The sequence below is a fragment of the Helianthus annuus genome, chromosome 17, assembly GCF_002127325.2.
Source record: "Helianthus annuus cultivar XRQ/B chromosome 17, HanXRQr2.0-SUNRISE, whole genome shotgun sequence".
Classification (NCBI taxonomy): domain Eukaryota; kingdom Viridiplantae; phylum Streptophyta; class Magnoliopsida; order Asterales; family Asteraceae; genus Helianthus; species Helianthus annuus.
In genome coordinates, this window is record NC_035449.2 from 189816229 (window position 1) to 189888317 (window position 72089).

General features: G+C 37.9%; 5 protein-coding genes across 5 annotated transcripts; 1 reads left to right on the forward strand and 4 right to left on the reverse strand.

Moving 5' to 3' along the window:
- Nucleotides 1-4964: 4964 nt before the first annotated feature.
- On the reverse strand, nt 4965-6641 carry LOC110925430 (protein TonB-like). Its single transcript, XM_022169388.1, has 3 exons — nt 6296-6641; nt 5915-6069; nt 4965-5123 (listed from the first exon to the last, which is right to left on the reverse strand). Exons 1-3 carry the CDS (start codon nt 6639-6641, stop codon nt 4965-4967), a joined length of 660 nt encoding a protein of 219 aa, XP_022025080.1.
- A 7496-nt stretch (nt 6642-14137) lies between these two features.
- On the reverse strand, nt 14138-14692 carry LOC118488940. The gene has a single exon (XM_035986384.1). The coding sequence runs from the start codon at nt 14690-14692 to the stop codon at nt 14138-14140; it is 555 nt and encodes a 184-aa protein (XP_035842277.1).
- An 8132-nt stretch (nt 14693-22824) lies between these two features.
- On the reverse strand, nt 22825-31680 carry LOC110925686 (cysteine--tRNA ligase 2, cytoplasmic). Its single transcript, XM_022169568.2, has 8 exons — nt 31394-31680; nt 28939-29002; nt 27213-27374; nt 26959-27129; nt 25669-26076; nt 24967-25185; nt 24200-24316; nt 22825-23380 (listed from the first exon to the last, which is right to left on the reverse strand). The coding sequence occupies exons 1-8, from the start codon at nt 31567-31569 to the stop codon at nt 23075-23077; spliced, it is 1623 nt and encodes a 540-aa protein (XP_022025260.1). The 5' UTR covers nt 31570-31680; the 3' UTR covers nt 22825-23074.
- A 17488-nt stretch (nt 31681-49168) lies between these two features.
- Nucleotides 49169-54125, reverse strand: LOC118488941 (probable WRKY transcription factor 32). Its single transcript, XM_035986385.1, has 4 exons — nt 54048-54125; nt 53710-53809; nt 49390-49771; nt 49169-49316 (listed from the first exon to the last, which is right to left on the reverse strand). Exons 1-4 carry the CDS (start codon nt 54123-54125, stop codon nt 49169-49171), a joined length of 708 nt encoding a protein of 235 aa, XP_035842278.1.
- A 12840-nt stretch (nt 54126-66965) lies between these two features.
- LOC118488942 lies at nt 66966-68516 on the forward strand. The gene is made up of 2 exons (XM_035986386.1): nt 66966-67511; nt 67701-68516. The coding sequence occupies exons 1-2, from the start codon at nt 66966-66968 to the stop codon at nt 68514-68516; spliced, it is 1362 nt and encodes a 453-aa protein (XP_035842279.1).
- Nucleotides 68517-72089: the final 3573 nt, after the last annotated feature.

The following is a 72089-nucleotide window of genomic DNA, read 5'->3' on the forward strand; positions in this document are numbered from 1 at the left end:
TTATGTTCAAGTTTTATTCTTGTGATTCTTAGTGTTCTTCATGATATTCAACATGTATCATTCTTTAACCACTTGAAATAGATGTAAAATGGAAGGATTTGTGTTCTTACCACTAGCTCAAGGCTAGGGATGATCAAGAGGAGAAATAGAGTGGATAAAAGCAAATGAAAGAGGTCCTTGAACTTCCGAAAGCTCCTACCTTCCTTACGCACCTTCTAACACCTTGGTATGTGCTTGGAATGTATGGAGGATGATTGAATGATGGTGGTTATGGTGGTGGTGATCTCGGCCGAACCAAGGGGAAAGGAAGAGAAGAAAGTGTGGGGTGTTATGTTATGTGAAAGTTATGAAGCTCATGGTCTCCTAGTCTTACTTATAATCCATTTCAAGAGTTCTACCAATGTATAATATGTCATTTAAAGAGGAAACAAGATCTAATTTTATATTGAAATAAAATCTTATGGTGGGGGCCATGTATGGGCCGTCCATAGGTGGGGGGGTAGTAGACTAGGTTCTAACCATTAATTTAATTAATAGTTAAAATCCAAGTATCTAGTTAGGGATTTAGTTATTAGATATTTATATGGTGTGTTATGATGTTCGGGGATCCTAACTAGCTTGGTAATGTTAAAACAGTGCTTCTAGTGAAAATTTGGTGTTTCGGGTACTGTCCGGTTATTCGGTTGGTTACTGGTTTGTTAAGGTGCTAAATTATGCAGTTTAGTGTGCTTTATGTACCCTTTTATGACACTTTTGATTCCCGACACTTAGGAAAGCATTCAGGACCTTTTAACCATATTTCTGCATGATATTAATGTTTTTAAAAGCTGATTTTGCTGATTTTCTGCAGAATTCTACAGTTTGTGTGAGTTTTAGGCACTTTCCGGCACTTAAACTTATCTCTAGGAAGGCAGTTTTGTGATCCTTACTTTCCTTCACACTATACTAGTGTCATACTTGGTTTCTAGCTCACTCTGTGTATCAACACATTGTTTGTCTATGTTCTGACCTCCGTCAGCATTTCCCCGTTCGTCTGATAACTGTGCTAACTGTGTTTTGTGTATCATTTAAGTCAATAATGTTCTTATGAAATAATGATATAACATTAAGCAATATGTGATGCACATGTATGTATATGACGATAATCAGAAAGCAATTCAAGTCATTAATTGTATTCAGCACAGTCATTAAGCATTAATCATTGTCTAATAATTGTACGGATGCACGCAAATTTGACAGTTGTCACATTCTCCCACTGTTAAGAAAATTTCGTCCTCGAAATTTAAACTACATTAACTCCTTAGGGTTACCTTATGTGTGTATGGACATGAATAATACCAAAGTGATCAACACGAAACCGAAACAAAACTTCTTCGAATCAGGTGAGTCCAAGGACATGTTACAACAGTACGAACCCAAAGGTAAAAAGGTATGTGTTTCAGGATTTGATGTCAAAAGATACGAGACGTATAGATGTATAGTCTGGTGTAACCTATTTCACAAGGGTTCAATTAAAGAGGAGTTTCGACCAATAGAATTTCAAACGATCGTTCACAATACGCGAATGAGTTTTGAGAAACAATAGCATCCGATAAATGAACTCAAAATCAACAACTCGAATATGGTAGTAACATGAAAATGGTTTGTCAACTTTCAAACAAATACATGGTTAAGATTAGTGTGTTGACATTATTGAATTGCAAGAATACACCAAAATGAAATACAACCGAATCTGGTGTACCATTGTCTTAATACATAGTTGCATTAAGAGTGTTTAATTGGCAAGTCAAACAAAAGTATGTGTAGTTTTGTGTGGAATGGTTGACCATGATTAGCACAAGCTACAAGTTTACACCGACACCACAAGGTGTCGTAATGACATAATTCAATAATAGCGGTGATCGAACAAGTTCACCATGTTTGAAATCAAACGAAAGTGTAATGAAGCGATCCTGAAAACTTGATTCAAATGGCATCGTAGGATTTCTCAATTTAATATAGAACACCAAAGAACTACTGTCTCCGATCGAAGATGAAAAATAATGAATACTGCAGGGCATTCGATCGATAATGAAAGAACCGTTAGAAGGTACATTGGGATATAAAATGAATTTATGTACCATTGTCTTAACACACGATTGTGTTAAGACTGCTTTAATCGTGATAAAACAAAACGGATTTAGAGCAAGTCAATAAATAAACAATTAAATCCGCGTATGAGATGCGTAAGCGAGATTAGCGAAAGCTTCAATTTAGTGAAAACATCACCTCAAGGTGTCGGAATCAATAGACGACTTAATGGAGCCGTAGACCAAACAAGTCTACTACAACTCAGGACAAAAGAAACACTGGCAAAAATGAAATTGAACATGATGCTCTCAATACATCATATGGTGTCTTGAATTGAAGATGCGAAATGGACAAGTTCAAGCAATTGAACTTGGTTTTAGCGAAATTTGACAATAAATACATGTATCGACAAGGGAATTTTTGGCATGGTTACAAGGATAAACCATGTATGTAACCTGAAAGAAAAGAAGTTTCAAGAAAGTGTGTTGGCTTGGTAGCAAAGGAGCCAACCATTACAATAATATAGGTCATTCGAATCACAAATCAATAATTAGATTTAGCAAAATAATATTTGAACTTTGATGAAGCGCTTATTTGAAACGAAACCACATGCATAACAAATGGTGCATGCGTAACATATGAATTTCCAAGAAATGAAACAATGAGTATTCGCTATAATGAAGAAATGATCAAGTGCCGAGACAAAGGAGTGTTCTCTTTAATGAAGAAAATTGTCGTGATGCAACTACCCTTAAGAGGAGTAGAGATGTAAAAATCTACTGGCTAGATACAAAAGTGGAAATTTCAATAAAAGAAATTTGAGTACTTTATCTGTTCGGTTAACTGTAATAGCATATATGTCAGGATAATGGGGTTTGCTTGAGTTAACGGACGAGGTTCCTAGGTGTTAACCTTTAGATGAGTTTCGACCTAAGTTCCCGAAGGTCCTAAGTACATGTCTCCTAGGTTCTTCCAAGTTCTGTATTCTGTGTAAAACTGTTTTGTGCATCGTGTAGAAAACATAATATTAGCGTATGATTAAAACAGATTGTCGACTCACTGTTCCTTGACACATTTTCTTCCTGAATCCATAGCTGGTGATAACCTGAACGAAGATCGATCCTGGAATAGTAGTTGGATTCTCGCAGTCGGTCGGATGAATCAGTAATCCTCGGCAAGGGATACTGACTTCTTGATGGTTAGCTTGTTCAGCTCCCAGTAGTTAATGCACTTTCAAAAACTTCCGTCCTTCTCCTAGACGTACAGAACTGGAGCTCCCCAAGGCGAGAAGCTTGGCCTTATAAATCCCTTATCTAGCAACTACTAAAGTTGCACTGACAACTCTTTCATCTCTGAAGGCGCAAGTCGATAAGGTTCCTTGGCCACAGGCGCGACGCCTGGAACCAAGTCAATGTAGGATTCGACTTGTCGTTGCGGAGGTAATCCTGGCAAGTCTTCGAGGAAGATTTCAGGATATTCCCTTACCATAGGGGATATCTTCGAACTTAGGTTCTTTGGCTTCTTTGTCCACGACATGAACTAAGAAGGCAACACATCATTTGCGCAAAAGCTTCCGTGCCTTTAAACAATTAATGATCCGTAGAGTCGTATCCTGCTTCTTCCCGCGTATCACAATCATCCCTTCAATCGCCATCGGGATACGGATAATCTTCTCGTGGCAAACCATCTCTGCACCATTACTCGACAGCCAATCCATTCCAACTACGACGTCGAAGCTTCCTGTTTCAGCTGGCAGAAGATCTGACGAAAACTCACCAGCTTCTAATCACTTCGTTGGTTTTTACTAACTTCCCATTAGCTAGTTTTATCAAGTACAGAATATCTAACTTACTTGCTACTAAGCCAAGTATATTCTTAAACTCTAGGGATACGAAGCTATAGACGACACTAGTATCAAATAGCACATATGCAAAATTTTTGGTTGATAGAGAACGTACCAGTAACCACATCTGGATCCTTGCATGCTTCACGAGCTCCGATGTTGCACGCTCTTCCACGGTCCTAGTCATTCTTTGGGCAATCCTTCCTAAAGTGCCCCACGTCCCCGCATTCGAAGCAACCTGGAGCTCTACCATTATCATTTCCGCCTTGGTTGCCGTCATCATTTCCTCCTTGTCTAGGGTACTTCGTTCGACAGGCATACTTGTTGTGTCCTTCCTTTCCACACTTATCGCACCAAGGCTTCAGACATCGACCTTCATGGTGAAACTTGCACTCATCACATCTCGGCTTAGTCCCCAAGTAAACTCTTCGGAAATGCCCTATGCCACTACAACCTTGCCCTTGTTCTTGATTATTACTGTTTTCGTCCTGACGACCGTTGTTGTCATTTTCTCCACGGTTTCCACTGCCATCCTGACCTTCATTCCTATGTCCGGTACCATACCAACATGTCTCCTTAGGATGGCCAACTTTTCCACAAGTTCCACATTTCCCATACCTGCATCGCCCATTATGATATCGTAGACAGTTGTCGCACTTAGGTAGGATACCCATGTGCTCTTTCCCCATTTTGGCATTGTCGTTGCTATTCGCTCGAGCGCCCTTTTGGAAATCAGTGAGCTTTCTTTTGTTCTTCCTAGACGGCCCCACAAGAGTCTCCTTCTTCCCTCCAGAGGTTGAAAATTTTTCCAATCTAGTTGCTTCTTTAGTGAGCATCGCACTTAAGTCAATTGCTTCGGCAGTTGTTGGAGGCTTTGATGCTGTCATCAAGCTCAGAACCTGAGGCACCATCCCCCAGATGAGTTGTTCGATCCTCTCAATCTCTGGTTCCACCAGGTATAGGACAACTCGCGCTAAATCATGAAGTCTTTGTACATATTCCGCCACCTTTGGACCTTCCATCTTTAGTTCCAGAACTCAATTTCCAGCTTCTAGATCTCCATCTGGGAACAATACTCCTTACGCATCAATTCTTTCAACTCATCCCATGTCAAAGCATACGCAGCAGCCTCGCCCATTATCTGAACCCGAAGGTTCCATCGTGACAGCGCCACATCTTGAAACAATCCAGAAATGTATGTGACTTGTTGCTATGGAGTACATCCACTCATTTACAGAACATAATCCATGTTCTCGACCCACTTTACAAAAACTACGGCACCCCCACTGGTGTCGAAATTCAGAGGCTTGCAGTCAAGAAACTGCTTGTAAGTACAACCGTTAGGTGGGTTATTCCCCGAGATACTTCCGCTGTGTCTGTAGCGAAGAACCTCGTGCCGAGCTATGGACCGTGAGATGTGCGCTTGCCATTCTGCGTTGGTCAGCCGAATGATCTCCTAAGGAGACATCTTTTAAGAAGATTGTATGGGTCAGGTCTCATTTGTTCAGGGAAATGCATATAGTTGTCTAGAGGTCGTATGTACATACACATAATAAATTATCATATCAAACAATCAAGCAACAACATAATCATACATAAACAAGTAAATGGGAGCATATTTAATGAGAACATAACAAGCAAACACCTTGTTGATTTACATGTTAAATGAGAACATGACGATTGGGCTTTCATTAATCATTGACTACAAAGTATTGTTACATGTTTTGCAAAGTGTATCATATCAAAATGGAACACAGGGTCACACTACCCTTGTCCAACAAGTCTACCAATCTACAAAAGTCTCACAATCAAAAGGTGGTCTCCAAAAGGCTTCACCAGCTCAGCTCAAAAGTGGTACCCTTATCAAAGGTAATGCATCTGCATAAAACCAAAAACCTATTGTACTAATGGCGGAGGAGGAGGAGGAGGGAGGAAAATCAAACTGAAAACATGTGTTAGCTCCTCCTCGAGCTTGTGCACATGACGAAGCAAATAACAGACCTGCTGCTCGACGGTGAGGAATCGAGCACCAAACTCTGGGAAAGGAGTAAGAGGAGCAGATGGACGTGCAAAAGGAGGCGGTGATGAATGAGGTGAACAGAAGTAGACTGACAACGACACGGTAAGGGACGGGTATTGACTCAAGCTCCAAGACTCTGCGACTCATAACTTCAAATCCAAGCTGAAGCGAATAAAGTAACTCATCCTGTGTATAGCCAACAAAATGCGAGGGATGGTAGGGGTCTAAGGTCGGCATGGAATATAGCCGGGACCCTTGGAATGGCTCATCAGTTGGTGAAGAAGTAAAAGGTGCAGACTGGGGAATGTGTGGAAACGTTGCTGAAACATGAGGGTCATGACTAGGTTGCTGGCCCGAAGTACCTTCTCCTGGACGGAGTACAGGGATGTCCTGTAAGAAAACGATAGGTAAGTCAATACGATGTACATCAGACTCTACAGGGTGAAAAGGAGCAACATCAGCCGGTGCGGGTGCAGGTGAGGGAAATAATGGCTCAATAACAGGAGGATCAACATGTGCAGGAACTGGATCAGGTATGAGGGGTGCAATATCGAGTATGCCAAAAGGAATAGGTTCATGATCAGGTAAAGGCGCAGGAGCAAGTATCGACTTAGGATCAGCAGGTGCAGCATCGGGCTGATCATCAGGAACAAAGTCTAGCTCAAGATCAAGCTCAAAGTCGTGAGGAGGAGATGGTGCAGCTGACATGGCCGTATCATCCTCAGAATCAGTGGCATAGCGTCATAATCCAACTGCCTGCAAGGCAGAAGAAGTCACAGGCTCAAAGGAATCCGAGACAGAATGTAAGCTAGAGTCAGAGGAAATCTCAATAACAGGGATCTCAGGAAGTGGAATAGCAACAACATCCCCATCTAGCTTTCCATCACCATGGGCATCATCAGAAGGACCATCAACAAACAAATCAACGTCAACATCAATCAAATCATCAAAAGGAAAATCCTCGAGAGGAATGGCCACTAAAGGAACGGGAGCCAGGATCGACGCCACGACATGCTCGCCATCGGGATGATCGATGATAAGATGATCATGGACTGGGGTGGGAACAACAAAAGGATCCTCGTCTGGAATGCCATCAGCAAGCGGTAAATCATCTCCAAAGTCAGGCAACGCGAATGGCTGCAAGTCGTCGCCGTCGTCGGGCATCATCTCCGGGTTACTCTCTGATCCGATGTGAAGATCTCCGGCTCTAGCATAACCTCATCGTCGGAGACTACTGCCATGGGATCATGGTCGTCGGACAATTCGCTATCAGAAGACGACATAGTGTCTATAACAGAACACTCACAACATATGCACATATATTAACTTTCAACATTTAACATGTAATCAAAGACGATGAAATCATGTAATCATGTATCCTTCCTAGTCTCCCAGACTAAACTAACAAAGTAACTGTGCATTGTGTTTCTTGTCTTTTTATTTTGTAAAAAGGTCGGTTTCCCTGGATCTGGGCGTTTCGTGTATGCAATGAAAACATGCTGTAAAAACATTTTCGTGAGAGCCCTAATGATTCTAGTCTAGACTCGAGAAAGAATCCTAGTTCGCTACAATCGAAGCTCTGATACCAAACTGTCACACTCTGACTTTTGCGGAAGTGTGATTATGTGTGACTTGCTTAATATCATTGCATTCAACCATAACAAACAACTATATGATAAAACCAAATATGTTCATCCATTGATTAAGTTTTAAAACATTACAAGCAACAATTGTTCTCAAATCCCAAACGCAGACTTCAAGCTTAAAATACAACACCAACAGGTTTTAAGTTCCATAAGGACATCTCAAAAGACTCTAATGAAAACTAGGCTTTGAAATATTTATCCTATCCAGGATAGGATACACACTCCAAACCATTCGACACCGGATGACATCTTTTATTCCAAACAAACACTCGAAAACTCCAACGCCCGCCAGATCCATACTTAGTTTCCTGAAATACATGTAGTTTGAAAACATCAACAAAAGTTGAGCGAGTTCATGTGTTTAGTGTGTGAGCTCGAATAATCTTTGTAATCATTGTAAGTAAGTATGTATTTGCAAACTCTGGTATGAAAGCAACAAGGAAAACAGATCATTAATGGTTAGCAAGGCCATTAATATGTGTGACGTGATGTAGGAAGACTCAATCCTAGCAGAATTTTGCCACGGTTTCAGTTTGAAGACATAGTCACCTCATGGGCCAAACCCCGGTCTACATGGGTGTGGGCTCGCTACACCCAAATAGATATATCACTCATGTCCCTTGGTCCTACAACGAGGATTAATGGTCTTAAGCGTAATACCCACCACTCACATAATCTAGCAGTACCCTTCCTTAGCTAACCATACCACATATAAACGTTTGTAAACAGTTTGTAACATGTACTTCACCCCCGAAGTTATAAAACTGAAAACAGTTAAAAGAAAAGGGGGACATGAACTCACAGGTTTGCGTTCCTCGAATCCGCCTGTAACTCAATGTTTCCTCTGGTGTACACGACTACCAACAACGTACTATGATCTATTAGACGAGTGGGTCGCGCCTTGACTTAGTACTAATTAGTGTCTTTGAGTTACGCTTCTTTGTGTCTTTCATTATTTCAAGTTATATAAATTATTTGTTAAAATAATAAATAGTTTAACTTAAATTATATTTATTAAATTTTTGGAATAATAGTTATAACAATATTTTAACTCGAAACAAGTATTTATACATGTATTTCCTTCCCAAGGATAGGTGTATTTGTATTCGTATTCTTATCCTTGTATATTTTTGCCATGTATGAGTGTCGTATTCCGGTGGGTATTTATACGTACGAAAATACGTATTTCTTGTAATTGTCAAGTATTCTTTATACTAAATTTTGTATTAACTTTTCCGAAATAATATTTCTAGTAAAATACATTAATATATATATTTCCAAAATATATATTTTAAGAGATATTACTTTGAAAAATTATTGATAATTTTTCCTTTGGCAAAAATATTTGTATTTTCATATGAGTTCCAAAATAATACATTTTAAAGTCTAACTTGGAAAATATATGCAAACTTATTTTTTTCCCAAAAATAATATATTTCATGTACATCGAGAAAATATATTTTTCTTTCCAAAAATAATATACCTTCTATTAATTCCGAGAATACATATATATTTTTATTTACCAAAAAATTTTCTTCTAGTAAAAAATATGATATAAATTTGTAATAATTATAAAAATCATATTTTTGTTTCCTTTGGTGTCCAAAATTTTATTTACCAAAATATTCACATGAATAATTTTCCAGAATATTTTGTAAGCTATATTCCTTAGTTCGTTCTTACAGGTATTTTGGGTATTCTTTGTATATTTATTCTTTGGAATTTTTGGTAATATTTTGGATTGTAATTTTTGGTATTATGATGAGTTATATTATTTCAAGTCCTAAAATAATATAACTAATACACATAGTATACAAATAATCACACACATGGTGCCTTTTAAATATATATTTCCTAAATACATATTTTGTCACTTTTATTTATAAAATCCAACCTCCAATATTTATGTTTTTGAACAAAAATTATGGCAAAGTCTATGTAAAAATTTATGGTTTAAAGCACACTTGTAAATGTTTGTTTAGAAATATTTTTCTAAGTGTTTAATTTTTAGAGAAATTTCGCCATAGTTTCCCCTAAAAAGGGAGATTTCCATACTTTGAAGATATATCATTTTCTTTTGTAAATCATCACAATCAATTAACAATCAACAACAAACCATCTTTACTTATCAATTTTGCCAAAAAACAAGCATAATCTACTACTTCATGTACTTGAATATTTATAAAAATTTGTAGTAACTTACTAGTGTTTTTAGTAAGTCTTGTTACCCTTTAAAGTGTGGTTGATCTTTTAAAAACATCATTTTTAAAGAATTTAGATCTTTACAACTTGTGATCATATTTTCTAAAAATGTTTCTTCATGGATTTTTCTTGTTACATACATACTTCTACACTTTATTAACCACCAAAAATAAGGTTTATTTGTTTAAGAACCATGATATAGTAAAACTTGTATTTTTAACTTGGTTTCTTGAGAAATCATCCATGAAATTTTAGATCTACAAGTATTACAACCTACTTTGATCATTATTTTACAAGAAAACCACATATTCTTTCAAGTTCATGTTCTATGTGAGGATGATCTAGAATCCTACAACATTTTCATCCTCTCATCTTGCTAAATTATGTTTTTAATCATGATCTAGCAAGATCATATGATGATCAACATCGAATCCATGAATAAACAACAATCATCAAGCATAACAACACATAAACAACATAGTTTCTTCATGATTTAAGCTTATGTTCAAATTTTATTCTTGTGATTCTTAGTGTTCTTCATGATATTCAACATGTATCATTCTTTAACCACTTGAAATAGATGTAAAATGGAAGGATTTGTGTTCTTACCACTAGCTCAAGGCTAGGGATGATCAAGAGGAGAAATAGAGTGGATAAAAGCAAATGAAAGAGGTCCTTGAACTTCCGAAAGCTCCTAGCTTCCTTACGCACCTTCTAACACCTTGGTATGTGCTTGGAATATATGGAGGATGATTGAATGATGGTGGTTATGGTGGTGGTGATCTCGGCCGAACCAAGGGGAAAGGAAGATAAGAAAGTGTGGGGTGTTATATTGTGTGGAAGTTATGAAGCTCATGGTCTCCTAGTCTTACTTATAATCCATTTCAAGAGTTCTACCAATGTATAATATGTCATTTAAAGAGGAAACAAGATCTAATTTTATATTGAAATAAAATCTTATGGTGGGGGCCATGTATGGGCCGTCCATAGGTGGGGTGTGGGGGGTAGTAGACTAGGTTCTAACCATTAAGTTAGTTAATAGTTGAAATCCAAGTATCTAGTTAGGGATTTAGTTATTAGATATTTATATGGTGTGTTATGATGTTCGGGGATCATAACTAGCTTGGTAATGTTAAAACAGTGCTTCTAGTGAAAATTTGGTGTTTCGGGTAGTGTCCGGTTGTTTGGTTGGTTACTGGTTCGTTAAGGTGCTAAGTTATGCAATTTAGTGTGCTTTATGTTCCCTTTTATGACACTTTTGATTCCCGACACTTAGGAAAGCATTCAGGACCTTTTAACCATATTTCTGCATGATATTAATGTGTTTAAAAGCTGATTTTGCTGATTTTCTGCAGAATTCTGCAGTTTGTGTGAGTTTTAGGCACTTTCCGGCTTAAACTTATCTCTAGGAAGGCAGTTTTGTGATCCTTACTTTCCTACACAGTATACTAGTGTTATACTTGGTTTCTAGCTCACTCTGTGTCTCAACACATTGTCTGTCTATGTTCTGACCTCCGTCAGCATTTTCTTGGTTCGTTTGATAACTGTGCTGACTGTGTTTCGTGTATCATTTAAGTCAATAATGTTCTTATGCAATAATGATATAACATTAAGCAATATGTGATGCACATGTATGTATATGGCAATAATAAGAAAGCAATTCAAGTCATTAATTGTGATTCAGCACAGTCATTAAGCATTAATTATTGTCTAATAATTGTACGGATGCACACAAATTTGACAGTTGTCACGCAATGTCCAAAGCATAGGATTGCAGTCTCGGTAAGATTTCCATGTAGGAAAGCATTAGTGACATTCAACTGGTGAATAGACCAAGACTGCGATAAGGCCAATCAAAACTGTCCGAATAGTAGCCGGTTTAACAACCGGGCTAAAGGTCTCTCCATAATCAATACCCACCTCCTGATTTCTACCATCATACACAAGTCGTGCCTTGTATCTTTCTAATGTGCCATCGGACCTGTATTTGTGGCGAAAAAGCCACATGCTACGAATAATATGCATATCATGACATCTCGGGACAAGTTCCCACGTCTTGTTTTTAATTAAGGCATTAAATTCGGTTTGCATGGCATTATACCATTCCGGTTTAGACAAGGCATCTTTGGGGTTTTTAGGGATAGGGGCAATGCAGGTTGTGGAAAGGTTGAAGATATGTTTCGGTTTGGAGATACCGGACATGGCACGAGTTTGCATCGTACGGGGTGGTGGTAAAGGTGGTGGGTTGGGGATAGGCTTGCGGTCGAGGCAGTGGGTGGCGAGTGGGCTGGTTGGAGGGTTGGGCTGGAGGCCGAAGGATGGGAGTTGACGGGTGAGGGGCTGGAGTAGGCCGACGAAGGTGTAGGGAGTGGGGATATAGTATTGGGTTGGGGATCGATGTGGGCCGTAAGGGAGTTGGGCTGTGGAGGAATGGGTGATGGGGTAGGAGGGTCTGGTGGATCGGTGGGTTGGATGGTAGGGGGAAGGTGAAAATATGGGTGCACAGGGTCATCTAGGAATTGGTAGGTTTGAGGTGTTTGTTTGTTTGATTTGGAAAAAGGAAAGATGGTACCGGTTTCATCAAAGAGGACATGGCAATTTATGGTAATTTTTTGGGACTTGAGATCAAGACATTTATATCCTTCGTGATTTGATGGATAACCGAGAAACACACATGGGTAGGAACGGTAGGCGAGTTTGTAAATGGCCGTGTAAGGGATAAGAGGATATCGAATGCACCCGAACACGCGGAGGTGGTCGTAAGACGGAGTGCAGTGGTATAAGCGTTGGGTGGGGGGTTGAATATGAATTTTGTTTGGGATGATATTTAAGAGGTAGGTTGCGGTTTCGAGAGCATGAGGCCAATAGATGGTTGGAGTTGAAGAGTGAGCCAAAATGGTACGCATTAGGTTATTGATGGTGCGTATTTTTCTTTCGGCTTTACCATTTTGTGAGGAGGTGTGAGGACAAGAAAAATGGAAGTGCATACCATGCATATTGCAAAATGTATGAAATTGGTGGTTGGCATATTCCCGCCCGTTGTCACATTGGAATTGTTTTATTATGGTGCCAAATTGGGTTTGAATAAAGGTATTAATTTTTGTGAACATGGCAAAACATCGGATTTGTGGACTATTGGGTAGGTCCATAAAAAATTAGTGTAATCATCCAAGAATAATACATGATATCGATGACCCCCATTAGAAAGGATGGGGGATGTCCAAACATCACTATGAACAAGATCAAATGGCTGGAAAGCACTTGTATTAGATGCAACAAAAGGAAGTCTAGTATGTTTTCCAAAAATCCAAGCAGTGCAAACGTTATTATTCAAAGAACCACACGAAATTGAATGAGAAGTTTTTAAAGTTTGTAAAATGGCTGGGCCTGGGTGGTCGAGCCTTTGATGCCAGATTTATTGAGAGATAGCTGCATAAGTGGACGCAGTGGTGAGATTGGTGATGTTGGATGAGCTGAGAGTGTAGAGATCCCCCGAGCTATTGCACCGTAGGATAGGTTTCTTGGTCTGTAGGTCCTTCACAGTAAAACCATATGGGTTAAATTCAACAGACAATTGATTATCAGTTGTACAACGATGTACAAATATAAGGTTTTTAACTAGGTTAGGAGCATATAAAACATTATTGAGTTTAAAGGGTGGGAATGTTGGTGGAAAGGTTATGTTGCCTTGTCCGAGAACCGGAATGGTTGTGCCAGAATTAAAAATAGATGAAAACTTATCAGATTGAGGAGACATTGTACCTGAAGCACCCGTGTCCATAGTCCATGATGAATCGTTGTGGTGGAGAGCCAAGTTGTACAATGCCTGGGCGATATCTGTTGGAGCATAGCCTGTAGTATATGACTGGGCCGCAGGTTGGTTGTGCGGTTTTGGGCCTAATATGCCCTGGGTCGAGGACTGTTGTTGTTGTTGGGCCGAATGGGAAGGGCTGGGGTTAGATGGGTATGGGCAAGGAGGAGGTGTCCACTGGGCCCAAGATGGTGAGGGCTGTTGTGATGGGTTTCCGGCCCATGGAGGAAGCGGCCAGAAGTGTTGTGGGTAATGGTTGGTTTGGGGATACCGACCACGTCCGTAGGAGGAGCGACCGCGTCCACGGCCTCGGCCGCGTCCATGATCAGAGGAGTTATCAGACCGGTTGTGGTTTCGGGTGTCAGCATGAACACGATTGGTTTGAACAGTGGTGGTGTGGAGGGCGGTTCCGGCAGTTTGAGCCGATAATTTAGCTTGGGCGTTTTTTCGTTCTTCAACGTGGCATAGGCGAGATTGGGTATTGTAAAAATTTGAGAGGGGCTGAGTCTGCTGAATAATAAGAGAGATGCTCTCATATTGATCAGTTAACCCGGTGAGAATCTGTTGGACAAGTTGGTTTTCAGAGATGGTGGACCGAGGCTAGTAAGTTGGTCATGGAGGAGTTTCATGTGTTGACAATATTCGGCCATAGTTGGGAACAGTTCTAGGCGAGTGTTGAAGATTTTGTTTTGTATGGTGATGGTACGAGCGGCTTGGTTGTCAAGGAAAAGGTTTTTGAGTCGACACCATGCGTCGTAGGCGGTGGTGTCGGTGATCATGATGGTGTGCATGAGATCTTGAGAGATGGTACCATAGATCCATTGGAGAACAATGGAATCTATCCGTTCCCATGACTCAAGATAGGGATGTTTGGTGACCGGTGTTTTATCCTTTTCCTTGTCTGATGAGTCTTTTTCAGTGGAGGAAGAGGTGGCGGTGACACGGGGTTGTAAGTGATCAAAGACATCGTAAGCTTTGCAGTGAAGGATGAACAACTCGGCCCATGTGTTGTAGTGTTCGGTTTGACTGTCAAGGATCAAAGGGATGAAGTTTTTGGTGTTGTTTACGGTGACCGCAGGGTGAATAGGTGAAGAAGACATGGCCGGGTGATGAGAGAAGTAGGCCGGTCGGAACAGAAAACGGCGAGGAGGGGGTAGGGATTTAGGGTTTAGACTCTTGATACCATGAAGAATGTTATGGCTCAATTGACTTCCTCTCTCATTGATATCTCAATATATATATAAGATACAATCCCACAATTTAGGGAAGAGATAATTACAAAGTTAATGACATGATCTATCTATATTTACATAAAGTATATTCCATTACTGATGTTTCCTATGTGAATTGCCTAGTAATCAAATCCACAACATTATATTTTTCAGCTTAAGGTCAAAATATATATATATCTTCCTATACTAATAAACAAATTTTTTTTGCCACGTGTCACTTTCTCATGCTTTCTCACATTATTTTCCTATTTATCTATGTTAAATAACAATAATAATTTTAAACTAAAAATTAGATAAGAATAAATATTTGTTTTTCTATAGATAAATTTTAAACAAAAATTTAGATAAGAATACACCTTTTTTATAAAAGATTTTTATTTACTATATAAAAGATAAAATAATAATAATAATAATAATAATAATAATAATAATAATAATAAAAAGTAAACAATACTAAAAAACTTTTTACGACTTATCATTAACAATGTAATTAAATAAATAACATTAAATAATAATAAAGATAAAAGATAAACATTATATATTAACAATATTAGTTTGATATAACAATAATAATAATCTAATATATCACTATTAATAATATTATTATTGAATAAAAGGAGAGAGCACTATGTGATATTATTTGAAATCCTTTATTAAAATTAGATTAGATTGCATTATTGTTTTTTCTTTCAGTAGAATTAAATAATTCTAGGTCCAGTGCATATGCTTTTATCAAACTATAAGTGTTTTTAGATGCATCACTATAATGGTTTGGACTCACCGATATAGACATATGGTCGCACAATTCTTTTAAATGTCAAATTTAGACAAATTAGTTTCTCCTTTGTAATGTTAGACGTGGTGCTATAATTGGTTTACACCCATCATTCATCGCACATTGCATCAACATTTAGAAAGAACATCATTTTTAAAAATATAGCAATTCTATACTCCATTCAAAGAGAATTTATTTCTTACGGTATAATTCATAAAATAAAAAAATGATGAAATACATAAAAATGTGGGATCGATCTCCACCTTTTTGTACCATAAACTCTCTTGAATACAAAATTGAGACGAGTGTTTTATCTATCAAAATAAACAAACAAGCATGAAGGTCCTTAAAACTAGCTAAAATAATTGTATCTCATAATTTGAATGCATCATGAAAATATTATTCAACCCATGTAATACATCTGTTTTTAAGCTAATAGTAAATATTAAAAAAACAAAGTAAAATGTTATAATAATTAAATAGTACATCAAAGTTCATTTTTTAAAGATAAATCACGACGACTGTATGTATTAATATTTGACACTATATTTTATTCAATACGTTCAATACACGGTTTTTTTAAAGATAGATCGTTTCTATTATTTATTATATAAATTTACACTTATACAACCCGTGTAATACACGGGGTTTAACCTAGTATATATATATATAGGGAGGGGCTCATGCGAGAACCACCCTTATTGTGAGAACCGCGAGAACCAATGTGAACACAACCTAAAATAGCTAAAGAAACCTAACCCCCCCCCCCCCCAAATAAAAAAAAAAAAAAAAAAAAAACCTAAACCCCCCACCCCCCCTCCCAAAAAAAACCTAACCCCCCCCCCCCCACAAGCTAAATGCTAGAAACTAAAACCCCCAAAAAAACCTAAAAAAAAACCTACCCCCCCCCCCCGCCCCCCAAAAACCTAAACCCCCCTCCCCCACCCCCCAAAAACCTAAACCCCCCCCCCCCCCAAGCTAAAATGCTAAAAACTAAACCCCCCAAAAAACCTAAAAAAATCTAAAAAAAATCAAAAAAAAATCTAATTTTTTTTAAATATTTTTTATGCTCAAATCGCTACTTTTAGTGGCAAAAAAAAAATTTTTTAATTTTTTTTTTTTTGCTTCGAAAAGTAGCGATTTTTATATAAAAAATATTAAAAAAAAAATTGTGTGATTTTTAGCTATTTTTAGGCATTTTTGGTTGTGTTCACATTGGTTCTCGCGGTTCTCGCAATAAGAGGTGGTTCTCGCATGATCTTCCCCCTATGTGTATGGGGTGGGGTTCATGCGAGAACCACCCTTATTGCGAGAACCGCGAGAACCAATGTGAACAGGGGGCAATTTTGTAAATACCAAACAATTTTAAGAAACCCGCTTACCTGCTTCCCTTTTACTATCGGACTTCAAACAAAAATTAAACTACATTTAATACAAACTTTCATGTCCAATCTCCAAACTCTGATTACATCCAAATATCTGAACATTTCTCAACCTGAATCTATCAAGAATTTGTCGATTACAGTCGATTTCATCATCGTCCCGAATACATCATCACTTCACCATCATCAGTTCACCATATTGAAGCACCTGGATTGAGATTTTATCTCAGATTTGAGATTTTACCAACAGATATTTCATATTTCGTCATATAATTGAGGTTAGTTCCCCAAATTCGTACAAAATTAGTCGTATAATTTATATTAGGAACATAATAATTAAGGCAACATTGTGGATTTTTAATCCGTTCGTAATTAGGGCAACGTTCCAACGTGATTATAAGAATAGATGGTTCAATTAGTGTGTCACTATGACGGTATCGCCGGGAATCAATTATCGTCGGTATTAGGTGTACATATGTATAGTTATGCACATGTGCATATCTTACCATAATAGATTTGTTAATGATTAATGTTCTATATGGTTAGTGATAATACGAATTTTGATTTGGTACAGGTTAAGGTTTATTATTGAAGCAAGCTTACGAATTTTGATTTGGTACCAGTTAAGGTTTATTATTGAAGCAAGCTTGCTAGTTAAGGTTTATTATTGAAGCAAGCTTGCTGATAAGGTGAGTCATGTTAATGCACATGTGCATAGTTATGCACATATGTATGGTTTGCTAGATTAAGTTAATAATGGTATGCATATGGATGCAAATGTGCATAGTTATGTACATCTGCATACTTTGACAGAATGGGTTATTAAGGTCATTCATGCTAACGTACATGTGCATAATTATGCACTATGCACATGCGCATAATTTGCTAGAATATATTAATAAGGTCGTTTATGTTGATGCATATGTGCATATTGTATATGGTGATGATAAAGTTAATGTTAATGCACATATTCATTGATAAGTTATGTTTATTTCTTTTTTTGAACCCAATGGATGAAATGTTAATTAAAATGTCGGATGGAATGGAATATGATTACACGACAGTTAAACAAAAAGGTAAAAAAGGTTGGTTAATGTTTGATGATCCAGATGGGAGTTTATGCACATGTGCATCCCTTTATTAAATTCATGTTAAATGATATCATTTATGTAAACACATTACATATATCGTGCAGGTGCGCAAGAAGAAATAAACACAAAAAAAAGGCAGGCAATTAAGCGAACTCGTGATGAGACCTCAAAAAAAGGAGGTTACGCGATGAAACACAAAAAAAGGAGGTGACGGAGTGCGTGCGGTAAAGAACAAGAAGTTGGCAAGATCAACGGTAACGGCAACGGTTGATACTGATGACCATATGGTTGTATTCAGATTCAACATAAGGTATCTAATATAGCATGCCATTAGGTGTAGAATGTACAATAGTTGTAATTGTTCCTGTAGTGTAGAATGTACAACACTTGTAATTGTTCATGTATACATAAAAAGTAAAACATATAACAATCTAATTAATAAGGTATATGGCGTATTTACGCACGTGTTCAACATTTATTCGGTGATGATTACGGGGCGTTGGTAATGTGATGCACATGTGCGTAACATTATGTACTGATGGTTAACAGTTTATTTGTGATGATAATGGATTGGCATCAACATAATGCACATGTGCATGATTATGTAATATATGAAAATAAAAGTAATGAATGTAAAAAATAACAGTTATTTGTTTAATGTTTATTATTGATGATTATTGGATGTTAATAATGTGATGCACATGTGCATAATTATGTACTGTTGGTTAACAGTTTATTTTTTTTATGAGTACAGATGGTTGGCAACATAATGCACACAGGCGCGCAAGAAGAAATAAACACAAAAAAGGCGGGCAATTAAGCGAACTCGTGATGAAACCTCAAAAAAAGGATGTTACGTGATGAAACATAAAAAAAGGAGGTGACGAAGTGCGTGCGGTAAAGAACAAGAAATTGGCAAGATCAACGGTAACGGCGACGGTTGATACTGATGCCCATATGGTTGTATTCAGATTCAACATAGGGTATCCATTATAGCGTGCCATTAGGTGTAGAATGTACGTTAGTTGTAATTGTTCCTGTAGTGTAGAATGTACAACACTTGTAATTGTTCATGTATACATAAAAATTAAAACATACAATATTCTAATTAATAAGGTATATGGCGTGTTTACGCACTTGTTCAACATTTATTCGGTGATGATTACGGGGCATTGGTAATGTGATGCACATGTGCATAACATTATGTACTGATGGTTAACAGTTTTGTGATGGTTGGCAACATAATGCACATGTGCAGGAAGATGGTTGGTAACATAATGCACATGTGCAGGAATACATGATGTATGAAAATATAAGTAACTTATGTAATAAACCAATTGTTTGTTTAATGTTTAATGATAAAAAAGGGTTAATAATTAAACATGGATTATGGTGTATTGGCAAAATAATGCACATGTGCATTATTATGGTATGATTGTAAATAATTTTGATTTAATTGATGAGAGAATAATGAAGCATGTAAGAGTAAACTATGAAAAAACACTTTAAGGATATAAAAATGAATCATGCGAGTGTAAACTTCGAAACACATATAAATGTATAATGTCTTTAATCTCAAAACGTATGAATTGCAACTCTTGTTGATCTAAATTTGTAGATGTTACTTATATAAAATTATTCATAACATTTAGCAAGGTGCTACACCACAATTACATCCACCAACAGAAGGAAAACTCATACAGCAAAAAACAAATAGAATACTATACTGGAAATACATCAAAATTGTTCCAGGCCGCCCAAGTTAAACTCACCTCCTTCGATCTATTTTTTACCCATAACTAACTCATGTTCTTGATCTCCTCAACTACCTTATGCACCGACAATTGACTTTGATTAAAAACCATCTTGTTCCACATTCGCCAAACGCTCCAGAGGTAGATAAGGGACACCGCATAAATCGTCTTTTTCTTTTTTGCAGACCTTTGGACAATATTATGATATTCCAGCAAATCTTTGAGACTGAAAATAAATGCAGCCAAGCCTTTGCACCATTGAGTAATTACGGACCAAACTGTTTGAGCGAACTGACATGAAACGAAAATATCTTCGCATGTTTCTGGGGAATCGCTGCAGAAAACGTAGCAGTTTGACTGTGTTTGGATGACTCATGCGTTAAGTGCCACTTTCGTTGGGAGTCTCTCGACTAAGACTATCCACCCGACCAAACCAACTTTTTAAGGTGTCCAATTATTCCAAACAAATACCTGCTTGGGAACCTCTTTATTATATGTTTGTAGCCTAGACTTCAAACTCCGAACAGACAAGTCTCCCGACGTGCTTAAACCCCAAACTCATAAATCTTTTCAAGTCTCTCCCAGTAGTCATTTCCATTAATTACAAGCAGGCCTAATTGATCTGGTCCATCACAAGGAAAGCGATAGCATCACAAATTTATTGGGACAATGTAATATCATGAAAATTTGGAGGAGACCTGTCAAAATTAAAGGTAAATCAAGCAAGAATATTGAAATTTTAATTTGTCAGGAAACAATTGGTCAGCCTGGATATGGAGCTATAGATACCAAGGTGATCAACTCACCTGTTAACAAAAGAAGACAAATTGGATCACAAGAACAATATGGCCAGAGTAAGTATTAGAAAGTGGCACAAAAAATGGAAGAAGATGGTAGCTTATCCTCTCAAACAGAAGCCATATGACAGTTGCAGAAACAAAAAATGGAAGAAGATGCAATAGCTGTATCAACTGAGCATGTCGCTTATGGACACACAAATCCTCTCTAACGGTTTTAACATTGAAAGTCGACTTATTTTTCCGAGTGCCAACCCCACCCATATTGACCCGTCTTCATTCTGGTGTCTCTCAGCAGCGCCAAAAGCTACATAAACTCCACTCATGCCTCCCCGGTTGTCGGATTGTTATTCCATTACCAATCCCACACAGTCACCTCCCCTATTTTTTGTAGTTGTCCGCCACCCAAGCCCATTTGTTTGCTGCCATCCTGTACATAATTGGATAGTCATCCATAAGGCACTTGTTCAGAAACTATAGATCCACGACATATAGTCTAATTTTCAACATAATGCACAGTGCATATAATTTAATACAATATCATTTACAATCAACATAATAACATAATGCACATGTGCATTTAATTTAATACAACATCATTTACAGTAAGTATAATGCACATGTGCATATCGTTTAATATAATATCATTTACAAAGTATATACATCATTTACAGTCAACATAATACCTTTAGTCACAAATCGAGTAAATTGCAACTCTTGATGTTCTGTATTTGTAGGTGCTGTACTAGTCGAATTAGTGTCAAAAGATAATGAACGATCAGATACATTGATTATAAGACAACAATGTCTGATGTAAACATAGATTCGAGAATCTGAATTTCAAAGACATCAAGGGTATGTTGACTTACAACAGTTTTAGACATAATTCTGTGATTATCAACGGGATTGACAGCAAATGGACCACCAAAGTCGGCATCAGAGATGTTGTATGAGGATGATATTCAGACAATGTATGAGGAGGATCATCAGATATACAAGGATCTACAGGTGATGAATCAGGAGACGCCATATGTCACCATAAACACCGTGCCAACTCCAACACGAGATGAGTCAGACGAAGCCATATGTAGCCGTAATCAATATCCCTAACACCGTAATCAATATCCCCAGTGAATCCGCCATAAAATACGGATGTCGCCGCCATGAAATTGGAGAGCTCAGTCGCCGTCATAGATCGCCGTCGTCGATTATGCAAGATCTCCAATGAAACCCTAGTTTGTAAAAGACGGTAGTGAACAAGGGGGCTGGAAATAACTGGAAATAACAGGAGAGCGTGTTTTTTAATTATATGTCACTTAATTACAACTTTGCCATGTGTTCATACTGGTTCTCGCGGTTCTCGCAATAAAGGGTGGTTCCTAACGGATCCTTATCCTATGTGTATGTATATGTATACTAATTAAAACTTATAATTCGAGCTGAACCGAACCGAATCGAGCAGAGCGGCTCGTTTACAACCGAGCCTCAAATCAAACGAGCATTTTCCGAGCAATTTCCAAGCGAGCGGCTTGGACGGCCCTAGTCAAAGGTTGGAAAATCAATTAAAACTAGGCACAGCACCACTCACGTAAAGATTTGTATTTCCATTTTTAGCCTACATACAACCGGGAAAAACTTGGAATACAAAAACAAAATTGTATATCTATTTTATATCCATTGGTAATTTTGAGAACCAATTACTAGAGAGCACGCGACCAGACGACCTCGCTATCAAGTAATACCCTGCTAACCAGTTGAGCAATTAACCAATACCTGCCAACCAATTGAGTAAGAACTCTGCTAGAAAGAATGCACCACTCCCTTGAAGCATAGTTAATGGCGAATAGCGACAAATGTATCTATGTGCTCTATAACGAATAGCCATAAATGGCCGACGCTAGTTTATAAATAGCGACACACTAAAAAAAGAAATTTATATGTATGATATATATGCTATTTTACATGTATATTTAACCAAAAAAAACCTAAAATCCAACTATTTTATAGCAATACTTAATCGCTCTTTATATTTTTTAAAATAAAATAATAAAATAAAAAATTGAAATCCCGGTATTTATGGTTAATACACTGTAGCGACCTTCGACTTATACGCTACGTTATTTGCTATAGCAACTACTATTAACAACCATGCCTTGAAGGTTTGTTAACCAGCATTTCGTACAAAGAAATAACCAAGATCAAATAAGAAGTTATCTTCAGGTATAACTAAACAATCAGGCCACAAAATTTTAAATACAAATCTTACAAGCCCTTAATCTAAATAACGATAAAACTTTGTGAAATAGGGTCTCAACGGTATATGATCAAAACAGTTGTACCTGTATATCGAACACAAAACAAAAGGTCAAGTATTTCATAGCTCTTACCACAGTAGTGCTTATACTTCACAGTTCACATACATAAGTTAGAAGTCCAAAAAAGGAAAAATGATCAAGGTTTTGTAGCATCGGCTGGCTTCAACTGTCCGGGCTGTTGACCATCTGATGTGTCAGGTGGGCCCGTAAGTTGACCATCTGAAGACTTGGCAAGTTCAACCGGTACACATGGCCGCCAAATGGTTTCACTGCCAACATCCATCAGAGCAATCCCTTTTGTAGTCAAATCTTTCCTGATTTGATCACCTAATGTGAAATCTTTGTTCTTTCTAGCTAATGCCCGCTCTTCTATACGTTGCTGTATATCTTCTTCAGTTAATTCTGCTCTTTTTAGTGCTTTGTCGTTTAGTTGCTTCAATACCTGCACCAGACAATAAACACAAACTTTCAAAATCACTCTTTTTGATATATATGTACACCCACATACATATATACAGAAAAATGTTCAATAAAGAACTAGTTTTATGACACTTAGCGAACGAGATTTTCTATTCATGTTCGTTCATTAAGAAAATATAAATGTGTTTGTGTTCGTTCGTTAAGGAAATTATGCGTTCACAAACTGTTAATGAACACTTACCGAACGAGATTTTTTGTTCGTGTTCGTTCATTAAGAAAATGAATGTGTTCGTGTTCGTTTGTTAAGGAAATTATGCGTTCACAAACTGTTCATGAACACTTACCGAACGAGGTTTTCTGTTCGTTTTCGTTCATTAAGAAAATGAATGTGTTCGTGTTCGTGTTTGTTCATTAAGTTTAAGTACCAAATGTAAATGAGCACACACAACATAAATGAGCACACACGAACATTCATAAACACAAGCAAACGCAACACAAAAGAACATTTATTAAAATTAGAATAAAATCCGTATCTTTCATCACAAATATTATGTAGATCCACCCATAGTATACTAACCTAATATTTATTAAATATTAAATAATTTAAATAAAATGCAACACGCTAATATTTATTAGTGGGGATTTTGAAGTATTTGAATATAAAATATAAAAATTAAAACCCCAATGAACTATCGAACCCAAACGAACACGTTACAAAACGTTTACGAACATAAACGAACGAATGTGTTCATTTAACCACACGAACTGTTCACTGAACGTTCAGTTCATTTGCAGCCCTACATATACTAAAGGGGGCAGTTTATGAAGCATTGAAGCTAACCTCAGAATAAGTTGAACTGGAAAGTAGCCCTAACACATCCAAAACGCCTCTCACTTCTTTCTCCAACTGAATAAGAGACTCAATGTTCGATAACTTCTGTGGTTTTTGAAGCTTCTTCTGCAAATCAGTATATATAATCGAAAATTGAAACAGATGTCAGCAGCAGGAAAGTGTACAGAAAGTAAAGTCAACCTGTTTCTCTGAACGAGTAAATTCAGGTTATCTTACTTTAACTATCAAAAAACTAGTTAAAGTAAGAACCCGCGAACCCGTTTATCTAAACGGGTCAGGTTCGGGTCAACCCAGTCAGGTTGACGAGTTGACCCGTTTAACCCATTTTTATTATATCATTTATGTCATAAATAATATTGGGACCGGTGTGTACTTTACGCCATAATTATAACTTAAAAAGAGAAACTGACATAAGATTTTATTATTTAACTGTAATTTTGTTATATATATTTGTGTTTTTTGTAGTAATTTTAATTTTAATATATTAATTTGCGGAAAAAAAATAAAAAATAAAAAATAAATCGTGTTGAACGGGTCATGTTCGAGTCAACGCGCGAATATTCGGATCGTGTTCGGGTTCGGGTTCATATGTATGACACGATTTTTGGGTTCGGGATCGTCTAAAATTTTCAGGTTCGGGTCGAGTTGAACCCGCCAACCCACGAACACGACCTGTTTAACACCCCTAATTACCCATGCTGCCTATTTTGCCATCTTTACGAAAGTGAGATTTTGGTGCAATTCAACGTTCTGACCTTGAGCATGCCCAAGATTTTGTTCATCAATCTTAAAGCTTCTTGAAGAGCAGCATTCAGAATAGTAGGGGTGTGTAAATCATCAGACAGTTTTTCTTCAAAGTGATTTCTCAGATTCTTGACACATTTTTTAGCATCGTCAGTAGCAGAATACTTCTTCCCACTAGTTTTGATTTCTTCTTGAAATTGTGAGATAGCACCGTCACAATCTTCCAAGGTCTACCAACCAAAAACATGTCAACACACAAAATATCTATATGATTAAAAGAGTAAAATGTCATTTTCGTCCCTGAGGTTTGACCAGTTTTGCGACTTTCGGCCAAAAGTTTGTTTTTCGCATTTGGATGCCATTTTCATCAAGCTTGTTAACTCCATTCCATTTTTCTTCGTTAAGTCAGGGGTATTTTCGTCTTTTTTGTTAGCTTGAAGGGCAATTCGGTCTTTTGAATACGTGTACAATATGCTAAATGCTTGTACATAAAGTGAAAAAGACCAAATTGCCCTTAACAAAAAAGACGAAAATGCCCCCGACTTAACGGTGAAAAATGGATGGAGTTAACGAGCCGGATGAAAAGGGCAAGATTCTAAACCTTTTGGATCCAGATGCAAAAAACAAACCTTTGGACGAAAGTCACAAAACTGGCCAAACCTAAGGGACGAAAATGGCATTTTACTCTGGTTAAAACTATCAATTATATGTACCTGATAAATGTAATAAACAGCCTCTGAAGAGATCTCAATCTGGGCAATTGAGTAATTAACCGGCGATCGATAATGTGTGCCCATTAAAAAGTGCCTCAAGGCGAGAGGGTGATACAGTTTTGTGACCTCACGGATAGTAAAAAAGTTTCCAACAGACTTGGACATTTTTTCGTCATTTGCAGTTACGAAACCGTTATGCATCCAGTAGTTTATATTGGCATTTGGGCAGGCGGCACAACTCTGAGCAATTTCGTTTTCATGATGTGGAAATATTAAATCCATTCCGCCACCATGAATATCGAAAGTTTCGGTTAAATAAGTTACGCTCATTGCACTGCACTCAATGTGCCATCCTGGCCTTCCTGGGCCCCATGGGCTGTCCCAACTTATCTCCCCTGGTTTAGCAGCCTGAAAAGAAACGCATATATGTATGTAAAAGACAAACAGTAGATTTTTATTGTTACAATATATCATATTTAGCGCTTTATTCATAAAACTAATAATTTGATCTGCCGCGCGTTGCGGCGGCATCGAATCCTAAAATGACTCAAACTCACACCGTCAAATATTTGACCCGACTCGTTTTCAAACAAAATTTATGTCAAAACGTAGACCAACTGAAAACGCATATGAAAACAAGCACGAAAACGTATTACATTTGACCCGACTCATCACCAAGAAAATTTACATCGAAACGTAAACCAACTTGGATTTATAACGAAACTTATCTATATATAAGCACGTAAGAAAATAGTGTTTTTACGTTAAAGAAGGGTACCACGCGTTGCGGCAGAGTAGAAACGTAAAGCAACTAGAATTTATACTGCATAGTGAAAACATATTATATTTGACCCGATTCGTTTCCGAACAAAACGTGGACCAACAAAAAACGTACATAAAAATAAGCACAAAAACGTATTATATTTGACCCACGTACATAAAAATAAGCACGCAAAATTCGAGGGGGTCAAAATGACATTTTACAAAGTTTTTAGAAAGTTGAGGGGGTGTAACTGGCAATGCTAAAAGTTGAAGGGTTAAATACACAAAAATAAAAAAAAAACAAAACAAAACATGAGTTGGATGGCATTGTTGTAAATTTGGCAAAGAAAAACAATAAAATAATAGGTTGTGTCTTAGGTACTATTCCTAAAACACCCTCTTTTGTTATATATTAACAGTAACAGTATTCAACAGAAAGATTGTTTTGTGGGTCAACTCAACAAGCCTAACACGTCCATTTTGCAACTTTAATATTTCAGGAAAAAAAAAGTTATAACAAATGCACACCTTCCACAAGGCAAAATCAGCAGGATTTCTTTTTCTTGAATCAATAGCAATCCGTTCACCTGCTCTATTGTCTTCAAGCTTTCTTCCTGATAACCGTCCATAATTGGGAAAATTATCAACAGAAAAATAGACATCACCATCAACAGCATAAGCACAATTGTTGTCGATAATCTGCACATAACAAACAAAAATAGGGTAAAATACTAAAATGTCATATAATCCAAGAAAAATGATGAAAAATAAAAATACGGTACCTTTTGAATCATATCCCTTATTTGATCCATATGATCTGAAACACGTGGTTGTTCATTAGGTGGCAGACAATGCAGATCAGCCATATCAGTCAGATACTCCTGGCAAAACCGACTGCTTAAAGATAACGCGTCCTCCCCAAGCTCGTTGGCTCTTTTGATAATCTGCATGTGAAAAATTTCTAATCGTATGAAATATATATCACGTTAGAAGTGGAGCAAGTCTACCTAAAATATGTAACATGTTCATAGTACTTGGTACATCATTCTTCTTTTGTTGTGATGGTTGATATCAAAATATAATCAGTACCAAGAAACAAAAAGTACTTTTCCTAACTCCAAAAAATAAATTACAAAAGTGCGCATACTTCCAAGAAACATCTATAAAATGCTGTTCACTATCACTTTTGACTGTTTTAGAAATCTAAAAAACACTTAATGTTATGGATTTGATATGATTTAACATTCTATATGTACCACTTACTACAAACTGTATATAAGTGATAAGTATTAAAAAACTATATTTATTACTATAATATTAAAAATACTGTTGAAAAGCTTGGAAAATTAATATAAGGATAAGATTATAATATCAAAATAATAAAAGTATTAAAAAACTATATGTATTACTATAATATTAAAAATACTGTTCAAAAGCTTGGAAAATTAATATAAGGATAATGTACCCTAAAGTACTAATATGATCTCCCAAGTCCCAAATAATCTGTTCTTAAGAGTTATCACAATAAAATGCTCAAATTCATATATACTCTTGTCTTCTTCATTAAAAACACTAAACTGCATTAGAATAATATGTAGGACAAAAAAATGCAACGACATCTAATCAATGGCCTTTGAAGCTTTTTACAGATTTTATTTAGGGCATCCAAATCACCATTAATTACAAGTGAAGTAGTGAACCTCTGAAATAACAACTACACATATCAGCTAATTCATTCCTTACTAATTATATCCATTATGTTTCAGATATAACTACTCTTCGTGTTGACTTTATAAACAAAATACCAATAGAGTATAGACCACCAACCACAGTTGTAAAAATCCCGACTAGGCGTCGCGTAATCCCAGATTAATCGCCGATTTGTCTCGATTAATTTCCGATTTAATTACAACTAATCCCGATTAATTGCTAGTCCCCACCTCACCGGCCGACTAGCGACTAGTAGCGATTTCTACAACCATGCCACCAACGCGTTGCAACTAAATGCTTATCCAATAGCTAATCAGCGTGTCGATAAATGTTAAGAGCATGTCAAGCTAGAAAAGAAATTCAAGACGGGAGTGCAATAATACCCAAAAACAGTACAATGATATGAAGTGGGACAGAGTAAAATATAAACAAAGAGCGTGTCCAAAATCTAATGCATTCCTCAAAACGAAACATAGGATTTCTTATTCCATAATCGACTCATTCATCTTTGTTTTTGGTACAAATGTGAACTCCATGACATATGTAAATTGTAAACTACTAAACTGTGAACCTAGTACTCCCAAAAAATTCAATCATGTATCAACATCAAGTCAACCAAATACTCCCAAAAAATTCAATAATGCTAATTCATCGATCATATATCAGAAAGAGCACACGGGTGCTGAAAAAATATGTTCAATAATCAAACATCAATAATGCAAACAAAACATAAGTCTGAGAAAAACTCATCATAACAATCCGGAGTACAAGAAAGAACGTAAGCTTTGAGACTCATACCTTATCATCGACATCAGTGAAATTCCGCACATATTTAACTTCATAGCCCAAATGTTTCAAATACCTTCAAGATGTATACCACATGTTGGTTGGTTAGAGTATACAAACTAAACTGCAATACTGCATGGATAAAAACATTTAGTATTGAACATTTTGGCCAGCTTCAAACTGAGACAAGAAAAAATCCGTTCAAATGTTAAACCAAAGAAGCACTATTTTCACTGACATTGCAAATTTTTTCACTCAATTGCATAAATCCGGCTACAACTTGCAATCAGATCGCCAAATTCAACTTATAGTTAAATTACACACTCAATCAAGTGTTAAATTTAACCAAAAAATCTCCAATTACAATATCATCACTGTTTTCACTTTTCACTCAATTACATAAATCCAACTACAAGTTACTTGCAATCAAATCGTCATATCCAACTACAAGTTACTTGCAATCAAATCGTCATATCCAACTACAAGTTACTTGCAATCAAATCGTCATACTTGAATTAAACAAAAATAGCTCCAATTTCAGTATCATTACAACTTTTTTCACTCAATTGCATAAATCCGATTACAACTTGCAAACAGATTCATCATACTCAAATTATAGCATAATTACACGCAATCTAACGTTAAACCATAGTTATCAAAGGCGTGAGGAGCACTCAAGGCGCTTAGGCAGCGCTTAGGACCAAGGCAAAAGGCGCAAAAAAGGGTGGCCCTAAGAAAAAAAGGCGCCCTTGAATTAAAAAAAAAATAAAAATGTAGTATATAATGGAAAATAACACTTTCTTCAACTACCAATATATTCCAATATCACAATCTTCAACATAAAGTACTAAAATCATCCCAAATCCCAAAATGTTCATACTTGAAGACAAAAGGTTCATAAAGTAATATATAGTAAAACTTGAAAACCAGAAGTTCTTCATCAATCTTCAAAACCATGGATGTGTTATAAACTTGGATATGAAGAATTCAAACTGAGATCTGGATTTTTAGTGATATAATTGGTTGGTAATGAAAGTGTATTTTGATATAAAACATTAAACGTAATAAGAGTACAGAGTATAATTAATATAAGTATTCCTTGTCCTAATCTTAAATCAGATCACCATATTCAAATTACAATACATATCTCCTATTTACATGCTATGCCTAACCGACATATATGTATTTAATATATAATAATATATCAGTGCCAATAGATAATATGCCTATAAAGACTGCAGAATATTAGAAATTTACAAATTAAAAAAACTGCGCTAAAATTAGCTAGAAAGTAGAAGTGAACTGGATGTGCATCGCTCAAAAAATCGGCTAGGCGCCTAAAGCATGCGCTTTTGATAACTATGCGTTAAACTAAACCAAAGAAGCTCCAATTTCAACATCATAGCAATACTTTCACTCAATTGCATATATCTAACTACAACTTGCAATATAATCGTCATATTCAACTTAAAGTTAGATTACATGCTGCAATCTAGTGTTAAATTAAACCAAAAAATCTCCAGTTTCAATATCACCACACTGTTTTCATTTTTTCACTCAATTGCATATATCTAACTACAACTTGCAATGCTTTCACTAAATTGCATATATCTAACTACTACTTGCAATCAAATCATCATATTCAACTTATAGTTAAAATACATACTCAATCGAGTGTTAAATCAAACGAAAAAAAAAACCTCGAATTTCAATATTATCGCATTGATTTCTCCTTGGTTTAAAAAAGCAGGAAGCGCACAAAAGCGATGAGGCCTAAAACCGATTTTTAAAAAGCGGTGAGCTTTTCGTACGCGAAGCGCAAAGTGATTATATAGTTTATTTTATATATCCCATAAGTGTTTAGCATCCAATACCTATGATTTAGCTATAATTAAGCTTTATATATGTTTTACAATGAAAAAAACATAAGTGTACAGCATAAAAAGCCTGTTGTACAACACTCAGAAGCATAGAAACACCCCATGTACAAAACGTGCACGCCTCAGCTGCGCCTTATGTCGATTTTTACCATAAAAAGCGCGCCTCAGCTGCGCTTCTTGTACACCCTGCGCCTTATGTCACACAAGGCGATCTACTTTGGGCCTAGGTGCGCTTCGTGCTTAATCGCGCTTAAGGCGCACTTTTTTAAACCAAGGATTTCTCTCAACTGCATGCAATCAGATCTTCATATTCAACTTATAAATACATTACACACTCAATCTAGTATCAAATCAAATGAAGAAACCTCAAATTTCAATATCATCACAACTTTTTCACTCAATTGCACAAATCCGAAACTACAACTTGCAATCAAATCATTAATATTCAACTTATTCTCACATGACACGCTTAAATCTAATGTTCAATCTGAAAACACAAACCGTTAATCAATCGCGTAAACCTTACGCACATTACATCCACTAGTCCAAAACAAGATATCAGAAACAGAAAGGAAAGAATCGTATACCGAAAGAGGACATCAAAGGCGACGTAAGCACGAGCGTGACCGATATGACTGAAGTCATAAGATGTAACGCCACAGACGTACATGGAGACTTTGCCTGGAACAATTGGCTTGAATTTCTCCTTCTGTTTGGTCATGGAGTTGTATATCTGGAACTCGAACTCGTGTTTTTCCGCCATTGATGCGTTTCGAGATCGATTTGGTAGATGAAACCCTAGCGGCGGGAGAAGCTTTCTGTATCGGCTGTTGCAAAACTGAAAACCCCCAAATCTAAAATCTAAAAAAGTTTATATACGAAATTTAATAAGTTTTATGCCTCGTGTTTATATGGTTTTATTAGGTGACACGGGGTGGGAACGTTATGATCCGTGATACATTTCTATCACTCGTGGAACACCGCCGCCGGCACTTCCATAACGAGTGATAGAGTATCACTCGTTATATATATAACGCGTTGAAAAACTTTGGTGATGAATGTGTATCTTGTACATTGTGCATTAATACTTGTACATTGGAATCTCATCACTAGTGATACCACCCCCCTACATTTCTATCACTAGTGATAGAATATTGGGTGCTGACATGGCATGATTTGATTGGATAGTAGGAGTGATAGAAACTATCACTAGTGAACCACCCCTCCACCCCTTATAGTTAAGGGTTAGAATATAATAGAAAGAGTTAATTGCCCGGATGGTCCCTGTGGTTTGTCAGTTTTTTACGTTTAGTCCCCACCTTTTTAAAATAACATGTTTGCTCCCTATGGTTTGCTCACTTGTTACTCGGGTAGTCCCCACATTGAATGAGAGTTAACTTTTTCAGTTAAGTCCATGTAAAATGACTTAAATACCCATGTATATTATAAAACAAAACTAAAACAATAAATAAGAAATTTTATTATAGTCAAGTGGGCCCCACCTATATATAACAAAAACAAATTTCTTAAAACTAATCCTATTCCCACGTCTTCCCCTCCACCTGCAACCCCACTCCACTCCACACCCACCTCACCCCTCTCATCCATCTTCATCTCCCTGCATCGATGAAGGTATCATTGTTAAAAATTAAAAATTAACCCCTGATGAGATTCTCCTTGCATCGATGAAGGTATCATTGTTAAAAATTAAAAATTAACCCCTGATGAGATTCTTTTGGGGATAATAGTGGTAAGTGGATTTATTACAAGTTTCATTTATAGATCTAACCATTCTCGATCTTGAGGATGACCTGTAAATCGTCATCCATATTAAATCAATTTGTTTTTGGATGATATACTGAATTGTCTGTATTAGATCGGTTTTAATTCTGAAACTGATTCGATGAGTCTATATCTTGAATTTTTATTCCCACCCGTCGGTTCTAGTTTGGTCTTCTATTTTCACTTTGATTTTTTATGTTTCTTGTATCTGATTTTTTCAGGATTCAAATAATGGAATCAATTTTGATTCTGTAGCAGATCTCGTACATATCTAGCTGGTGAACTGTCAGAATCGACCAGGACCATGATGGGGTGGCGGTGGTTATGGGTGGGTAGGAGGTCGCCGGAAAAACGAAAGTGGGGCGGAAAGGTGGAGGGTTGTGGTGGTGGGTGGTCGGAAAGGGAGGAGGTTGGGTGGGAGGTCGCCGGAAAACGAAAAATGGCCGGAAAGGATGGAGGTGGGTGGGGTGACCGACGTTAAAAAATCATTTGGAGGGTAGGTCGCCGGCAATTTGGTCTTCATGTTTTATTTTTTTAATAAATTATTTGAGTTTTATTAATGTTTTAATTATTTTTTCTAATAAGTAAGGGTAATTTGGTCCTTTCACACCAACTTAACTTAACAAACTAACTCTCATCCATTGTAGGGACTACCTGAGTAACAAGTGATCAAACCATAGGGAGCAAACATGCTATTTTGAAAAGGTGGGGACTAAACGTGAAAAAATGACAAACCACAGGGACCATCCGGGCAATTGAAGTAATCTTGACCATCCATTTAGTTAATCAAGAGCTAAGATTAAATGAGGGAAATTGAAGAGAATAAAAGAGGCGCGTGGGTTTGTTTAGGTGCATTCTAGTCAATCCAAGGCAATAGTTTCTCTCTCCTCCAATTCCCCCTATTTTTTAAACGTTAATAACTCTTTCATACGATATTATTTTTTTATAAAAATTGCACCAAAAAAAACGAGAGTTTTTATCTTTAAAACGAGTATACTATTGCTATATTTTCGAAAAAAAGAGTAAATTGCCATTTTAGTCCTTGTGGTTTGGGTCATTTTGCCAGTTTAGTCCAAAGGTTTCATTTTTAACATCTGGATCCAAAAAGGTTTCATCGTTGCCATTTTGGTCCAACTGACTTAACTCCATCCATATCTGTTAAAGCTGCCAAGGGCATTTTTGTCATATATGGATGGAGTTAAGTCAGTTGGATCCATTTAGTTAATCAAGAGCTAAGATTAAATGAGGGAAATTGAAGGGAATAAAAGAGGCGCGTGGGTTTGTTTAGGTGCATTCTAGTCAATCCAAGGCAATAGTTTCTCTCTCCTCCAATTCCCCCTATTTTTTAAACGTTAATAACTCTTTCATACGATATTATTTTTTTTATAAAAATTGCACCAAAAAAAACGAGAGTTTTTATCTTTAAAACGAGTATACTATTGCTATATTTTCGAAAAAAAAAGAGTAAATTGCCATTTTAGTCCCTGTGGTTTGGGCCAGTTTGCCAGTTTAGTCCAAAGGTTTCATTTTTAACATCTGCATCCAAAAAGGTTTCATCGTTGCCATTTTGGTCCAACTGACTTAACTCCATCCATATCTGTTAAAGCTGCCAAGGGCATTTTTGTCATTTCATTTGGTCCAACTGACTTAACTCCATCCATATATGACAAAAATGCCCTTGGCAGCTTTAACAGATATGGATGGAGTTAAGTCAGTTGGACCAAAATGGCAACGATGAAACCTTTTTGGATCCAGATGTTAAAAATGAAACCTTTGGACTAAACTGGCAAAATGGCCCAAACCACAGGGACTAAAATGACAATTAACTCGAAAAAAAAATTTAAAACCCAGTTGCGTAAAACGCAATGGAAAAAACCCAGTTGCGTAAAACGCAATGGAAAAAACCCAGTTGCGTAAAACGCAATGAAAAAAAAACCTAAAATTGACATTTTTCTAAAACGCAATACACAAAAACACAAAGAAATGTCTTATTTGTAAAACGCAATGGTCAGAAAACACAAAGAAATGTCTTATTTGTAAAACGCAATAGCCTAAAAACACAAAAAAAGTGTACTTTCTAAAACGCAATGGACTGAAAACACATAAAAATGTGTTTTACACTTTTACCTAAAACGCAATGCACCAAAAACACAAAGAAATGTCTTATTTCTAAAATGCAATGGCCATAAAACACTTAAAATGTATGTTTTCTAAAACGCAATAGACTGAAAAAGCATAGAAATGTGTTTTACCTAAAACGCAATAACTAAAAACACTTCAAAAATGTGTTTATCTAAAACGCAATAGCCAAAAAACACATAAAAATGTCTTATTTCTAAAACGCAATGGCCTAAAAACACAAAAGAAAGTGTATGTAACACCTCGAAAATTCACGTCCAATAATGTGTAGACACGTGTCAAATGTGTAAACGCGTGGAAGGAATATTATAGAAGGACTAAAGTTGACAAACGTGGAAAGTATGAGAATATACATATTCCAAGTGTCAAATGTGAATAAATGTAATGTACATTAACCCTACGCGATGCTCACACCTTCAAACGAATAAATCATGGATCATACAAAGCTAAATGTGAGAGATTTCAAACTACAGGGACCAAATGTGTCAACATGTTCAACTTATACCTCTGAGTGACCTTTTGACAAACCCGGAGCTTTGTAAATATTAGTTATGCTCACTAGAATGCACTTTTAAAATTTCGTAAAGTTTCGTCAACGTATGAGAAAGTTATGATCAAATTCGTGTGCGAAGTGTTAAAGTGTTAACGTTGAAAGTTAAGGCTTTTCGGGTTAATCGGAAGTGTACGAGGACTTGGCAAAGTGGGTATAAGTCCTAAAGCCTATGTGGGTATAGTATAAGGGGTCAAAATGCGAGTTAAAAACCTAGTTACCCTTTCAATTTAACCAAAGGTAAAGTTGGAAAACAAAAGAAATCAAAAATCAGATTCTGGCAGGCCAGGCGGCCCGCTTGGGCTCCGAGGAAATAGGACGCGGGCCGCGTCCAAGGCCCAGGTGCATAAAACGGGGACAGGCCCCTGTACACGCACAGAAACGACCTCTAAACGCATTTGCAACATGCTGGGCGACCCCTAACTGTGCTAGAGCACTAGGAACATGTGTTGGATGGTTGTGGTTGATCATAGAGCTAGATGTCAACATGTTATGGTGGGTTAATTCACTATATAAGGCCACCTTATGCAACATTCATTCTCACACCTTCTCTTGCATTTGTGGATCATCTGAGGAGCTTTCAAGCAGATCACAAGCCTCCCTAATCAACCATTAAACACTAGTAAGCTTGCTAATCCCTTCTAAATTAGTTTTAGCTTAATTATTTAGCTAAAAGTCAAACCGACGTAACTACGGTTTGACTTCGTGATTAGTTAATGATAACTCAGTCTTACCTCGATTTAAAAGCACCATTAGGTAGGTAATCATATGGGTATTAAACCCTTATAAGGGCACTTACTGATTTCAAACATAACTAAGTCAATTGTCGAGTCAAACGTTGACCGAAAAAGTCAACAGTTATGTAAATTACGATTTTATGCACGATTAGCAATACGTGATGCGTGTAACCTGTTTTAAACTTAATATAACTTGGTAATAAGTGTACGGACATGTCTAAACTCGTCAGACTCGACAACTCTCAGTTTTAAACCGATTCGGAACCGAAAGTCACGAAACTATGACTTTTACGTTGACTTCAGTTCTAACCCGAGTTAGATGGAATGAGAAATGCCTTAATGCTTCATTAGGGTTGGGTTACATGATAGTATAAGCCTCTGTACTTGTTTTGTTGATTACCCAATTAATATGCATGTTTCCGTTAATCGCTCATATGTTGACCATTATGCCCTTATCACCTTAAAACGTGATTTATGAAAATGTAACAGTGTAGAAACCTTAAATACTGATATATAAACTTGTATGCAAAGTTTGACATCAGTTTGACTTGTAGATTAAGAGTTATGCTTATTATCGCAAAACTAATGCTTTATGTTAATAAAACGGCGTAATTAGCATGTAGCCTAGTTAAGCCTACTTTTTGGTATCAAACTTAATACCCACTGATGTAATATATTATTTTGGGAATTTTAAAGATTTTTAATCAATTTTAGGCTGAGCATAACTCATAGTCGCAGGCTTAATCTGGTAATTGTCGGTTTTGCCCTTACGGGCCATAAAATGAGTTTTACCTATCTAAACGACTCCAAACCTTTTGCTACTGATCACATATGATAAATAAATTATTTTAAGCCTTCAGGAAAAATAAAAATATCAGATTTTAGTATCGAACCCGGAAATGGCCTTAATCGCCTTAATTAGCGTTTTTAACGCATAGTATGTTTTAAAATCATATTGGACATACCCGGGTTGATACCTACTGATATAAGAGGAAAATTATAATATTTTAACAGTAAGCAAAGGTTGATAAACTCAGACTTCAGTTTTGAGCTTTTCGGCTTATGTGAAATTACCAAAATACCCCTACGGGGCCTAGTTTGGTTAAAAATGATAAGTTTCACATACATGCTTTAGTCTACTGATATAACATATTAAATTGAGTATGTTTACTGTTTACATCAGACCTGTAACTCAGTTAAACATCCAAACTCTTTTACAACCTCTAAAATGACCAAACTACCCCTACGGGGCATAGTTTGTGTTTAAATTCGTCTCGGGCATAATGAAAGACATCCTACTGATGTTACAACATATTTGAAGCATATTAACCTAGGAAACCTGTATATGGCTCTTACGGATACCCGTTACGCTTATTTCGCGTTCGGTTCGGTTTACGTAACAAGTTTACATAAATTGGCCGAAACGGGTCAAACCTTAACGGTTTTATCTCAAAATCCAGAATGTGAATAATAAACCCATATTAAACAAATCTTCAAACTTGTCGGGTCTGAATCACATTCTGTCCGGTCTTCGTTTAATCGTGCGTGCGAACCGTATCTTGAAACTAGCCGGTCTAAGCTTAAGCTTAATAAAAGACCCGTTAGCAATTCTAATAGATTATTGTAAACCTTCGTTCCAAATTAGGAGAACCAGTAAAAGCTACGTGCATTTTGCTTATTGTGATTAATACTTGCATCAGGTAAATACTTTTAACTTATTTTCCCTATACGGGCTTGGGTTACGGTATATAGCATACCGCTTGATCGGGTATCAAATCTCCACCGTTAAAGTGGGTAGTTGAATAATTTGATCGGCTCGTTTAAACAGTCTTGTTTACTTTACAGCCTTTGGGGGGTTAATGACCATGTCCCGGATATCCTTGGCATCATCTTACGAGATGGCCACGACCTGAGCACGGGGTGTTGGCGTACACCGTCCGTGTATAACTCTATGATGTGGTGTGTCTATTAATCTTTAACCCGGACAAGATCCGGGCTACTGAACGCATAAGTAACATGTAATTCGTTCACAAGATTATAATATTAAATAATTCTCCCAAGTTAACAAAAATGTTTATGCCACGTGCATCCAAACCAAATTTTCAATCATTTTACAAAATGAGTCAGTTGATCGTATTTACCAGTGTAAACTGACGTATTTTCCCAAAAAGATTAAATGCAGGTACTAAGCGAAATGGGTTGGGATTTCTCCTAAGCATCACTAGAAGTCTCGTAAACTTAAGATGCCTGCAGTCTGTTGAACCATAAGTATTATTTTGTTTCGATCCTACTGTGGATAAACATCCGGATATTGTGACTTTAATTACAATAAATAAATTCGGTTGTATCATAATTTAGAATGCTTCCGCTGTGCATTATTATGTTGTGTTGTTTGACTATTATGTTGCCAACCACGTCACGATACTCCCCCACCGGGCCCACCGGTGACACGTGGAAATTGGGGTGTGACAGGTTGGTATCAGAGCCAACACTGAGTGAATTAAACACTAGCCTTTTTGTGTTTAATCTCAGTTACACAATTGCATAATTCTAAACTTCGAGTCTAGACCTACAACATAGGACAAATCCCACTTTATTTGTATTATCCTTTATTTTTCCTATGTTTTGTTTTGTTATCTCATGCCATATTGACAGGAATTAACAAAATGCCGCCAATATTCTTCAGGAGAAGAGGAAGAGGCAAGGGGCCAATCACCGCCCCCAATAATAATGAAGCTGGACCTTCGAACGCGCGAGCTCCATCTACCACGGAGAGTGACGATCCCCAGCAGAACCGGAGGAACCTCTTCGAGCCGGCTAGACGATCGGTCTCACACAGTTCAACACCTCCTAACCCTTATGGGCCACAACCAGATTATGAGCCCCACAACCCTCAACCTTCATACATACCATTACAGCGATCCTTATCGCACAACTCCTTCGGTGACCCTACACCAGCTTTTAGGGGCCGGTTTAACCCGGCAAACTTCCTGCAAGAACCAGGGAACTTTAACCCATTAGGTCCAGAAGATCATTTCTCTGGAGATCATGCGGACGACATGGACGAGGATACGGACCCTGTCGAGCCTGCCAGTGGCACACCAAACCACCCGATAGAGATCTCGGATGGGTCTTCTTTCCACGGATCACCCTATGTTGGTCCAGATAGCTTTCAAGCTATGTTTACCAGGCACGAATGGTACTTTACGCCTCCTCGCCATGCATCACCTCAACAGCAGCAACAACAGCAACAAGATCCCTCTGAGGATCCAAGGTTCGTGGCAGTCACGCCACCACCTCCTCCACCACCAGTTCAACCGGCACCCCCGCAACCACCAAGGCGTAGGAGAACCGGAGCGCGCATATCAGTACGAACAGGAGACTTTCATTTTAGTTCTCCGCTCCAATCAATTGGCAGCCACTACCCGCCACATCAAGAAGATCCACAAATGGGTGGGCCTTCACACCCAGTTGCACCACAACCACCGCCTATGGGTTTTGATAACCCAATTCCGGCATACACGGGTTCCATGGCGTATAACCCGTTCGAGCAGCCAGTGCACACCAACTACAACTACGCTGAAGCCGATCCGTACGTGGTGGCGGCTAACTATAACACCCAAGGACCATATGGAGACCCATGGGGTGTAGGGTACCCAACTCATGGATACCAGATACCTGCAAGACCTATTATACGGACACAATCGCAACCACCAAGGTTCTCTCCGCCTGAGCGTGAAGAAATTCTGCAAAGGTTGGACTATGTAGAGCGAGAATTTCACAGGGAGCGAAGGGAGCGGCAAACATTCTTCCAAGGATTGACAAGCTTGATCAAAGGAAAGAGCAAGAAGGACCACTGAATCCTCCCAAGTATTGTTGAGCCCCTGCGTGGGCCAGTCTTGTAGTATAAACCCCTGCGTGGGTATGTTTTGTTAATAAACCCCTGCGTGGGTACGTTTTTGTTATTAAACCCCTGCGTGGGTACGTGTGCTAATTAAACCCCTGCGTGGGTATGATGTTTAAGGTCACTGCGTGGACTAGTTTGTTTACTTAAAGCCCCTGCGTGGGCAAGTACCTGTTTAAAACCCCTACGTGGGTAATGGTTGTTTGAAAAGACCCGTTTAGGGCAACATGTAACCTATGTATAATTAATGGAATGTTTGTTTTATAAATTTCATGTTGCCATTTTCGTGCATAAATAATTTATAAATGAAGTAAATTAAGATCATTCCTTTTAAATTAATCTGCCTATGTAATTATTTAATTAAGAGTCTTAAAGTGTGAAACCTAGCCTCATGTCAAATATAAGCCCGGGCCAAGATGGTAAGACCTGTTTAAAAGATTCAAACCCCTGTTAACATCTTAAAACATGTTAACACTCCTGGCAGAAGTGATTTGTTAAAGTCACATGTCATTCTTATAAGTATAAGGATTCTCTAGAAGATTCCAAACCCAATTATATGATCTCTGAATCATGGGTTGAGATCATCAACCAAGATGGTCATATTTTACCATACGTGGTAATATGATGCCTACGGGCCCAGCTCACTTCCATATGAGCCATAAGGCAGAGGTAGCTATGACTCCCTGTCTGATGAGGGTAATGAACTTGGTTCAAACCTTAAAAGTCTTGATTCTCTGAAATCATAGCTTATAAATTCAAATTGTCCATGTGACTAAACCTTATGTGCTAATATATATTGTTATTGTTTATAATTAGGATAAATTATAATTGAAATCCTAAATTAATACGATTAATAAGTTAACCAAGTATGGTCTCTGATTACCATGGTTAACGAGTTACCCTAACGGGTAATTCCTTAAAAACACCCAAATAAAATATTGTCCTTGTTTTCTACAGCAGTTCAATTCAAATGGCTGACTCAAATGAGATAAATAGCCATCCAGTGGAGCAAAATGAGAACGGCTAGATTACGTTAACTGGTGCTGAATTAAAAGCGATCATAGACGGCGCTGTCACACAGGCTTTGGAAAGGCAATATGAAGAATACAGTGGTACTCGAAGTAGGACCCACTCTGCACCACATTCAAAGCCCAAGACACATTCTGAGGCTCATAGCAAGCCTCCTCCCAAAAAGAATGAACCCAAGAAAGATGGTGATGACCGTCAGTCCACCAACCATCAAAGTGTCCCATCTCAACAATTAGTACTGCATCAAGAGCCCCGTAACAAGGGTTGCACCTATAAATACTTCGTGTCTTGCAAGCCCAGGGATTTTACTGGGGAAAAGGGGGCCGTCGACTGTATGACTTGGCTGGACGAGATGGACACGGTGGTAGATATCAGCGGGTACGCTGAAAGGGATGTAGTTAAGTTTGTATCACAATCCTTCAAGGGTGAAGCGTTAGCATGGTGGAGATCTCTGATTGAGGCCACCGGAAAAATCCCATTGTATAATATATTGTGGGATCAATTTGTCGCCCTAATCAAGGATAACTACTGCCCTCAACATGAGGTGGAGAAGATAGAATCTGACTTTCTATCGTTGGTGATGACGAACTTAGACTGTCAAGCTTACCTGACCAGCTTCAATACGCTATCCCGGTTGGTTCCTTACCTGGTAACTCCGGAGCCAAAAAGAATCACTCGCTTTATCGGGGGTTTAGCCCCGGAAATCAAGGCAAGCGTAAAAGCTTCTCGGCCAGCTACCTTCAGGTCTGTAGCTGACATTTCCTTATCCCTCACTCTGGATGCGGTCAGGCAGAGATCGCTGAGGAATAAGGAGGCCGAGAAAAGGAAGCGTGAAGATGATGGTTCGCGGAAGTCGAACAAGAAGCACCGTGGGAGCGGTGACAGCAAGAAAGGATCGGAGTCGAGGAAGGATGGGCATAATTCTGGTGAAAAGCCCAAGTGTAAAATTTGCAAGAAGCAGCACTATGGAAGGTGCAGATTGGAGTCAAACTCTCAGACTCAGTCAAAACCCTTTGCTTGTGGAATTTGCAAGTCCACGGATCACAAAACCCTGGATTGCAAAAAGATAAAAGACGCAACGTGCTACCGTTGCAATGAAAAGGGGCACATCAAGACCAACTGCCCAAAGTACAACAAAAAGCCTGAGGAGGTTAAGAAGACTAATGCTAGAGTCTTCAAAATGGACGCGAAAGAGGCTGTGCAAGACGATAATGTTATAACAGGTACTTTCCTTGTAAATGATGTCTTTGCAAGAGTACTTTTTGATTCAGGCGCAGATAAGTCTTTCGTAGATCATAAATTTTGTGAATTGCTAAAATTACATGTCAAAGCCTTAAAAGTGAATTATGAGGTAGAGTTAGCAGATGGAACCATGGAGACCGTCTCAACTATGTTAGATGGATGTGTTATATCCATTAAGAACCATTCTTTTCCTCTGTCTCTACTTCCGTTTAAGTTGGCTGGTTTTGACATAGTGCTGGGTATGGACTGGTTATCTCACAACCAGGCCCAAATTGTATGCAGCAAGAAGCAGGTAGTGATAAAGATTCCGTCTGGCGAATCACTTACCATTCGGGGAGATACCCAGTATGGGCTGCCTGAGCAGGTGACTATGCTCAAGGCTTCAAAAGGTTTAAAGAAGGGCTGTGTCATCTACATGGCACAAGTAATTATTGATGACCCTAAACCAAAGATAGAAGACATCCATGTTATTTCTGAATTCCCGGGAGTTTTTCCGGAAGAACTACCCGGTTTGCCACCAGATAGGCAAGTGGAGTTCAGGATTGATATCATCCCCGGAACGGCACCAGTTGCCAGGGCACCTTATAGGTTGGCACCCACCAAGATGAAAGAATTGAGGACACAGCTAGACGAATTGTTAGCCAAAGGTTTCATCAAACCTAGTTCGTCTCCTTGGGGAGCGCTAGTTCTGTTCGTAAAGAAGAAGGATGGGTCGATGCGTCTGTGCATCGACTATCGTGAGCTTAATAAGGTCACGATGAAGAATAGATATCCTTTGCCCAGGATCGACGACTTGTTCGATCAGTTACAAGGAGCCAGTTATTTCTCGAAGATTGATTTGAGGTCAGGCTACCATCAGCTGAAGGTTAGAGATGAAGACGTGCATAAAACAGCATTTAGAACTCGTTATGGTCATTACGAGTTCCTAGTGATGCCTTTTGGGCTCACTAATGCACCGGCTGCATTCATGGATCTCATGAATCGCGTTTGCAAGCCATACTTGGATAAATTCGTTATCGTCTTCATCGATGACATTCTCATTTATTCTAAGAACCAAGCTGACCATGAGAAACACCTTCGTTGTATTCTCAAACTTTTACACCAAGAGAAGCTCTATGCCAAATTCTCCAAATGTGAATTTTGGCTTCGAGAGGTCCAATTCCTTGGACATGTGGTCAGTGAGCGTGGTATCCAGGTGGATCCCGCTAAAGTTGAAGCGGTTATGAATTGGAAAAGAGCCGAAGACGCCTACAGAGATTCGTAGCTTCCTGGGATTGGCAGGATATTACAGGCGTTTCATTGAAAATTTCTCAAGGATTGCTGCACCCTTAACTTCCTTGACCAAGAAAAAGGAAAAGTTCGTTTGGGGCCTAGGCAGCAAGAGTCCTTTGAGGTTCTGAAGCAAAAGTTGAGCAACGCTCCTGTACTGACATTACCTGAAGGCACTGAAGAATTCGTAGTTTACTACGATGCTTCACACACCGGCATGGGGTGTGTGCTTATGCAGAAGGGCAAGGTTATTGCCTATGCATCACGACAGTTAAAGGTGCATGAAAAGAATTACACCACCCATGATTTGGAATTGGGTGCCGTTGTGTTCGCACTGAAATTGTGGAGGCATTATCTTTATGGAATCAAGTTTGTGATCTATTCTGATCACAAGAGCCTCCAGCATCTGTTTAATCAAAAAGAATTAAACATGAGGCAACGCTGTTGGATGGAGAACTTGAATGATTATGATTGTGAAATCAGATACCATCCCGGCAAGGCGAATGTAGTCGCCGATGCCTTGAGTCGTAAGGAAAGGGTGAAACCCATCCGAATCAATGCCAAGAGCATTGAAGTGAAGAACAATTTGATAGAAAGGTTGTTAGCTGCACAAAAAGAAGTTGTGTTGGAAGCTAACTATCCGAATGAAAAGTTAGGAGTAACTGAAGAGCAGTTAACTCTTAGCAAAGACGGAATTTTAAGATTAAACGGACGAATATGGGTTCCCGTTCATGGAGGACTACGAGATGTTATCCTCCAGGAAGCCCATAGTTCCAAATATTCCGTTCACCCTGGAGCTGATAAGATGTACCAAGATCTGAAGGCAAATTATTGGTGGATAGGCTTGAAAAAGTCTGTAGCCGCTCATGTAGCCAAATGCTTGACTTGTGCGCAAGTCAAAGCTGAGCATCAAAAGCCGTCAGGCTTGCTACAACAACCTGAACTTCCCGAGTGGAAGTGGGAATGTGTAACTATGGATTTCATCACCAAGTTACCCAAGACAAGGAAAGGAAATGACACGATATGGGTTATAGTCGATAGACTGACTAAGTCAGCACATTTCTTACCCATCAAGGAGACTTATAGCTCCGATATTTTAGCCCAACTGTACGTTGATAAGATTGTAGCCTTGCATGGCATACCCGTATCTATTATCTCTGACAGAGATACTAGATACACATCGCATTTTTTGAAAAGTTTCCAACAATCTTTAGGCACGCGTCTAAATTTTAGTACGGCTTATCATCCCCAGACTGACGGTCAGAGTGAGCGTACTATTCAAACGTATGAAGATATGCTACGTGCATGTGCAATCGATTTGGGTGGTAGTTGGGATAAGAACTTACCATTGATCGAATTCTCCTACAACAATAGCTACCACACCAGCATTAAGGCTGCGCCTTTCGAGGCATTATATGGTAGAAAGTGTAGATCGCCAGTGTGTTGGGCGGAAGTTGGAGATGTCCAGTTATCAGGACCAGAGATAGTGTTCGAAACCACGGATAAGATTGTCCAGATTCGTGACCGTCTCAAAGCTGCCCGGGATAGGCAGAAGAGTTACGCTGATCCAAGGCGTAAGGATTTTCACTTCGAAGTAGGTGACAAAGTCCTACTTAAAGTGTCACCCTGGAAGGGAGTGATGCGGTTTGGTAAGAAAGGCAAGCTAAGCCCGAGATACATAGGACCTTTCGAGGTTATCGAACGTGTCGGATCGGTTGCCTACAAGCTAAACTTACCAGAGGAGCTCAGTGGAATTCACAATGTATTCCACATCTGCAATCTAAAGAAATGCTTCGCTGATGAATCATTGGTGATACCACATACAGATGTGCTTATAGACGAGAGCCTGAAATTTGTTGAAAAACCTTTGTCGATTGAAGATCGACAGGTGAAGAAGCTTCGAAGAAAACATGTGCCTATTGTAAAGATCAAATGGGATGCCCGTAGAGGTCCCGAATACACGTGGGAGGTTGAATCCACGATGAAAGAAAAGTACCCTTATCTATTTCAGTAAATCTCGGGTCGAGATTTATTTTAAGGGGGTGAGGATGTAACACCTCGAAAATTCACGTCCAATAATGTGTAGACACGTGTCAAATGTGTAAACGCGTGGAAGGAATATTATAGAAGGACTAAAGTTGACAAACGTGGAAAGTATGAGAATATACGTATTCCAAGTGTCAACTGTGAATAAATGTAATGTACATTAACCCTACGCGATGCTCACACCTTCAAACGAATAAATCATGGATCATACAAAGCTAAATGTGAGAGATTTCAAACTACAGGGACCAAATGTGTCAACATGTTCAATTTATACCTCTGAGTGACCTTTTGACAAACCCGGAGCTTTGTAAATATTAGTTATGCTCACTAGAATGCACTATTAAAATTTCGTAAAGTTTCGTCAACGTATGAGAAAGTTATGATCAAATTCGTGTGCGAAGTGTTAAAGTGTTAACGTTGAAAGTTAAGGCTTTTCGGGTTAATCGGAAGTGTACGAGGACTTGGCAAAGTGGGTATAAGTCCTAAAGCCTATGTGGGTATAGTATAAGGGGTCAAAATGCGAGTTAAAAACCTAGTTACCCTTTTCAATTTAACCAAAGGTCAAGTTGGAAAACAAAAGAAATCAAAAATCAGATTCTGGCAGGCCAGGCGGCCCGCTTGGGCTCCGAGGAAATAGGACGCGGGCCGCGTCCAAGGCCCAGGTGCAGAAAACGGGGACAGGCCCCTGTACACGCACAGAAACGACCTCTAAACGCATTTGCAACATGTTGGGCGACCCCTAACTGTGCTAGAGCACTAGGAACATGTGTTGGACGGTTGTGGTTGATCATAGAGCTAGATGTCAACATGTTATGGTGGGTTAATTCACTATATAAGGCCACCTTATGCAACATTCATTCTCACACCTTCTCTTGCATTTGTGGATCATCTGAGGAGCTTTCAAGTAGATCACAAGCCTCCCTAATCAACCATTAAACACTAGTAAGCTTGCTAATCCCTTCTAAATTAGTTTTAGCTTAATTATTTAGCTAAAAGTCAAACCAACGTAACTACGGTTTGACTTCGTGATTAGTTAATGATAACTCAGTCTTACCTTGATTTAAAAGCACCATTAGGTAGGTAATCATATGGGTATTAAACCCTTATAAGGGCACTTACTGATTTCAAACATAACTAAGTCAATTGTCGAGTCAAACGTTGACCGAAAAAGTCAACAATTATGTAAATTACGATTTTATGCACGATTAGCAATAAGTGATGCGTGTAACCTGTTTTAAACTTAATATAACTTGGTAATAAGTGTACGGACATGTCTAAACTCGTCAGACTCGACAACTCTCAGTTTTAAACCGGTTCGGAACCGAAAGTCACGAAACTATGACTTTTACGTTGACTTCAGTTCTGACCCGAGTTAGATGGAATGAGAAATGCCTTAATGCTTCATTAGGGTTGGGTTACATGATAGTATAAGCCTCTGTACTTGTTTTGTTGATTACCCAATTAATATGCATGTTTCCGTTAATCGTTCATATGTTGACCATTATGCCCTTATCACCTTAAAACGTGATTTATGAAAATGTAACAGTGTAGAAACCTTAAATACTGATATATAAACTTGTATGAAAAGTTTGACATCAGTTTGACTTGTAGATTAAGAGTTATGCTTATTATCGCAAAACTAATGCTTTATGTTAATAAAACGGCGTAATTAGCATGTAGCCTAGTTAAGCCTACTTTTTGGTATCAAACTTAATACCCACTGATGTAATATATTATTTTGGGAATTTTAAAGATTTTTAATCAATTTTAGGCTGAGCATAACTCATAGTCGCAGGCTTAATCCGGTAATTGTCGGTTTTGCCCTTACGGGCCATAAAATGAGTTTTACCTATCTAAACGACTCCAAACCTTTTGCTACTGATCACATATGATAAATAAATTATTTTAAGCCTTCAGGAAAAATAAAAATATCAGATTTTAGTATCGAACCCGGAAATGGCCTTAATCGCCTTAATTAGCGTTTTTAACGCATAGTATGTTTTAAAATCATATTGGACATACCCGGGTTGATACCTACTGATATAAGAGGAAAATTATAATATTTTAACAGTAAGCAAAGGTTGATAAACTCAGACTTCAGTTTTGAGCTTTTCGGCTTATGTGAAATTACCAAAATACCCCTACGGGGCCTAGTTTGGTTAAAAATGATAAGTTTCACATACATGCTTTAGTCTACTGATATAACATATTAAATTGAGTATGTTTACTGTTTACATCAGACCTGTAACTCAGTTAAACATCCAAACTCTTTTACAACCTCTAAAATGACCAAACTACCCCTACGGGGCATAGTTTGTGTTTAAATTCGTCTCGGGCATAATGAAAGACATCCTACTGATGTTACAACATATTTGAAGCATATTAACCTAGGAAACCTGTATATGGCTCTTACGGATACCCGTTACGCTTATTTCGCGTTCGGTTCGGTTTACGTAACAAGTTTTCATAAATTGGCCGAAACAGGTCAAACCTTAACGGTTTTATCTCAAAATCCAGAATGTGAATAATAAACCCATATTAAACAAATCTTCAAACTTGTCGGGTCTGAATCACATTCTGTCCGGTCTTCGTTTAATCGTGCGTACGAACCGTATCTTGAAACTAGCCGGTCTAAGCTTAAGCTTAATAAAAGATCCGTTAGCAATTCTAATAGATTATTATAAACCTTCGTTCCAGATTAGGAGAACCAGTAAAAGCTACGTGCATTTTGCTTATTGTGATTAATACTTGCATCAGGTAAATACTTTTAACTTATTTTCCCTATACGGGCTTGGGTTACGGTATATAGCATACCGCTTGATCGGGCATCAAATCTCCACCGTTAAAGTGGGTAGTTGAATAATTTGATCGGCTCGTTTAAACAGTCTTGTTTACTTTATAGCCTTTGGGGGGTTAATGACCATGTCCCGGATATCCTTGGCATCATCTTACGAGATGGCCACGACCTGAGCACGGGGTGTAGGCGTACACCGTCCGTGTATAACTCTATGATGTGGTGTGTCTATTAATCTTTAACCCGGACAAGATCCGGGCTACTGAACGCATAAGTAACATGTAATTCGTTCACAAGATTATAATATTAAATAATTCTCCCAAGTTAACAAAAATGTTTATGCCACGTGCATCCAAACCAAATTTTCAATCATTTTACAAAATGAGTCAGTTGATCGTATTTACCAGTGTAAACTGACGTATTTTCCCAAAAAGATTAAATGCAGGTACTAAGCGAAATGGGTTGGGATTTCTCCTAAGCATCACTAGAAGTCTCGCAAACTTAAGATGCCTGCAGTCTGTTGAACCATAAGTATTATTTTGTTTCGATCCTACTGTGGATAAACATCCGGATATTGTGACTTTAATTACAATAAATAAATTCGGTTGTATCATAATTTAGAATGCTTCCGCTGTGCATTATTATGTTGTGTTGTTTGACTATTATGTTGCCAACCACGTCACGATACTCCCCCACCGGGCCCACCGGTGACACGTGGAAATTGGGGTGTGACAGTGTATTTTCTAAAACGCAATGGACTGAAAAAAAATAAAAATGTGTTTACCTAAAACGCAATGAACTAAAAACACTTCAAAAATATGTTTTTTTCTAAAACGCAATGGCCAGAAAATACATAAAACTCTCTTATTTCTAAAACGCAATGGACACAAACTGACCTGTCTGTGAATTTGTCTGAACCAGAGAGTAGCAAATCAAAAACTGTCTACGAATTACTGTCTTCGAAATGAGGCAATTTCTGGAACCAGGATTTCCGTAGCTTGAGCTGTTCTTCTCTAACCTGGATATCAATCAAAATTTAACGTATTTAACGACATATAACATAAGCTTAAAAAACGACATTGGTAACTCACCTCTGCTTTATTTCCAAGTGATCAATCTGCTCAACTTGAATCGGAAGCGTTGATACTAATTTTCTTTTCAAAAGCTCACCTCCCTTTGAAGCCACTCTCTTAGGTGGATCATGTTTGTGCTGGCCTTTATAAACTATCTTTATAGTAAAATTATATCTCTCACAAGACTCAATCTTTTTAGCATCACATGCACTATAAGCACACATATAATAGCTTCTAGAGCCACCTTCAGGATTCTTCACTTGCTTCATACCATATTTTCTCCAAGTGTAACTATCAGTAGCTACATTAACAAATTCAGAACCAATGGGGTCCTTCTGGCCCACTTCCGACCCATCGGCATTCACCAGTGGTGTGACCGTCGTCGTCGTTTCTGATAGTCCTGTGGATGAAGATGGAACCTTGAACCTAGGTGATTTGATCTGTCAGCTCAACCCCAGCCAGGGGCTGCCGCCCTGGGACCCTGCTACCAGGGGCGCTGCCCCCGGACCCCCGCCAAGAGCGTAAAACGCAATGACTAAATCAAAAACCCAGATAATAAAAATGAAATTAAAGAATTTCTTACATGGATCGAAGTCGGTTTCTTCAACAATTGACGAAATTTGAATGATTGAAACCCTTATCAGATATCGAATCGAACGGATCGAGTGAGTATCTTCAAAATCACCGAAAAAAACGAGATTTTATATGAAATTAAACTGGGTTTTCTTTAAAAAAGCTGAAGAACACGTTGATCGGGTGTTTGAATCATTGATTGGTGACGAAAATCGCACTATAATGTAGTGATTATTGAGATAGAAAGTGAAGAAATGGTTGAAGATTGTGGGTTTTGATGTTACTGGGAAGAAGAAGGAAGAAGAAAAGGATAAGATTGACTAAAATACCCTTCCTCTTTATTTTAAATTTTGCCACATGTCCTAATCTTATTGCTTCCTATACTTCCTAGCCAAAATAAACTTCCTATTTGATCCTAACCCTTATAGTTAAATGTCATTTTGTTGTGGTTTGGGTCATTTTGCTAGTTTAGTCCAAAGGTTTCATTTTTCGCTTGTGGGTTCAAAAAGGTTTTATCGTTGCCATTTTAGTCCACCAGGTTAATTTCATCCATTATTTCCGTTAATAAGAAGGGCAATTCGGTCATTTTATATGGCCGAATTGCCCTTCTAGTTAACATAGTTACATATAAAATGACCGAATCGTCCTTCTCGTTAACAGAAAATATAGATGAAGTTAACCCAGTGGACTAAAATGGCAACGGTGAAACCTTTTTGGACCCACATGCGAAAAATGAAACATTTGGACTAAACTAGCAAAATGACCCAAACCACAGGGACTAAAATGGCATTTAACTCTATGGTTTAATATGTTTAGAGTTAATTACCAAAATCGTCCCTAAGGTTTTGGCATGTTTGTCAGTTTCATCCAAAAACAACTTTTTGTACCATTTCGTCCTTCACTTTTGATATTTTTTGTTATTTTCATCCAAACGTCTAATTTGAGTTAATTTTCTAGTATATATTTAGATGAAAATGACAAAAAATCTCAAACCACAGGGACGATTTTGGCAAAAAAGTTAGACGTTTGGATGAAAATTACAAATTAGCCCAAAAGTGAAGGACAAAATGGTACAACAAAATGTGTTGGATGAAATTGGCAAACGTGCCCAAACCTCAGGGACGATTTTAGCAATTTACTTTCTTATTTATAAGTTATGCCTTTTTCTTTTTAAAAATTTTAAGCAATTTAGAATAAAATATTATTTTCTTATAAAACAAAGGGAGAATTATATATATCCCTCTATATGCATCTTTAATTCATTGTCGCGGATACCTATGTTTTTCAGGTCATAAGATGTACTATAACATTTAGATTGTTAACAATGACATGACATGTTAATTAACATTGCAAGCTACTCCCTCATTGTGTTAAAGGACATTAAATGGGTTATGTGTTAACATGTTAACCCAATGTTAAGAGATTGAATTAATTGTTCTTTTCTTTCTTAGACCAAAAACCATAAAAGATAGGGTTAGACGAAGTTAATGGGATTAAACCATTTCCTTGGAGCATGGCAAAGTGAAATAGGGAAAAAAGTTTGATGTGACACTTAGGTGGAAGTAACATATGTTAAAGTATACATGAATGCCTTATCGCACGTTGAACGAGGAGTTTCACATAATTTGTTTTTAAAACTAATTTCCTAATTTTTCTAATACAACTAATATATCAATTTACGAAGAGTAATTTAGTATAAAAAATGACATAAAAGCAACAATCACCAAGGCTCTTTTGGAGAGCGCAAAAGACAAGTTTTAACCATTTTTTATGAGTTCGTAGTTTGGCCTTATTTCAAATAAAAAACTCAATTCAAACGTAAATAGACTAAGCATGTCGGAAATTGGCTCTAACATAGCATAAAAACTCAATTCATATAAGAAAGAAGAAGTTAAAGTGTTTCGGGTCAGCCCAACAGAATCAACCTAAAAAAACAAAATACAATTTGTCCCTCTAGTATTAATATATACTTTCGTAATCTTGTATATGTCACACCCACTCACAGCGAAGCACGAGGTGTGACCTGATTGATTCCCATTGCATACAATAGAAGCGAACATACTAAATGAATAAAATAAGCTCCAATGTCATTGCCATAACCGTTTCAAAACGCAACATTAGTTAAGTATATTGTTTACAAACCTTCAAATGAAAATAAGTTGTCATAGTATCATACATCAAAATGCAAGTTTTAAAATGTTAAGGCTTTGACCACTATATCACCGCAAGGAGGCGGTATATAACGGACAAACCCTTCAAAATGTGGCATGGAGTCTTGACACTTGCTTTCTTGATTGAAATCCCTGCATGGTCCACTAATTCCCTGAAATACATGTTAAGTTGAAAAAGTCAACAAAAGTTTGCGAGTTCATGCGTTTTAGTTGTATAAGATAAATCCGTAAAATGTGAGATGTATGATTAGTTTAGGGACCAAGAATACATAACATATATTTTTTTATAAATAATAAAACTTTATATTTTAATATCATTAATTTTATTTATTATGAATATTTTTTACGATAAATTGGATTTCTACTCATTTCCTACTAATCGTTAAAATGAGAATGAATTCCGTCGAAAATTTCCGACACATTTTTTAAGCATACCGATTCCTACAAATTTTCTACTAATGGTTAAAATGAAAACAACTTCCATCGGAAATTTCTGACACTTTTCTTACGCACAACAATTTGTGGCTTTTTTGTCACAAAACTAAGACCCTTTCTTGTTCGTCGGAATTTCGAGGGAAAAGTGTTGGTATTTTCGTTCGTAGGAAATGTGTAGGAAATTTTGGTAGGAATAGTAGCAGTTTTCTAGTAGTGGTAGCGATATCGACGAAATAGTGTCCACTATTTCTTGTTTAGTGATATGGCAGTTAAAAATTTAAGAAATAAAATAAAAAAACTATATATATGGGCAGAATATAGGGAAACGCCTAAAAGTGTGAAAACGGTGAGAACGATTTTAAAGTGACATAATAGTAAATAGAGATTGAAGAGAATGAAACATTGAAAGAGATACAATGAAGTGTCTGATCTTAAAATGAAAATAACTAGGTTTGTTTCATGCGCGCGTTGCGGCGCGCTAGTTCAAATCGTTCTTGGTTTGATAACATGGACGTTTTAATGAGTGACATTGGAGGGAAGTGAAGTTTCAGAGTTGAAGGCTACGGGTCTCAAGTTCGAATCAGGTTTCAATCGGATTTTACCGTAATGCTCTAATGACAGGTTTTCATCGATGCTAATGATGGCAGGCTTGGGCTACCAGTGGTCTGCGATCGCGGGGGTATAAGGTCGCCTTTTGCCATTAGGTTACCTAAAGGTTTGCCTTATCTAGGCATTCCTCTCCGAGGGGGGAGAATGAGGGTTGCCTTTTCGAAAAGGGAACCGATGTTAAAGCAAAGTAAGTCAACAGAGGTCTACTCCTACTCATTTCTAATAATTGTATTTCATGAAACCATGAAATAAGATCTAGTTTTGAAATGGCCCAAAGAACCTACGATTTGCAAGTCAACATAAGACTGTAATGAGGCTTTACCTATCTTAGGTGGCACTTGTAACGCCCAGAGCAAACAAAATACCACACTTCGTCTTCTCTTTTTAAATTAAACCACACATTCACAGAAACACCATTATGTATCTTTATCACTACACAGTACAACTTGAGCCTTGCGGGGATTGCATTGCAATAGAAAGTCATTTTTTTCATCAAACTCGACAAAAGCGACACCAAGTTTTGCCTGGATCATTCTGACGTCCTTAAAACCTAAGAATTGTTTTAGTAAAAGCTCCAGCATGTCGTCCTCGAGAATGCTGTCTGGTGGTGTTGTTTCTTGTTTCTCGGGTTTTTCGCTTCGGTACAAAGCCTGTATATGTTTTAAAAATTCATCAAATTCAAACGGTCCAACTTGCGTTTTACTTTTGACGCAACGGGTCAAATGAGTTAATAAAAACTTGGCTATTATAAGAAAAGGCTGAATGAGTCAAATCACACAAAATACCTCGTAATAAATAGTTTTATTTCGAAAGTTTGATTATTTGTAGTAATATAGATCTCCTAATCATAACAATATGCTAGCTACTTGTTAAAATCAAGAAGCTTACATTGCGGGCTCCATAGTTTTTGGTCCTTACACCATTGTAACCTTGTGGACCGTCTCTTCCCTTTTTAGCGATATACATCATAGCTCATGTTTATACATCCAAAATAGAATGGTTAGTTAGTATGCCAAATATATTCAATGCAATAGCAAGAACGAAGTGGCCTGCTGCAGACCATGTTACTATGTCTAAAACCAAATTCTAATAAAAAAGAACCGAATGTATGTGTAAGTGTGACAACTTTGATTTCGTAGGATTCTTTAAGTTACCCATATTGCAAACAGTCTACAATTTGGACTTTTCCACTTAGTCACCTTTTTCTATATATAAACTTAAAAAGAAAAAAAAGCATCAGTTAAAATAAAAATACTAAATGCATATGTGTGAAGGAAAAGAGAGATACGTCTTCTGTCATATTTGATAGGATAGAATAAAACATAATAAAAACTTTAAGCCAGGGCCATCAAGCTGAGAAAAAGGGCTTCTGAACATGAAGTTCAAACTCCAGTCTTCATCATCTGGTTACAATGTATAATTCTAATCCAAAATACATATAAAAAAGAAACTTGTATCAAATATTTATACTGGAATGAACCTTGTCATTAATTGAGTTCAAAACTCGCATGAAGCAAACCCACATATCGAATTTCTTGTTTCAATTACGATGAGATTAGCATCTGAAGATTAAAACTATAATTATAACTCTGATGTTAGCTAATCTAAGAATCATGCTTTATTCAGTTATTCTCATTAAAAATCATAGCCACTACAATAAAATATGTAATTTTTTCATCATCCACTTGCTCACCACATAAGTCATGTTTTGCTAACAATATCCGTATACATGTTAGGAAGACTCATTGTGAACAAAACAGTAAATCACTGAATAACAACTATCAGTTCAGTTTAAAGCAAATCACCTAATCGGTATTACAAAATCAGGATCACAACTGGGAGCTGAATCAGCTGCAAAAACAAATTCAAAAATCGCTTGTGAAAGATCGTGACCTGCTCAGGTCAAATGCAACTCTCGGCTTTTATATATATCCGATTCAATTTTCTCAGGAATATTATTTGAAGAGATGACGAAGCGAAGTTAAATGACTCTTTAAAAAGTCTATAATACCTAGTATTCAAGTTTCAACAATAACTAAAATTAGTAGCTAAAATCACTAAATTTCAAGTTTTAATCAAGTCTTGTCAAGATTCCAACTCATAATTACCAATTTTCTATCAAGCTTCAAGTTCACCATTAACATTACTTAATAAAGAAAAAAGATTATATAAACTATAAAGATTGTCACTTACTTGAGAAAAATCCCGATCCAACCACCAGTATTTAGTATCATGAAGGGTCACAACTTAGAATATCCACTTATATATCAACTAAATAACATCAATGCTAACTTCATAGCCTTCTGTTAATTACCTGCCAAGAAGCTTGTCAATGCACAAAACAATATTAAAGTGAGAACTAACATGATTTCTTATGGGAACCGGCCAGTAAGCTGCGTATATTCAGAAACACGGTCGGGAATTCCTCAAATAGGGTCATAGGCCAATGCTCGATCATTTGTACAAAATACATATACTACTAATTAACCAATGTTTGGATCTCTTCATTTAGGCAATGTCACAAACACTTGGCATGCGACCTTAAAAACAAACATAAGCATTTAAATCTTACCCAGTAAATGAGGCACTTAAGCAGACACAAACCTTGCCGGTGTTAAAGTTGTGCCAATGCCTTTTACCATATCAATAATTTTAATTGCATGAAGTAGAATCAAGATTAAAAGCTTTCAGCACACATGCTACTTGACATATAATCTTTGTGACAAACGAAGTTAACTGTGTGATAATTATCTACAAGAAATTACAATCTGATGCATCTTAATTCATGAATAAAACCCAAGTTAGATCAAATTGTAGGGGTTCTAATGGTTTGTGAGTGTTGTGAGCTTACCCGTTCACCGGAATCTTCGTCAGAGCCTCACCGCACATTACCTACTCATCAGATCAACATTAGTCGTCGGATTATGGTTCAGGGACAGCCGATCTAACTAAATAGCAAATAGCAAAAAGCAAACATGCAATGGAAAAAGGTAGGGGTGTAAACAAGCCCAGAGGCTAAAGGCTCGAGAGCTACTCGTTGTCGGCTCGGTTAAAAGCTCGAACGAGCCGAGCTTTAACGAGCCCGAGCTCGATCCTGAAACAGAGCTCGTTTAGTTATCGAGCCTGAGCTCGAGCCTGAAATACAAAGCTCGTTTAGGCTCGCGAGCCTAAACGAGCCCAAACAAAAAATTATTTATTTTATATATAATATAATAATAATGATGATAACATTGGCGAGCCGAGCCTGAGCCGAGCTTTGGCTCGTTTAAGCGATACTGAAGCGAGCTCTGATGGGTGGTCCATAGGACAACCCTTAATGATGTTAAAAGATGAATTTATCCTTCACTTAATCGCGTAATTATCTTGAATTAGATGACTACGGTTGTTTATGTTTCAGGTGCGGTTCGGGAGCTAAAAAGGGATAAGATGCAGCTTTGGACGGTTTGGAGATGAACGGGTCGTGCGTTGGAGGAACGAAGAAACAAAACCCAAAAATCAGGGCTCCACCGTAAATTACGGTGGCCACAGTAATTTACGGTGGCCCTGATGTCACGGCCCCCGACCCGGTTTGACCCGTTTCAGGAGCCTCGGGACAGAAATCCCGTGGTATTTAATTTAGGCGACAGCGGAAGTCTTTTAAAACAAGATCTTTCAATATTTAAAACTGCCCGTTTACATAATTTAGGGATAAGACCCCGGTAATTTACAATCATTTGATTTCACTGGGAAATCTTTTATTTTACAAAACATGTTTCTTTATTTTATCATGAGCCACTTTCTTAAGCTTGTAGTGCTTCACGGCACTTTTCCTGGATCATAACAGATCACCTGAAACATGTTTGAAAAAGGTTTTGCAGCGGGAAATACTGAGTGAGTTCATTCAGGTTTTATAAAATGACCCTTAGTTATAAAATTACAGCATAAGAGCGATTACAATGGTTTATATCTTATTTTTATCTGGCGCCGTGTCACAATGGTGACATGTCACAATGGTAACGATGGTCATACCACTATTAGGTCAATGAACCCAAATAATGATGATTATCCCTAGTAGGTCAATGAACCTAACTGGGAGAAAATTAGTAATGTGCACAATACCCCACTAGCCAGTGATTCAGGATATCCACGACTTAGTCCCTGTAATTATAACTTTTGAAAATAATTTGGAGTATTGTAAAACAGTTGATAAAAAGAGAATGACTCACATTGCAGATTTAACGAGCAGTGTATAAGCCTACTGATTTAGCCTTGGTTAACCTAATTTAAATAATAATGCACACAAACTGGGTTAGTAACTAATACAACAGTTACGACAATTCACGAGATTAAATCCTCACAACGATTAACAAAGTGCAATACTTAAATATTCAGCGGATTCACAACGAATCATAGAGTATAGCCCGAGTTCGGACAACACTCAAACATTCAAGTCGAAATCACGACGAATGACAAAGTATAAACTCAATTTGAGCAGCACTTAATCATACGTTGGATAGTTTCAATCGATCGGACGTTGAATCGTAATAGCGATCGAGTTATTACCCTGTTTTGCGGCAGCACTTCGTGAATTTGTGTGTGTTGTGGACTGTTTCTATGATATCTCAGTGTGTATAACGAATTTCTTCGTCGTTTTAGTGCCATAAATCAAGTCCCAATGTCTGCTATTTATACACAAAATATGACATGCTTACGGACCGTAAGACTTTTTTTCCTTACGGTCCGTAAAGGACACCTAATGGTCATAGGGTTACCACGTGTGGGACTAGGCCTGCTGAGTTGATGATTTCTCCAAATTCGAATTCGACAACAAGTTATTTAGATAATCGTCCACTAGGGTTTACCCCCCCTGGGTTTTAGGGGCCTGATCCTGATTCCGATTGTTCTGAAAATTTTAGGGTTTGTGCAGAATCACTTGGGTGTCTTAATTAGGGTTTTCTTAATAGATAATTAACATACTAAGTATTAATTTTAGTGAGAGTTGTTACATCCTCCCCACCTTAAGAAAAATCTCGTCCTCGACATTTACCGGAATAAATGAGGATATTTCCACTTCATTTCTGATTCCAGCTCCCAAGTGTATTCTGGTCCTCTCTTTGAATTCCACTTTACTTAAACTAACACTAATCGTTTGTGTTTTGAGAAATTTGATCTTTCTATCTTCTATCTGAAGAGGTTTATCTACAAATTTTAAATTTTTCGTTTACCTTTATATCTTGGAGAGGTACTACCAAAGATTCGTCTGATAGACATTTCTTGAGATTGGATACATGAAATACATCATGTACTCCAGCTAACTCTTTTGGTAGTTGTAAACGATAAGCAACTGGTCCTATACGTTGGATCACTGGAAATGGTCCTACGTACCTTGGACTTAGCTTTCCTTTTTTTACCGAATCTAACAACTCCTTTCCAAGGAGATACTTTCAATAGCATTTTGTCTCCAACTTGAAACTCCAACGGCTTTCGTCTATTATCTGTATAACTCTTCTGGCGATCTCTAGCCGTCTTCAGCCTTTCCTTCGTGATACTGAATATCACAGTCGTAGTCACTTAGGATTTTCATCCATCTCCTTTGCCTCATGTTTAATTCTTTTTGCTCAAATATATATCTTAAATTCTTAAGACCCGTATAGACAGTAAACTTACTTCCATACAGATAATGTCTCCAAATCTTAAGGGCAAAATTATGGCTCCTAATTCTAAGTCATGAGTGGTATAGCTTTCTTCGTGCTTTTTCAATTGCCTTGATGCATACGCAATTACCTTTTTGCGTTGCATTAACACACATCCAAATCCTAGCTTTGAAGCATCACCATATACTTTAAAATCTTTTGTTCCTTCTGGTAAGGCTAGGATTGGGGCATTTGTTAATTTATGCTTTAAGATCCTAAAGACTTCTTCTTGTTTAGGTCCTCATTCAAGCTTAACTGTTTTACAGGTTAGCTTAGTTAATGATATAGCTATCTTGGAAAAATCCTTAATAAATCGTCTATAGTATCCGGCTAAACCTACAAAACTCCTACTTTCCATTGCGGATTACGGAACATTCCATTTGGTAATTGCTGCTATCTTATCAGGATCTACGTGAATACCTTCATGATTCACCATATGACCTAGAAATTGTACTTCTGGCAGCCAAAATTCACACTTCGAGAATTTGGCGAAAAGCTTCTCTTTTCTTAACAAAGTTAAGAGTGCATGCAAGTGCTGATAATGTTTTTCCTGACTTTTGGCATAAATAAGTATACCGTCGATGAAACGTGAATACCTTCATGATTCACCATATGACCTAGAAATTGTACTTCTGACAGCCAAAATTCACACTTCGAGAATTTGGCGAAGAGCTTCTCTTTTCTTAACAAAGTTAAGAGTGCATGCAAGTGCTAATAATGTTTTTCCTGACTTTTGGCATAAATAAGTATACCGTCGATGAAGATAATTACAAATTTATCCAAATATGGTTTACATTTGTCCATAAATGTTGCAAGTGCATTCGTTAATCCGAAGGGCATGACTGTAAACTTGTAATGACCATACCTAGTTCTGAAAGCAGTTTTAGGTATGTCTTCCTCTTGTACTTTCAATTGATGATATCCGGAACGTAGGTATATCTTAGAAAAATATCTAGCTCCTTGAAGTTGATCCAAAAGATCATCAATCCTAGGTAATGGGTATCGATTCTTAATTGTAACCTTATTCAATTCTCTATAATCAATACACATTCTTATCGGACCATCCTTTTTCTTAATAAACAACACTGGTGCCCCCTCCCACGGGGATAAACTAGGTTGTATGAAACCTTTACTTAATAATTCATCTAATTGATTTTTCAGTTTTAATATTTCTGTGGGTGCTAACCGATAAGGTGCCTTGACTATCGGTATAGTTTCTGGAATTAAATGAATCCTAAATTCTACCTCCCTATCTGGTGGTAACCCTAGTAATTCTTCTGGGAATACATCTGGGTATTCTGAAACTACAGAAATTTCCTTAAGTTCTTTATCTTTAGTATTAATGATTACTGAAACTATTCCTTGCTTTTGTTCATAATTAGCAACTTTCATTACTGGTATGAACTTTATGGGTTTACATGGCTTATCTCCTGTAATCATTATTACTTCTCCAGTGGGTGCACAAATTTCTATGGAATTCTTATCACAGATAATTCGAGCATGGTTGTTTACTAACCAATCCATTCCTAACAAAGCATCAAATTCAACTAATTTCATAGATAATGGGATTGCAGAACTTTATGACTTAAAAGTTCTATTTCTACGTTTTGCAGAACCTTACTTATTTTAACTGAATTCCCATCGGTTGTTTCTACTGTAGAAATTTGCCTAATGCTGGTTAAAGGTAAGTTAAGAGTTTGGCAGAATGAAATATTTATAAAACTTTGGTTTGCACCAGAGTCGAATAATACTTTTGTGTAAACGTTGTGAACTAAGAACGTACCAGCTATCACATCTGGAATGAGCTCTGCTTCCTGAGCAGTCAGTTGGAAGGCTCTTACATTCCTTTTTGCTTCTTCTGCAGGTTTGGCTTTATTGTTAGATAGTTTGTTCAGTTTTGGATAATCTGGCCTAAGATGTCCAGCTTCTCCACAGTTGTAGCAGACTGAAAATCTCTTCCTCCTGCAGTCTTCTTCTTGATGTCCCGAATTTTGCAAAAATTGCAATATCCTTTGCATCTTCCAAAATGCTTTCTTTTGCAAGAATTGCAAGATGGGCTAGTGGAAGATTGCCCATTCCCTCCTTTCTTGAAATTTTTATGGTTACCCGGACGGAATCCTTGGGTAATCTTTTGGGCTACTTCCTTCCTTCTATTTTCTTCTCTTGTCCGTACTAGTTCGTCAGTCAGAGTATTGGCTAAATCCACCGCATCATCAATCGTGCGAGGTTTTGCAGCCTTGACGATATTACGGATTTCAGCAATCAATCCTCAAACATAACGAGAAATAAGTACCGGCTCTGGCGAAGCCAAGGTTGGTACTACTCGAGCATACTCGAAGAATGTCGAAGTATACTTTCGACAATCTACATCCACCATCCGGTGGGTTAAAAACTTATTTGTCATTTGATCCTTTTCATATTCGGGACAGAATTTTCTTTCTACAATGCTCTTAAATTCTTCCCAGTTCATAGCATACGCCATCCTTCTTCCTTTTGCTTGTAACATCGTATTCCACCATTCTAGCGCCCCTTCTTTGAAAAGGTTTGACGCGTACATGACCTGATCATCCTGAGCACATTTACTTATGGCAATTACTGCCTCGGTTTTCTCTAACCAACGCAGTGCCGCAGTCGCTCCTTCATTGCCTGCAAACTCAGTGGGTTTACAAGCAAGAAATTCTTTGTAAGTGCAACCAGGCGTTGCAGCTTTCATTTTCTTAGGGGGAGGAGCTTGCCGTGGTTCATTCTCATGATTAGTATGATTATTGCCTCTGTTTACGCTATTACTGAAGTTATATTCAGAAATACGTTTGCTAGAAACGATTTGTTGTGGTTCTATTGGATTTTTAACAGCAGCAACGATTGCTGGAATAGTGTTGGCTATCCCTTGAGCAACTATTGCTGGAATAGCGTTGGCTATCCCTTGAGCAACGATATTTTCCATATCATGCCTAGTCATATATTGATCCCCCGGTTGTTGCTCAGATTGATTAACCTCATTAACTGGTTCATTACTAGCGTTTTCCATCTGATAATATATTTATTAGTATTAATAATAACAATTATACATAAAATAATTATATTAATTTCACAATACGCATATAGCCAAACTTATTGATTTCTTTATTTCCATTTATATTTAATAGTGTGCATCAATACACACCATTATCTTATAAATTTTTATTTTAGGTTATTTTACAGACTGATTTTTACTATTACTATTACACAACCACAGTTCCATAAATCCCCTATCCTTTGTCAGATGATATTCTAGTAATGGCGTTCCCTCTCATCGTATTTCCAGGAGATCTGTCCCCCAATCTCTTGGATCCTATTCCCAGTATCCATTAGTTCTTTGCCAAAGTGGCGGAGTTCTGCCATATTCTCGTTACTCATTGGTGGATTTGGTAAAGGTTCTGGATTGAACGGAGGAAAAAGCTTATAGGGATTGTTTTGGAACTGTATTTCATTAGTTAACCATTCGTCTATTTGCGAGTGGATTGAAGGATTTGGAATAGCTGGTTCTAAGTTCATTGGTAGTTGTGTTTCAAGAAAGTGAATAAAAACATTTTCATTAACATGCTTAATAGTATTATAGCTTGCCAATAAAAAATCTAGCTCTTCCTGAGATGGTAACCTTTCAATTTGCCTAGAACTTTCCCCAATTTCCATTTTCTTAGGCTTGGGTTTCTCGAGAGGTAAAGCGTTGAATTCTATAGGTTCTTCTATGTCTGGTATATACCTATTGAAATCTCTGGAAACCTCTATTCTTACTGGATAGAGATTTAAATTCTGAAGGGCGTCAGACAAGTCACTCATGCTGTTTAGCAAAATACACCCAATTATTAAGTTAAAATTTATAACAAAATTTTATAGAAAACTTTTAAATATTATTTCATACTGGGTAACTACCAAAACAACTGAAATTTAAAACACACTAGGTTTTATTTGTAAATTTATTTATTTACTGAATAAGGCTTCTAGACTGTAGATAATAAAGGTACTAAAACTTGGGTCAAATTATTTATTTAAGGATTTGCATTAATCGCTACATTGGCTAGCATATAAAGATCTGCCCATACTGTACACAATTAGTAAGATAATAAAACACATAATCACAGAATAGCAATTAATAAAAATTAAGTATTTTCTAAATACTTAATTGGCTTAAATTAGTGGCTCGATCAGTGGCTCTGATACCACCTTTTTCTGTCACGGCCCCCGACCCGGTTTGACCCATTTCAGGAGCCGCGGGACAGAAATCCCGTGGTATTTAATTTAGGCGACAACGGAAGTCTTTTAAAACAGGATCTTTCAAAATTTAGAACTGCCCGTTTACATAATTTAGGGATAAAACCCCGGTAATTTACAATCATTTGATTTCACTGGGAAATCTTTTATTTTACAAAACATGTTTCTTTATTTTATCATGAGCCACTTTCTTAAGCTTGTAGTGCTTCACGGCACTTTTCCTGGATCATAACAGATCACCTGAAACACGTTTGAAAAAGGTTTTGTCAGCGGGAAATACTGAGTGAGTTCATTCAGGTTTTATAAAATGACCCTTAGTTATAAAATTACAGCATAAGAGCGATTACAATGGTTTATATCTTATTTTTATCTGGCGCCGTGTCACAATGGTGACATGTCACAATGGTGACGATGGTCATACCACTATTAGGTCAATGAACCCAAATAATGATGATTATCCCTAGTAGGTCAATGAACCTAACTGGGAGAAAATTAGTAATGTGCACAATACCCCACTAGCCAGTGATTCAGGATATCCACGACTTAGTCCCTGTAATTATAACTTTTGAAAATAATTTGGAGTATTGTAAAACAGTTGATAAAAAGATAATGACTCACATTGCAGATTTAACGAGCAGTGTATAAGCCTACTGATTTAGCCTTGGTTAACCTAATTTAAATAATAATGCACATAAACTGGGTTAGTAACTAATACAACAATTACGACAATTCACGAGATTAAATCCTCACAACGATTAACAAAGTGCAATACTTAAATATTCAGCGGATTCACAACGAATGACAGAGTGTAGCCCGAGTTCGGACAGCACTCAAACATTCAAGTCGAAATCACGACGAATGACAAAGTATAAACTCAATTTGAGCAACACTTAATCATACGTTGGATAGTTTCAATCGATCGGACGTTGAATCGTAATAGCGATCGAGTTATTACCCTGTTTTGCGGCAGCACTTCGTGAATTTGTGTGTGTTGTGGACTCTTTCTATGATATCTCGGTGTGTATAACGAATTTCTTCGTCGTTTTAGTGCCATAAATCAAGTCCCAATGTCTGCTATTTATACATAAAATTTGACATGCTTACGGACCGTAAGACTTTTTTTCCTTACGGTCCGTAAAGGACACCTAATGGTCATAGGGTTGCCACGTGTGGGACTAAGCCTGCTGAGTTGATGATTTCTCCAAATTCGAATTCGACAACAAGTTATTTAGATAATCGTCCACTAGGGTTTACCCCCCTGGGTTTTAGGGGCCCTGATCCTGATTCCGATTGTTCTGAAAATTTTAGGGTTTGTGCAGAATCACTTGGGTGTCTTAATTAGGGTTTTCTTAATAGATAATTAACATACTAAGTATTAATTTTAGTGAGAGTTGTTACACATGATACTTGTAATCTTCCACCGTAACTCAGGAGAGAGTCACCGTAACAACATGATGTCCACGGTGGAGGCTGCGAGGAACTTCGTAACTGCCTTCATTAAAACCGTTTTTGGGTGTCTTTTCACATTATCTCATCATTGGACGTTTCTCTGGCATCTTAGGGGCGATTTTGGCTGATTCTACTTGGTTGAAAACATTTCTAAACATTTGGTTGATGTTTTTGATTGGTATGAACATTAAACTTGTTGCTATGATGATTCACCAAGCTATGTGTGGCTAAACTTATGGTGATCATCCTAAATTGAAGGTTTGTCTATGACTTTTGTGTTTGGATTCGTATTTCTAGAATAATAGACTTGCAATGTTTGTTTGTTTATTATGGTGTGTGAATGTTTGTTTGTAAATTGTTGATTGATGTTATGATCATATTCTAAACCGTACGTTCTTGGTGTCACTGACAATCGAGATATCACAGGAGGTATTAGGGTTAGATATTAGTCAATTGGTTATCGGGTAACAACCTCGCGTTTTCATAATCCGAGTACTTAGTTCCCTTTTATCACGAACAAACAATCATACATGAATCATGTCTATGTGATTCTTTCTAGCGAATTTAAACACAACTGTCAAAAGCAAACCAGAAGTTTAGGATGGTCGCTTTCTTCCTAAATCTGTTAAACAATCAATTTTGATTTGCCAATAGTTAGTAATTTAGTTCTTAAAAACAAACAAACCAAACTCTTGATTTTTATTTCTGCAATTTAGGTTAATTTTAGTTAAAGTGCAAAGCTATAACATCAACACATTTTCCACATACTCCCTGAGTTCGATACCCATTTACCACTATCTATAGTTGTTATTTGGATTAAATTTTCGTGTACCACGACATTCACGTCAAATTTTGGCGCCGTTGCCGGGGAGTAGTGCGCAACGTGTGTTAGTTTAATAGTTTTGTTTTGTTATTTTCTGGTTTACGCTGGTTGTGTTTAGTGTGCAGGTACAACATGTGTATGCATACTAGAGGCTCTCATAAGTCATCACCACTATCATTTGATCCGGAAATTGAAAGAACGCTAAGGCAAAATCGGGTTTTATTACGAGAAAATCGAATTGTTGGTTCACCCACGTCACCTATTACACCAAGAAACATAATGCAAGAATCTCAAGTACCACCCACAACGGGTCAAACGACCTCAACTTTCACACCTACTGTCACACAACCATCACCAAATACCACTATACCTAACACCATTACCGAAGTCACACCAACCAATGCCACGCAACCAATCACTACCCAAGTTGCACCCGCTATTACCTTTAACCCTTCTACCACAATCCCACCACTTTCCCATTTCTTTCCCCCAACTACGGGTCAATCATCCTCTAACTTCACAATCACACCAAATTCAACTATTGTGCATGCTACGCCATCTTTTAGACCACAAAACCAATCGGGTTTTCAATATTCAACTCTTCCCTTAGGGCAATCTTCGGGAATTCAAGGGGATGGATACGACGATGGGTATGAAGAGGAGTTTTGGGGATATGAAGAGGAAAATTTTTACTATGGGGGTGATGGAGGATATTTGGGATTACAGGGCGAAGCGGGTCAACAAAGTCAACCAATTCAACAATTTCAAAATATGAGTAGACTACCGGTTGGCGTGCAACACATTAGACCGCAAGGGCCACAATTGCAACGCCCTACACCGCTACATCAAGTGCGGCCTCAAAACATGCAACCACAATTTCAAGGGCCTATTCAACAACCAATGCATCAACATCAATATAAACCACAGTTTGCTCCTCAAGGGCCTATGCAAGGGCAAATGGGTCAACCAAGAGCACCATTAGGTGCCCCGCAAATACATCAAAGGGAAGTAGTACGGGGAATTGAAGCTCACTTTCGGCCCATTATCACTAACAATCCTTCGCCGGCAGTGATTCCTCATCGTGCGGATGGAAGAACCTTTGAAGTTAGAACAACCGCTCTCCAAAGTTTACCAAAGTTCAAAGGGTTAGCAACGGAAGAACCCTACTTTCATTTGGAGACATATGACTCCATTTGCAACACTATTGGAGGTCAAGGGTTTTCTACGGATGATGTCAAGTTGGTCCTTTTCCAGTTTTCACTAGAAGATAAAGCAAAGAAATGGTTTCACACTTTGCCCTCCGCGTCCATTTTTACATGGGCCGACATGCAGCAAATATTCTTAGATGAATACTATACTTCTCTAAAGACCAACGATGCTAGAAGCGGTTTGAGAAGTTTTCAACAACAATCAGGGGAAATGTTTCACGAAGCTTTTGAAAGGTTCAACATGATGTTATGGAATTGCCCTCATCACGGGATCAAACTTTGGGAATTGTTGAATGTGTTTCATGAAGGGTTGAGTTCAGAGGATGCACGGGATCTAATGTCAATCACTAATGGTACATTAGGTACGAATTATGAACATGTTGATTGGGCATTTTTAGAATAAATGGCGGTGAATTTGAAGAGGAAAGCTCAATCTTCAAGGCGGGCAAGGCATGTGACACAAAGACCACAAGTGCATGGAGTAGAGAGTGGCAATGTTCAAACCACAAACCAAGTGTACAACGTGTGCACTAATTGCAATGAAATAGGCTATACGGCGGAAGTTTGTGCAGTGGGAGTGGTTGATGAGCAAGTAGAAGAGGTTAATGCAATTCAAGGAGGGGGTGGTCGAAATTTCAACATGAACTCCAACACATACCACCCCGGGTTGCGAAATCATCCGAATTTTCGCTATGGGAACGCGGCGAACCAAGCTAACCCAAACTTTCAAGGAGCTAAAGGTAACTTTGCACCTCGTCAACAATACAATCAAGGCAATTATCGGGGTGGAAACAATTATGGTTATCAAGGGCAATTCCAACAAATGGGTCAAGGTGGTTCGGGTCAAAGTTCATCAAGCGGGAATGAAGTCATGGATATGCTTCGGGCTATGCAACAAGATATGCAAAAGCGGAATCAACTCGATGAAGTCCGGATGCAAAAGGATGAGGTTCGTGACAAGAGCATCCAATCACTAACAACCCAAATGGGTCAATTGGCGACCGACGTGGCGGAGTTGAAGAAGAACAAGGGTCAACTTCCTAGCGACACTAAGGTAAATCCTTCGCATGGTTCGTCACGAGGTAACAATGTTAATATTAATCATGTTAGTGTTTTGAGAAGTGGCAAAGAATTTAAGGCCAAATTGTCACCGGGTTTGGTCGAGGGGGTAGTTGAGGATGCCACGGGTAATGAAAGTGATGATGATGTTTCGCCGGTTACACATAAAGAATCAAATGTTAACAACCCGGGGTTGGGTGAAAACGAGAAAAGTGAAAAAGTTGAGGGTGAACCGAGTCAAGTCCCATTTCCATCGGCCTTACTTGACCCGGGTAGGAAAAATTTTATTGCATCAAGAGGTCCCCAAAAAGAAGAACTGTGGGACATGTTCAAACAAGTAAAAATTAATCTTCCACTACTTGATGCAATAAAACAAGTACCCGCTCATGCGAAATTTCTTAAAGAATTATGTACTCAAAAAAGGCAACAAGAGAAGAAAATGCCTAAGCGGGTAGACTTGACCGGGCAAGTAAGTGCAGTTTTGAACGGGGAGCTTCCCCCAAAGCTCAAAGATTCGGGCACGCCATTGATAAATATACAAGTTGGTAATTTTCAAATGGCAAAGGCGTTACTTGATCTTGGAGCCGGGGTAAGCATTTTACCGGGGGGCTTATATGACCAATACGACTTTAGTCCGTTAGCAAGAGTGGAGACAACGGTTGTTTTAGCCGATTTGTCTCATAAGTTACCCCGAGGGATGGTTCAAAATGTGATTGTAAAAATTGATGAGTTCTATTACCCGGTTGACTTTTTAGTCATGGACCACTCATTCGCAGACCCAAAACAACAACAAAATGTTATTTTGGGTCGGCCATTTTTGAGCACCGCGCATGCTGTGATCGATTGTAGATTTGGTACAGTCGATATGACTTTTGGAAATGGAAAATGCGCTTGAATGTTTTTACTAACAATGCTAATGATGTTGGTGTTGATGAGTGTTTCATGGCAGATTTAGTCGATGGATGCAACCCGCACGAGTACGAGGAGGATGGCAGGTACATGCGTGTGCACTAGCGGTTGAATAAGAAAAGCAAGATGCTATGGCTTTGAAGGAAGGTCGACCGCCATGGACTCACCAATTTGAAAGTTTGCCGGTGGAAATAGACTCGGGTACTAAACCATCGTTAGAAGAACCAACAAGGTTGGAGCTCAAAGACTTGCCAAGCCATTTGAAGTATGCTCTCTTAGGGGATAATGACACTCTACCGGTCATTATTGCCTCTAAGATATGGCGCAAGAGCAAGCCTTATTGGAAGTGTTACAGGAGAACAAGGGAGCTATTGGATGGACGATTGCCGATCTCAAAGGAATTAGTCCATCTATCGTCATGCACAAGATTATCACCACCAAAGATGCAAAACCGACACGAGAAGCTCAAAGGCGATTGAATCCGAACCTAAGGGAGGTAGTAAAGAAAGAGGTAATAAAATGATTGGATGCGGGAATCATCTATCCGATTTCGGATAGCGCTTGGGTGAGTCCCACCCAAGTTGTGCCTAAGAAGGCCGGCATTCAAGTAGTCAAAGATGAAAACGGTGAACAAATTGCCACCCGACCGGTCACCGGGTGGCGTGTATGCATTGACTACCGAAAATTAAATGCCGCCACTTCTAAGGACCACTTCCCGTTACCTTTTATTGACCAAATCATTGAAAAACTGTCGGGTCAAAAATTTTATTGCTTTTTGGACGGGTATTCGGGTTACAATCAAATAGCGATACACCCGGATGACCAACACAAGACCACCTTCACTTGTCCATATGGCACTTTCGCTTTTCGGCGAATGCCATTTGGCTTGTGCAATGCACCGGCAACGTTCCAACGATGTATGATGAGTATCTTCTCGGACATGGTTGGAGAGTCGCTTGAGGTGTTCATGGATGACTTTTCAATCTTAGGCACTAGTTTTGAATCATGTCTCAACGAATTACAAAAAGTTTTAAAAATGTGTGTTGAGAAAAATTTAGTGCTAAGTTGGGAAAAAGTCACTTCATGGTGCAAGAGGGCATTGTGCTTGGTCATGTGATATCAGAGAGGGGCATAGAGGTGGACAAAGCAAAAATACGGGTAATAGCTTCTTTGCCACCTCCGAAAAATGTTAAGGGTGTAAGATCATTTTTGGGACACGCGGGGTTCTATAGACGCTTCATAAAAGGTTTTAGTGTTATCACCAAACCTTTATGCAGCTTGTTATTAAAAGATGTTCCATTTGATTTTACTAATGAGTGTATGCAAGCTTTTACTGTTTTGAAGGAACATTTGGTCAAAGCTCCCATCTTGCAACCACCGGATTGGTCAAAGCCATTCGAGATTATGTGTGACGCAAGCGACACTACTATTGGTGCAGTTTTGGGTCAACGAGTTGATAGAAAACCGGTGGTAATTTATTATGCGAGTAAGACTTTATCCGAAGCGCAACTGAATTACACCACAACCGAGAAGGAATTATTAGCTGTGGTGTATGCTTTGGATAAGTTTCGCTCGTATATTTGGGGGAGTAAAGTTGTGGTATATTCGGATCATAGTGCGGTTCGATACTTGATGAAGAAAAAAGACGCAAAGCCCCGGTTGATTCGATGGGTATTGTTGCTACAAGAGTTCGATTTAGAGATCCGAGATAAAAAGGGAAGTGAGAATGTAGTGGCTGATCACTTGTCCCGGATCCCGGTGGAGAGAAGTGATGATATGAGTGAAATAAACGAGAGGTTTCCCGATGAGCAACTCTTAGCCGTTTCCACCTTTATTGCACCGTGGTATGCTCACTACGTGAATTACTTAGCCACGGGTGCCATTCCAAATCATTGGACTAAGAAGTGAAGACAACCATTTATGGTCCAAGTGAAGTAATACATTTGGGATGAACCGGATCTTTTTAAGATCGGGCCGGATCAAGTTATTCGGAGGTGTGTGCCCGAAACAGAAATTTTGGAAATTTTGGCCCATGCTCATTCGTCCGCATGTGGAGGTCATTTTAGTGGGCACAAAACGGGCTACTGGGTTCTCTCATGTGGGTTCTATTGGCCCACAATTTTCAAAGATGCTTGTGAGTTTGCAAGAAACTGTGTGAACTGTCAAAAGATGGGAAGCATCTCGAAGAGGGATGAGATGCCATTACAACCAATCTTGGTTGTAGAAATATTCGATGTTTGGGGCATTGACTTTATGGGTCCCTTCCCGAATTCGAATGGCTTCCTATATATTTGGTAGCGGTGGATTACGTCTCAAAGTGGATTGAAGCTATTGCAACAAGAACAAATGACCACTCGGTTGTTTGTAAGTTTGTTCAATCCAACATCTTCGCCCGTTTCGGCATTCCAAGGGTTATCATAAGTGATGGTGGTTCGCATTTCAAGAACTTTAACTTTGGGAAATTATTGAAGCGATATAGTGTGAATCACCGGATTGCCACACCTTACCATCCGCAAACGAGTGGACAAGTCGAAGTGTCCAACCGTCAAATCAAAGAAATCCTCATGAAGACGGTGAGAACGGATAGGAAGGATTGGTCTAGCAAGTTAGACGATGCATTGTGGGCATACCGAACGGCCTACAAGACTCCGATTGGCACAACACCTTACCGGATGGTTTATGGGAAGGGTTATCACTTGCCAATGGAGTTAGCGCATCGGGCATATTGGGCAATCACCACGGTCAATGCGGATTACAATGAAGCGGGAAAGATGAGAAAGTTGCAATTGTGCGAAATTGAAGAACTTAGAGACGAGACGTATGAATGTGCATCGGCTTATAAAGACAAACTCAAAAAAGTACATGATGCGAAATTAAGAAAGAAAACATTTGAAGTGGGTCAAAAAGTTTGGTTGTATAACTCAAGACTCAAGATGTTTGCGGGCAAGCTCAAAAGTAAATGGATGGGCTCGTATGTTGTTCGGCGAGTTGGAAGGTTTGGTGATGAAGACATCCAAGACGAGCAAACGAACAAGCAACAAACGGTGAACGGTCATCGGTTGAAGCCGTACTTGGAGGGGAATGACATTAACAACTTGGAACTTGACAAAGTGGGCTACATTCTACGCCCGGTCGATGAGGAACAACCGTGAGAGGCCCAGGTTTGGTAGTGTAAATAGTTAGTATTTTGTTTAGTTTGTTTTGTATAGTTTACACAATTATCGTATTTCCTTGAAATCCGTGTTTGAAATAAGTGTGGGGATATTCGGGTCACGAATTACTCTAACATTGTGTTAAGGAAAACATGGGACTTTCGAGGGGGTAGGGTGATTTTTACATGTTTTTGAAAAATTTTAAAAAACACAAAAAAATATTCGAAAAAAATGGAAAAATCTAAAAAAGTACCCTTAAAATCACACTTTTTGGCGAACCATGGATGTCCAGGTGCCACCGTAATTTACGGTGGTACCGTAAGTTATGGTGGCTAGTGGAAATGTTTGGACTTTACGGTATTTTGCTACTGTTTTACGGTAGAAAAATCTTGCCAGCATCCACCGTA

Bases quoted from the DNA above. Each gene is read 5' to 3' on its own strand.
- LOC110925430 (XM_022169388.1), bottom strand. From the start codon at position 6,641: ATGTCAGCTGCACCATCTCCTCCTCACGACTTTGAGCTTGATCTTGAG. The intron at 6,070-6,295 runs GTACTTCGGGCC...TATGAGTCGCAG, and splicing joins TGTACTCCGTCCAGGAGAAG to AGTCTTGGAGCTTGAGTCAA. The intron at 5,124-5,914 runs GTCTGTTATTTG...TGTACTCCATAG, and splicing joins TCCTCACCGTCGAGCAGCAG to CAACAAGTCACATACATTTC.
- LOC118488940 (XM_035986384.1), bottom strand. From the start codon at position 14,692: ATGTCTTCTTCACCTATTCACCCTGCGGTCACCGTAAACAACACCAAA.
- LOC110925686 (XM_022169568.2), bottom strand. From the start codon at position 31,569: ATGGCGGAAAAACACGAGTTCGAGTTCCAGATATACAACTCCATGACC. The intron at 27,130-27,212 runs GTACCGTATTTT...TGTTATGTGCAG, and splicing joins TAAGGGATATGATTCAAAAG to ATTATCGACAACAATTGTGC. The intron at 23,381-24,199 runs GTTAGCTTCAAT...TGTCTGGTGCAG, and splicing joins CCAGTTCAACTTATTCTGAG to GTATTGAAGCAACTAAACGA.
- LOC118488941 (XM_035986385.1), bottom strand. From the start codon at position 54,125: ATGTATATCGCTAAAAAGGGAAGAGACGGTCCACAAGGTTACAATGGT. The intron at 53,810-54,047 runs GTAAGCTTCTTG...AAACATATACAG, and splicing joins AAAACTATGGAGCCCGCAAT to GCTTTGTACCGAAGCGAAAA. The intron at 49,317-49,389 runs GTGAGTTACCAA...ATTGATATCCAG, and splicing joins CACTTGGAAATAAAGCAGAG to GTTAGAGAAGAACAGCTCAA.
- LOC118488942 (XM_035986386.1), top strand. From the start codon at position 66,966: ATGGCGGTGAATTTGAAGAGGAAAGCTCAATCTTCAAGGCGGGCAAGG. The intron at 67,512-67,700 runs GTTCGTGACAAG...AAAGAATTTAAG, and splicing joins TCCGGATGCAAAAGGATGAG to GCCAAATTGTCACCGGGTTT.